Source organism: Ascaphus truei, chromosome 2, assembly GCF_040206685.1.
Source record: "Ascaphus truei isolate aAscTru1 chromosome 2, aAscTru1.hap1, whole genome shotgun sequence".
NCBI classification, from domain to species: domain Eukaryota; kingdom Metazoa; phylum Chordata; class Amphibia; order Anura; family Ascaphidae; genus Ascaphus; species Ascaphus truei.
Window position 1 is genome coordinate 399943765 of NC_134484.1, and position 72089 is coordinate 400015853.

Genomic DNA, 72089 nt, shown 5'->3' on the forward strand with positions numbered 1-72089 from the left:
CTATGGGATAGGCTAAACCATAATACTGAGTTAAGTTATGATGACTAAAAAAAGTGACAAAAACCCTCCACAGGAAAGCAAATATGCAAATATAACTGTATGCTCATCTGCATGTCTTAGGCAGGTCTGCAACCCCGCCTTTCCCCATTATAACCCAGCATACAGCACTTCCACTGCAGCAAGGGATTCTGGGAAATGACGTGCAAATGAGCACACAGTGTCACTTTTTGCCTCAATAACCATTTTTAACATGGTTCCCTATAGGCTTAAGCTTGCTGCATGGTCACAGCTTTGAACACAGCCAGGGTTAAGCTGCATACCCAGAAAACCACCCACAGACAGCTGTTTCGACCTTGATGGAAATCGCTTCTCGGCCTTTTGGCTAAGATCAAGGCGAGATGAGTGCTCCTCTCGACCTGCAAAGCTATGACCAAATGCAGTACTATCCTACATGGGGCTCCAGTAGGAAAGGTCTGTGGCAAGCATTTGGCCCTCTAGCTCGTTGAGAGGTGGTGTCCAGGCCCCGGACCACAGAACTCCTGAGCCTTCGGGCTAAGGGGGGATGGCATTCGAACAACCAGCCCTTCAGGGCTGGGGTGCACCCGCACAACCCTCGAAAGAGGGGATATGATGTGAACTCCCTTGCGGGCCTCGGGCCAGAGGGAGGAAGAGACGGATGTCCTGAATCCTAATGGAGGAAGGCATCAATGTCCCTGGAGACCTAGGCTTTCGGGCTGAAACCTCCAGGGAAACTGGGCACTGAGGGCGGGTCTGACTTCGGTTGGACAGTCCAAGGGCAAGCTCCCTATCCACTGAAGTGGACTGGGATCCGATGAGCGAGAGGGTGTACCCTCTCGTGAGGAGAAAAAAAAAAAAAAAGCTGTCTGTGGGTGGTTTTCTGGGTATGCACCTTAACCCTGGCTGTGCTCAAAGCTGTGACCATGCAGCAAGCTTAAGCCTATAGGGAACCATGTTAAAAATGGTTATTGAGGCAAAAAGTGACACTGTGTGCTCATTTGCATGTCATTTCCCAGAATCCCTTGCTGCAGTGGAAGTGCTGTATGCTGGGTGATAATGGGGAAAGGCGGGGTTGCAGACCTGCCTAAGACATGCAGATGAGCATACAGTTATATTTGCATATTTGCTTTCCTGTGGAGGTTTTTTGTCACTTTTTTTACTCACCATAACTTAACTCAGTATTATGGTTTTTATATATATATATATATATATATATATATATATATATATATATATGTATGTATATATATATATATGAGCTTGTTAGGTGTCCAGTATATATATATATATTTTTTTTTCTTTTTCTTATATAGCGCTGTTGGTTTACGCAGTGCTGTACAACTTTGCATGTACAATGAGTCTTTTTGATGCATTCATTTTATTCCAAGGAATGTTTAAAAATTAAGTCTTTAAACATTCAATGGAATAAAATGAACTACAAATCATTGCTTTCTACTGTACCTGCTCCATAGAAATGCCTTGTTGTTCAAACTGCTGCAACTGACTGTTAAGAGAGAGTGCCAGTCGGATATTGCCCTGCAAAGCCTCTCAAAATGGCTGCGCGGCATCACATGGCACCATGTTGCCATGACAACGGAGTGATGTAGTTGTGTCATGTGGCGTTCCCGTTGGCATGGCAACGTGGCGCCAGTTGACACCGCGCGGCCATATTGAGAGGCTTTGCATGGCAATAGATGCAGGGAGATGATGTCAGACGCCGCCCGCCGCCCGCCATTGAAGGTAAATTACGCACCGGTTCGGTGAACTTGTGAAATTTTAGTAACAGGTTCGCTCACGAACCGGCAGAATCCCACCACTGGGGGGAGGGTATTCCAGAGGTGTGGAGCAGTGAGTGGGAAAGGTTTTAGGTGGGAGAGGGCTTTACATACAAAAGGGGACAGACAGAAGACATCCTTGAGCAGAAGTAGAAAATTAGAAGGGAAGTGTTCCAATGTTTTGCTTCTAGTGGTAACATAAATAGCTATTGTAGGGTTTAGTGGTGTCCAACTTCTTCTCGTATTAAAATAATACTATATACTGTATAGTTTGTCCTTTTAAAATGCCTTATTCTATAAACTGCTGCTACATGATTAATAAGTGATCATTACAGTACTAAAGCAAAAATAGAAAGAAATGGTTGTCGTGTTTTTTTTAAACCTGTTTACAGCTAGAGCACTCACGCCCACCACGCTTCCTTTGTAATGAATGCTTGACCGTTTATCTTATGTAGTCATGGCTGGTTTCTGGCTACCATTCTGCCCTCACTGGCATACAAGTCCTGGTAAGAGCAGGCAGTGCCAGTACTAATCATGGGTTTTCCCCACACAGGCAGTCCCTTGAGTGGCAGGGGAGGAGGTGTGACTAGGTCTGTGTTCTGCCCAATCCTGGGTTCAGACCTAGTACCTTCCCCCTACTGTACTTAAGGGAGATGCAACCCCAAAATTCAGTAGTGTCTCTACCGTTGAGAGAGACAAGGTATCACACCGGACTGCTGTGCACTGTCACACCCTGGTCCTCATCCCTAAGGGGGAGAGTGAGTTATTACCTATTCCCCTGGTCCTGCTAGAGGGCTGAGGAAGAGCAGGGACTGCTGCGGGGGCCCTTGACCCATAGTGAAGGTCCAGGGACCATCCTGAGTTTGGGAGACCAGAACAGAGACTGTGTTGGGCAGATAACTGCCGTGTGCTGTGAGTTACAGGAATAAATCTGTTCCAGTTGAATATACCTCCTGCCTGGTGTGTGATCTTACTGGGGGGAGAGGTAACCGTTTCTACCATAGGAGATTGCCTCCATACATCTGGAGCTTACGGCAGATGGAGGTGCTGTGTACCATGGAGTAAATGTCGGGTGTATACCCCAGAAGCCTGTCCTTTTATCCCCACTACCATCGGCGGACAACTCAGCCTCTTGTGAACCAACACCATGCACCATACACCTGTAACAGAGGGATCTCCTGGAGGGTGGGGGAAACACTGGCACTTATAAAGAATAAATAAGAAGCAAATCAATAAGACATAGTGAACAACCTTAAGCTGCAAGGGTTCAGCGATTATGTGATATTTAGAGAGGCAAGATGTACTGATCTTTTGTATCTCAGTACAAAAGTAATTGGTCTATTAAAATATCCTTTCCTGTAAGATTAATGTTTAGCTCAGGCCAATGTGTACACAGCACTAGGGCAAAAGAGAAAAAAACAAGAATGCAAAGTTATCATGTGTTTTCTTAACCCTTTGGTTGCTAGATGGGTACTAACAAACTTTTAGGGGCTTATTCAATAAAGTGTGATACTGCAGATTCGGCCCATACTGAGAGGAATCTCCCAGTGAAATCAAAAGGAGTTTCCGTGCGGTACTATTGCACTTTATTAATTAAGGACTTTATGAGTGCCCAGAATACTGTATGTTATGATTTTAACAATTCGGTTTTTACCATTACTTCTTTCAAATCCCCGTTCTGGTGCTACAATAATATTCATACTAAAACAGCAAAACACAAAGAGTAATGTATGGATGTATATCTTATCTATATATCGCCATCCAGGTACGTAGCGCTTCCCAGGAGCAATACACGTGACATAATAATATAACACATAATGGGAAGAAGCGCTTCAGACAGTAACATTACAAACAGGCATCCCTGCCCCGAAGAGCTTACAATCGAAGTGGTAAGTAGGAAGAACGTACAGTACAAGACAGGAGGAGGGTGTTCTGCTAAGTGCGCTTGCAAGAGGTGTGTTTTAAGATGGATCTTAAAAGTGGAGAGAGAGGGTGCCATTCAGATATTGAGGGGGATCCCAGGGGTGGGAAACAGGGAGTGGGAAAGGTTTTAGGTTGGAGAGGGCTTTACTGTAGATACAAAAGGGGATAGACAGAAGACATCCTTGAGCAGAAGTAGAAAATTAGAAGGGAATTGTTACAATGTTTTATTGTAGGATTTAGTGAACATCTTCTCATATTAAAATAATACTACATACAGTTTGTCCTTTTAAAATGCCCTATTCTATAAACTGGTACTACAGGATTAATGAGTGATCATTACTAGTAAAAGCTAAATGGAGAAAGAGGAAGTGATAGTTGACATGGAGTTTTTTTTTAACCTGTGTACGGGCCGCTAGAGAGTTAAATTTAACCCAGGCTTGCTTTGTAATGAATGCTTGACCGTTCATAACAAGAATAGGTTAACATTCCTCTGCATAAAGAAGTCATGCACAGTCCTTTGCACCCCATGCTTTGTAATGGCATTTTGTTTTCCAATCGTGGTCACATCGAATTGGCGCAGGAAATATCTTCACAAGCTGTACTTTTCATATTGTGTCTTTTCATAAACAGCAGAGCTCTGTGACCTCTCCCCTACTTGGCAGCACTGCACAGCAGTCTATGCTAGCTGGCTGCAACAAACTCCTTGTATGAACAAACATTGGAATACACAGAAGGGAGTATGCAGCCTATGCAGGGCCAGTCACACTTAGCAACAACTATTGAATTTGCAATAAAGTTTAAGCGTTTACTGTAAGTTGAAGCATTTAGTCTTGCAACATGCAGTTTTGCTTTTTAATTAGCAGTCCTCCGCCTTGTTTTACATGGTTGGGGAACAGGGGTTTCCCTGGTATCCGGTACGTCCATGTAATTATTGTAAATAGGAAGCCGCCAAAGATGACAGTATGTCTTCCTATTAACCCGCCATTTTGTGTCCCCTGAAGGAGATGATACTGGCACTACCTTTACAGGTATGCATCTCATAATCCAAGGAGTTGCCAGAGATGAAAATAGAGCTTTGGTAACCCCCTACTTTCCATCCATGTAAAAAAAAGTGGGATTTAAAAGAAAAAAAAATGTTTTAATCTATTTCTCTATGTAAAGCACTGTGTAGACGGTTGGCTTTCTATATAAAACACATGGGTAGTGATATGGCTTTGCTTTTGTTGGGGACTAGTTAAGGTACCCTCGTACAGTACCTAATGTAAATGAGGTAAGATTGATTGCTGCCGTGATTCCAAAGTTGATGGTATTTGAGTTCAGAAAATTCACAGCCGTCGTATTCAAAATAATTTGACACCACTTTTTGTTTGAAACTGAAAACTGTTTGCAGGAATTGAGGGTGAAGTGTGTGATTGGATAAAAAGTAGGAAAAACGAAATAAATTATTTTTAAACTGAGGAGGGCTGGGTAGGTTTGCCAGGTGCCTTCTCCAAAAATACTGGACACAATGGTGAAAGGTGTGACGCGCTTGAGACACACACACACACAAGCACACCTCTCTCACCGCTCCATACTGTTTCTTCCTCTCCATAGCCCCACCCCCAGTTTCCTGACACCTCCTCCTGATTGGCTGCATTACCCAGCAGCAGCCAATCAGGATGGAGGAAGCTGCGCAGCCTTCTAGCAGCAGCAGCCCTGCTCTCTCCCCGCTTAGGGAAATCCCGCGGCGCCCCCCAAGCCGGTTCAGGTCACTATGTCCTGAGTGGTAACACCGGTATACACATACATGTCCAGTATTAACTCTCATTGTTTACTGGACAGAGTGTCCAAATACAGGACAGTACAGTTCAATACTGGACACCTGGCAACCCTAGGACTGGGAGGGAATGAGTTATTCCGAGAACCAGTACAAAATAAAATGGTCAAAAAATGACTTGGTTAGCAGCATTGATGATTTGTGCAATATCAAAATATAGTCTTTAGGCTTATTTCTGACACGTGTGTAACTGTTTGATCGGTGAAGCTGGCTAATCAGAACTAAACTGATTGATCGGTGAAGCTGGCATTCTCATTGTGTCAATGAGAAACAGAAAACCAGACAAATACAAACAAAAACCTGGTAATCAGTGCACTGTAAATAAAAATAAAAAGGGCACTAAGCAAGGATTGTGAGTATAAAATAATCCAAGTGGGGGATATCTAGCAGAGCACCCTGCCTGACACCAACTGGGAGGGGAACTCTGAAGCCATCCCAGTCGACTTGGCTTGAGTGTACTCTACCCGGATACGGGAACGCACCAGCGCCTGGAACATGCCCACAATGTTCATTGGGACCTCCCCTTCCAAACTCTGCTTCCTGGTGTTATATGAATACATCCAGATAGTACAGCCTATATCAGGGGTGCGCAAAGTGGGGGCGCAAGATTTTCTGGGGGATGAGGGGGGGGGGCATGGCTGTTACAGAGGCCCCGCGCTTCCCCGAACGCATTTACAATAAATACCGGGGATCGCGTGAGGCCACTGTAAATGTCACTTACCTTGAGTTCCAGCGACGTGTCTCCATGGCAACCAACGTCAAATGATGCCGCGGGGTCACGTGCAGGGGGGGGGGGCAGCATGAGGGAACCTTTGCGCACCCCTGGCCTATATGACCCTCAAAGCCTGTGAACCAAAAATGATGCGTCTTGTAGTTTAAGCGTATGTAATGTATTTACTAATGAGTGGTTTTGATAGGACTTGCCCCTTTAAGTGCCGGAGGGGCCACGGGGGCGTGGCACCAGAGTGTGTTCTGTATTTCTTTGTCTTTGGTTTCCTATTCCTTTCTTTAAAATGTTTAATGTTACAGTCCTCCAGCTATGTATACTCATCCATACCTATGACGTGTACACTACTTGTTTGCATTCTGTAGATAGTTTTCCCCATGGTTTTCTGCTTCTCTAGTGTATAAGGTTACCGTGGTAAATTGGAGTCTCCACTGGGCTAGGGGGAGAGCTCCATTTTAACCTTCCAGGCACTTAATATTTCAAGTGCTTATCTCCCAAACAGAGCATTGAATTAAAAATAAAATAAAAAAAACAGTGTTGCACAGGGAAAGAAGGGATCCCCCCACTAAGTAAAATAATAAAATGCACGGACTGCTGCTCTAATTCATGTTTCTGAGAATGTTACAAAGCACTTTGTTCATATTGCTTTCTGCAAGTACTGTATAAAAAATGGCAGCTTATAACTATTGCCAGGGTCATTTAAAGCCTTTTAGGCAGCTCTCTTATACTGTACAAATTGAGACTGGAAATGCTAAAATGCAGAATAAAGCAGTGTGTTTTATTCACACTCACTGTAAGAAATGTTTAACATTTGCCCCACAGCAATGACGCTATGTATTTGCACCCGGGAGTGGAAGAATAAAGTTATTTAAATAAAGTTATTTAATGCACAAGTTTGAATTTTTATGATTGCTGGAGAATTTGCTGGAAATATTTTCTAAATCATTTGTGTTTTTTTTTTAATACTGTTGTCATTCCTGCTCTACAGCTCCAACTGCATGTTCCATTCATGTTTCAGATTTTGCTACACAGTAAGGTATCCCCTTTGCAGTGCCAACTTTTTTATATCCCAGATTACTGCTACTTTAACCATATCAAGCAGCCTGACAAAGGCCTAATAATAACTGGGAAAAACAACTCTATACCACACCCCCTGAGAGGGTGACGTGTTTCTTTCAGCATTCATTCCTTCTCACAAGCACATACTGCACAGTTTACCGTGGGGTCACGTACAAAAGGATTGTGGGTGGGATTATTAAACAGTTTACTAGGAGTCGGAATCCAATCAAAATCACACTGGATTAAGCACGGCTCTCATTGGTTGTTAACATGGAAGTGTGGCCTGTGTGATGTTCTTGTTTACCGGTCTCTCTGAGAGCTGGAATTGCCTGTTGAAATGTTACTTGACGTGAGTAGGTTTACTGGCTATGCACTTTTTTTAACCCAGGCTGTGCTGGAAAAGCTGTGTAATACGGCAGGTATAAGCTTATAGGGCTTCATGTTAAAATGGACAAGAAGCAAAAAGTGACACACTGCGCGTGCTCATTTGCATGTCATTTCCCAGAATCCCTGGCTGCAGTGGAAGCATTGTATGCTAAGAGATAATGGGGAAAGGCAGGGTTACAGACCTGTCTGAGATATGTCAAAGTGCTCAACAAGTGGTATTTTTATTTGGTGTTACTAGAAGCGCCTTTGGACAAAAGGGGAAGGGGAAAGGGGAAAAGGGATGCTGCTTAGCACTATTCAGACTGTCACTGCATACTCATCACTGGCCAAGCATTCTTATAATACCTATTTAGCCATGGCTACCCGTCCTCTTGTTTGTGTTTTCATTCCTCGATTCCTGTTGGGTTTATTACACACAGCAGCCATCACAACGAACAGTAACATCCAGCTGCCACAAACATACATCGTCTAGCAAAGCATACTACGGCAAGCACGTCTTCACCCTGTAACATTATCTGTTTATTATTAAAGCAGGCGTCACACCTAGACATGAGTGGCTGATTAGGCAGCAATACATGTAGCCATATAAATTCTAAGAGTTAGAACCAAAGCCTTTTAAAGTACTCTCAGATGACCACGAGTCAGACGCCCTTAGAACATCCACCTTGTACTCGGTCAAGGGAAAGTACTGCTCGTAAGAGACAAACATGTTCATGGTACGTTACTGTATTTTATGAGGCTTTAAATATAATGTGTCTCTTTACTTATATAGAAGCAGTTGAATAGGTTACCTTATTATGGGTTGCTACCAGGTATAATAAAGGAAGTGAGTAGGGAAGAGAAGGGAGTATGCAGCCTATGGAGACGATTTGTACAGCAGACCCAGTCCCACTCAGCAACATGTATCAAATTTGCAATAAAGTTCAACTATTGAGTCATGCAACAAGCAATTTAGCGTTTTTAATGTGTTTTCTTAAACGTATTTCGCTATGTAAAGCTATGTAAAGCACTGCGTACTTAGCTCGCTATATACAAAAATATGAATACATACTTAGCGCTTTTGTTGGGGACTAGTTAAGGTATCATCGCTCTCTACGCCAGGGGTCCCAAAAGCGGTGCCCCTGGGCACCATGGCACCCTCCAAACCTTTTGTGGGTGCCCGTGACTGGCTGGCCAACCAGTTGATAATATGGCGTAGATCAGGGGTCTCCAACACGTCGATTGTGAGCTACTGGTAACTCGCCGGTTGCCTTTGAGTAGCTCGCGGCAGTGCTGCCGACAGCTGCTGCGTGCCTCCATGTCATGCCCAACACTGGAGGTCTCCCCCCACGGTAAGTGTGTGAGTGCGTGTGCGGTTGGTTGGGGACCGCCACTCTCTCCTGAACTCTCAAGTGTGCCCTTGGGCACAAAAAGGTTTTGAACCCTTGCTCTACGCTCTAACGTAACATAAATAAATAAAATATTTCGGAATAGCAATAGAAGTTACTCTTCCTTCACTGTTAGCATTCATTTCATAATTCAATAAAAAAATGTTTTTAATTTAAATTAAGATTTAAAAAAAAAATCAAGACAATAAAGAACTTTATTGTGTGAGTGAGAGCAATCTGGGCAGAGCCTGCCTATGCTGCGTCCACAGGGACAGTGTCAGAGTTTGCCTCCTGGTGGGCTTCTGGCAGGGTGCTCTCCTCGGTGTTCCCCATCATGCATTATTTTACCTTCACCTCCCTTATTTAGTGCACTTTACACTACACTATAACCTGGTTTCTTATTTATTTGTTTATATACCTGTAGTTTTTTTCTCATTGGATAAAAACAACGGGTTTTCTGTTTCTCCTGATTCACTCATCTAGCGGTGTAAAATAGACTGTATTCCTTTCACTTGGTTCTCTGGTGAGCTCTCTCGAACTTGTAGTGAACATTAATCCTTCCAGCATCATCATCTCTGCCTGAAGCTCAACAGGTTAGGAGCACCAGAATGGATATAACTCAATTATTTAGTGCTAAGTAGAAAAGCAGGACAGCATGATGAAAGAGTTCATTCATGGTTTCTTTTAAATGCAGGGCACGTCCTTTCATTGCCAGGAGTGGACGTGACATGTCTGTGCTCTGTCACACCCAAAAGTCATTCTTAAACTGGCTTAACATAAGGAACATTAAATGGCATACTTTAAAAATGTGTGTTCTGGTATATTAGAGGGAGGAGTGGCTCAGTGAGTAAAGACACTGACTGGCACTGAGTTTGAAGTAGGGGAACCTGCGTGAGTGTGGATGTGACGATCCACATTGACTAAGGTAAGCGTGCCAAGCGCAAAGCGTTAAGCGCGCTCAGCACCAGCGGAGGCTCAGCCTAAGGCTATTGTTTATCTGTAATGTATATACAGCACAACCCCCTTATAACGCTATACTTGGGGTCCAAAGAATCACATCGCGTTATAAGCGGATTCCATTAGAAATAATGTACAATTGTATGCATTGTATAATAAAGTATTTAAGATACCAATAATCGTGTTGTAAAGAATTCATAAATACGAAAATTGGGAGCCACGCTTGCATCGCGTGATAAGCGGATTTGCGTTGTAATGAATCGCGTTATAACGGGGTTGAGCTGTACTGTGCTCACTCAAGCAATATATTTGTTGATTACCCCCATTCATCCTTAGCCTCTTGCAACTACTTACGTGTTATACACATAATGGCAAACATGGAAATTTGGGATGAAAATTTAGGAGATTTCTAAAACTTCCATTTGACTAGTATCAGTGTAGATAATTGAGTTTAAAAGTTTTTTTGTATTTCTATATGACGGACCCTCAATAAACAGAACTAAGCTGAGGCCCCCATGTAAATACCAGTCCTTTGCCAAACTACCTACTACACTGCCAAGAAAGTGTATTGCTCTTTTTCATGACCCCCTTGAAAATAACATACTGCTATAAAAAGCTATTTTAGGTAGAAATGAATACACCCACATGGCCCTGCCGTGAAATATTTAAGTTAAGGAATAGACACTCAAAAACATTATTGGACTCCCCAAAAATACTTCTACTCAATAATGCATTGCATATTTTCCTCCATCCTATTATGGATAGGAATCCTGTGCTATTCATGAGCATCACACATAATCATGATTTGTAGCCGTGTACCAGTCTACATACTGGTGCTAATTTAATGATATTTTCTATGCTTCTCATCTCCCTATGATAGTGGTAACTTTGTATTGGCTCTGGGAGTGAGCCATGACACTGTGACCATTTTGTGTTCACCAGGCAAGTATTCTATTGTATTTATTTATGAAATGTTTTACCAGGAAGTAATACATTGAGAGTTACCTCTCATTTTCAAATATATATACTATACTTAGGGTTGCCAGGTGTCCGGTATTGAACTGGACTGTCCTGTATTTGGATACTCTGTCCAGTAAAAAATGAGAGGTACTGTAATACTGGACATGTATGTGTCTGGTATTTTCCTCGCTGGACATAGTGACCTGACGCACCTTTCGCCATTGAGTCCAGTATTTTTGGAGAAGCCACCTGGCAACCCTAACTATACTATATCGTGAGTAGGCAGAATTGTTGCTATAAAATGGCAGTTTTCAGCCGTTTGCAAAGTGACCAGATGCTTCAGATCGTATTGACTATTATAGGCTAAAGCTGCTAAATTCTGGGCATTATTGAAATCCCTGCTTCACCTCGGGCCTTCAACTCTTCCAGCCAGGGCATTATTGGCCAGTAATGCCCTGTTCTTCTGGGATTGTTACTTAATTTACGTATTGACCTTGAATGCACTAAATCCTAACCTTCATTTTCTATGGAGGAAAACAATGGCATTTTATCCTCGCCTTAAAACTCGAAGAGGTTTTAGGATTTGGGACAGTCGAAAAGTGTTGACAGGTGCCAAATAAAAATGTATTTGCATCTTTAATCAGCAGGCGGCCCAGAGCACACCTCCAGACATGTATGACTTTGAGTTATTTATCTATAACTATGTATAAAGTATTTAATTAATAAACACAGATCTCAAGCATCCCAGAATGTGTGTGTAATCTCTCATCAACCTTAATAGGGAGAGGGTTGGGGGAGATTTATTAAAATCCACCTACAGACATGGATTTGGAAGAGGGAACTCTTATTAGGGAGCAAATAGCACATTGTGTTTTGTTAAAACAGCAGTGACTCTCTTCCAAAAACAGAGGGGAGTCCCATTGGCTAATGCCATTTTCTCTGCCTGGTGCAGCGACGTTATCTGCGGTGCGAAAGGGGTTAATGGGTGACCCAATCATCTCAGAGCTGCCGACAATGTGCCTAGCAACACCCCCCCCCCACTCCACCATCCCCTGCCTCGTCACCGTACACGCACGCGCATCCCTGGGCGCTTGTTTGTTTCTCTCTGTCTCTCTCTGTTTGGAGGAAAGAAGCTGTCACTCAACTCCCTCCTGCCGCAGAGGTGGGCGGGGCCCGGGCTCCGTGACTCCGCCCCTTCTCTTGCCTGAAAAATAATAAGGACTTGAATCTCGGAGATAAACAGCCAGAGACAGGCGAAGAGGAGAGGGGGGCAAGGGACAACCAGAGACAGGCGAAGAGAGCAAGCCGAGGGGGGAGAGGAGAGAGCAAGCCGAGGGGGGAGAGAGGAGAGAGCAAGCCGAGGGGGGAGAGATAAAAAGCAAGAGACAGGCGAAGAGGAGAGTGGGACAAGGGACAGCCAGAGAGGCGAAGGAAGAGAGATAAACAGCCAGAGACAGGCGAAGAGAGCAAGCCGAGGGGGAAAAGAGACAGCCAGAGAGGGGAAGAGGAGAGAGCAAGCCGAGGGGAAAAAGGGACAGTAAGGGGACAGACACAGAGGGACCCTCCATAATCCCACGCACAGGAGGGGAAGGTGGACATTAAGATTATCCTGTACCCCATATACTGGAGCAGGAGCTTGTCCACCCAGAGGGGAGAGCAGCTGACACTGACCCTGCACCCTGTTATAAAGCAGGAGCTGGTCCCTGGCCCACCACAACGCGAAGACCCTGCACTATTACCCCGCCAGCTCCTCCGAGCAGCTAGTGAAGAGCAGGGGGGGGAGCAGGCTGGCCCTCTGACCAGCGATATTTGCACAGGTCAGCTCCATCCCGAGAAGCATCAGAGAGGAGAGCAGCTGGTCCCTAGTCCTGTCCAGCCCCTGACACTGGGAGCACCAGCCTGATCCTCCATTCAATAGCACAAGAAGAGGACGTGCAGATCAGCAGGTCCCTGACCTTTCCATCTGCTCACATAACAAAGATCAACCCGAGCCTGACCATCCCCCAGTGCAAGAGCAAGAGGTACAGTATATACAGCAGCATGACCACCCCCTAGTGCAAGAGCAGGCGATACAGTATATAGAGCAGCCTGACCACCCCTTAGTGCAAGAGCAGAGATACAGTATATAGAGCAGCCTAACCATCCCTTAGTGCAAGAGCAGGAGATACAGTATATAGAGCAGCCTGACCACCCCTAGTGCAAGAGCAGAGATACAGTATATAGAGCAGCCTAACCATCCCCCAGTGCAAGAGGTACAGTATATACAGCAGCCTGACCATCCCCCAGTGCAAGAGGTACAGTATATACAGCAGCCTGACTACCCCCAGTGCAAGAGCAGGAGGTACATACAGTATATACATTTCTGACCATCCCCCAGTGCAAGAGCAGGAGGTACATACAGTACATTTCGTACCATCCCCCAGTGCAAGAGCAGGAGGTACAGTATATAAAGCAGCTTGACCATTCCCACCAATCTAATAACAGACTTCCCTGTCCCTAGCCATCCATTTGTACAGAAGCAGGTAGTTTTGTACAAGTGTATACTGTAGAGCAGCCTGTCCCTGACTATCCCACGTACAGAAGCAGAAGTATATAAAGAGAGCCTGTCTTGCCCCTCTTCACAGGTGCCAGGATGAAGTTCGCCCGGTTCCTGCTGAAGAATGCAGCCCTGGCCAACATTCCCAAACAGATCGAGAGGTTCAGCCGCTTCTCCCCCTCCCCACTCTCAATGAAGCAGTTCATCGACTTCGGTGAGCAAGCAAAGTGGGGTGGCCTGCTACAGGGCCAAACTTATTATCTTTATAAGCAGCATCATAGCTTAAAGTAATTGTCACTATTACGCGAACAGGTTGCATTGGTATGATAGCGAAAGGATTAATAATGAGGGTAATTGCTATGCAATACAATTAATATATCCCAGAATCGTAAACAGTTTGTATACTACTGACAGCAATGATTTTGTAGGGGGTTTCAGTCCCTTCCGGCAGGTTATTTATTACTATGGTGATTGCATTGTAATGCATTGCAGACCCCATGCCATGGTAAGTGAGAATTACTTTGCAAGTTTGCATTTGCAAGCCTAGCTGACAGTAAAGGAGCTATTGATAACGATTGATTTGCAATGATTCACAGAGCAAGAATGGTAATAATGTTTGTATAGAATTGAAATAAAAAGATCACTTGTGAGCACATTCATGTCTTAGACAGGTCTGCAACCCTGCCTTTCACCATTATCACTTAGCATACAGTGCTTCCACTGTACTGTAGCAAGGGATTCTGTGAAATTACATGCAAATGAGCACACGTCACCTTTTGCCTGAAATCCATTTTTACATGGAACCCTTATTACTTACAATATAGAATTGTATGTACATATATTTACTTTTATGTAGCTGATTAACGTATGCATTACTTTGTACATTGATTTCACAATGATTGATTTTATTAATGACCTTACAGACTTGTTCAAGGTCAGTAGAATCTGCCACTTGATATTGAACTAGACTTGTCCCCTAATAAATGCACTACTAGTACACATCAGGCTCCCCAAAAATGCATCCTGATACACATCAAACTTAACATTTTGCTTTCTTCTTGCATCAAGGTCAAATGGATGGCACTTGTTTACGCATTTTCAGGTGTTAGATCTAGATCTTGCAGAATACATATATGTCTGCTAAATAAGGCAGAGTAACATGAATGCTATTTGTGCCATCTAACTTCTCCCCAACTAGTCCCATGGACCTTTCTCAAATCTCTCACTGTCCATGCTAAAGGAACTGGATACACTGCATGGGTTATGCATATTCATAATGACTCCCTTTAAAACAAATTTTGAACCTCTTTAAATGCCATAACGGGTGTTTATCAATAAGCCAGAATGATATAGGAATGTAATTATTTTCAGAATGAATCTGCTCATTGTCAGTCATGCATGTATGGCATTACAAAGTACCTCCAACTGTAAAGTGCTTGTTAGACAGTATGATGTTCAAATTGCTTCTTTTATATTTTTCTTGAAGGTGCCTGTACTGCAGAACAGCAGGGGGTGATGACATTAAAAAAAATGATCAATGACTATTATCATGTTACAATATGAACAATTAGTATTGAGTGAGTTGATGTACTCTTTTCATGTACTTGTATTTATAGCATATGCGTGACATGGGTATGTCACAATCTGCATGTTTTCAGATCCTATAACATCTATAATGCTAATAGAATGCTTATTTAGAAACTATTATGGAATAACATTACTATTATGACAATTTCGGCCCAAAACTAAGGAGATTTGGCTATTCTTTAGGCTTGTTTATTCATAAATAATCGGATTTTTTTTTCTCCCCGATAAAAAGTTCCAGGCTTTCCTCAAGGTGTATTTATATTCACCTAGATTGCAACTTATTGTAGTGAAATCTCGGGAGGAAATGACTTGTTTTTGTAATTATCACTATGGTTTAGGGCTCATGTAGCATTGACAATACAGGCAGCTCTACTGCTGCAACAAGACGTTTGGAATCAGTGCCAAACCTTGGGCAGGTTATGTCTTGTGCTGAACATGAGACTGAATGTATTTAATGGCACTGATGCATTATGTGTATTCATGTGGTATGGGCAATGTAGATTAGCAATACTAAAAATGAGTATTTATGCAGTAACCTGTTGATTGTACTTCCCTTAGCTCTATATTTATTGCTCATTGTCAGAGTGTATCGTTTCAATGTTACAAGCTGTATGCCCTAGGGTGAAGTGTCGCTTTGTTGCAGTTTGTGATACCTTTTCAATGGACCAACTTCTTCATAGATGGAATTGTATTGTAGAAAGCATTACAAATATCACAGGTATCTTCTTGGATGTTTTACATAATACGTGCATTTAGTTGGAAGGCCCAAGTAATGAATAATGGTAAAACCTTTTCCATCATCAATAGAAACAATGTGAGCATTCATACTTCTATAGTTGGGCAGTTGTCATACATGTTATAGGTACCTCTTCCTGAAAGATGTCCGGAAACAAACACGTGTCTGTCTTCTTGTTTCATACTAAAGTGGCTTTGGTAGTTCAGCAATTTGATCTCTTGCTCTGTGTTCACCTCTCCATCTCCTTGAAAATGAAAAAAAAAAAAAATATATATATATGTGTATATATATATATATGTGTATATATATATATGTATATATATATATACATATATATATATATATATATATATATATATATATATATATATATAAAACAAATTGCAAAGCCAGTATAACCACCCTCACACTGATGAGACCCAAAAATGTTCAAAAAGCTGTCTGTGAGTAGGTTTACTGGCATTGCACTTCTTTAACCCAGGCTGTGCTGAAAAGCTGTGCAATGCAGCAAGCATAAGCTTATAGAGGTCCATGTCAAAATGGATTTGAAGCAAAAGGTGGCACTGTGTACTCATTTGCATGTCATCTCCCAGAATCTCTTGCTGCAGTGGAAGCACTGTATGCTTTGCAACATGAGAACACAGTAACATTCCCATTTGAGATATATATATATATATATATATATATATATATATATATATATATATATATATATGACACACACAGTAGTATCTTAGTATCTGTGTGTGCATATATGTAAGCTGTACTGAAAAGCTGCACTGCTGGCATGATTAGCTTGTGACCTTGGGTAAACTTTAATGAGGGAGAGTTGTTTGCTTGAATTCACTGAGGTGGAGTGAAAGTAAATTGACTAGGAAACTGACCTTTTGTTGAGTTGGTTTCTCCTGACAAGTTGTTTTTGTTTTTATAAGAGTCTCATTATCTGTCACTGGTTGAAGCAGTGGGATGAGTGGCAAGCAGTATGCGAACAGATCAGATTTATACATGCAGTAGAATAATTTGGATACATTTGATCTGAGTTGTGTGTGTAATAAAAGTTACGTGTTGAGTGAAGGTGAAAAAACGGCGCTATCTCTATAAGTGTTTCACTACAAACTATATAGTGAATATTTTAAACAAAATCAATTATTTGTATAACAATAAAGACGTGCTCAAAATAACGTGCAGGTGTAAATATTTAAAATGTTCAAACCCCCTGCTCAAACCCAGCTGGTGGGGACTGGTTTCGGTAGTCCCGCAAATCGTCACATTCGTTGTATTCCAGGGGGAGCATGGAGGGAAATAGAACAAAAAAGAGACAAAAACAATCTAAGTGTAGACAGTTATATCGAAGGTGCAAAATTAGATATCTTGTCTTGGCTCGTATGTTGTGCCTACTTACAAGATGTAAGTTGTATATAAGCGATTTAGACACACAATGGTCTCTGCTAGGGATGTTGTTCTCCACTCTATGAAGCGGTCTCCAGTAATCAGCTCAGCAACCAAGTGTATGTGAAGAAAAATGATACCATAGTGCAGACCAATATAATGTTAAAACTAAACTTTATGATATTTAAAATTGAACACTTACAATAAAATTGATTATAATAAGCTTTGTTCACAATATTTAGTGAGGAGAGAAGAGTGTATTAGCTTCCGGCTCACCCGCCTCTTCTGATGGAACTTGATGTAATCAGCCTCTCTCTGTGACCTGATGTCGCTGGCGGTGGACTGTATACCCAGGCTGTGTCCCCCCGTGGGTTGTTAGACTCCCCTTCTGCTGTTGCAGCTTGGAGCTGCCTCTCGGGTGGGCGATCCCGCCTCTCTCACTGCCGATACGTCACTTCCGCTTTGTTCCGTCACGTCACTTCCGGGCGCGGCTGATGGAATTTCTGAATGGCGATCACGCCTCTCTCCTCTCTCCTGACAGGACGGCTCCCACTCTACGCGTTTCGCCAGAAAAGGGTGTGTGGCTTCCTCAGGAGTGTCCTGAGGAAGCCACACACCCTTTTCTGGCGAAACGCGTAGAGTGGGAGCCGTCCTGTCAGGAGAGAGGAGAGAGGCGTGATCGCCATTCAGAAATTCCATCAGCCGCGCCCGGAAGTGACGTGACGGAACAAAGCGGAAGTGACGTATCGGCAGTGAGAGAGGCGGGATCGCCCACCCGAGAGGCAGCTCCAAGCTGCAACAGCAGAAGGGGAGTCTAACAACCCACGGGGGGACACAGCCTGGGTATACAGTCCACCGCCAGCGACATCAGGTCACAGAGAGAGGCTGATTACATCAAGTTCCATCAGAAGAGGCGGGTGAGCCGGAAGCTAATACACTCTTCTCTCCTCACTAAATATTGTGAATAAGCTTATTATAATCAATTTTATTGTAAGTGTTCAATTTTAAATATCATAAAGTTTAGTTTTAACATTATATTGGTCTGCACTATGGTATCATTTTTCTTCACATACACTTGGTTGCTGAGCTGATTACTGGAGACCGCTTCATAGAGTGGAGAACAACATCCCTAGCAGAGACCATTGTGTGTCTAAATCGCTTATATACAACTTACATCTTGTAAGTAGGCACAACATACGAGCCAAGACAAGATATCTAATTTTGCACCTTCGATATAACTGTCTACACTTAGATTGTTTTTGTCTCTTTTTTGTTCTATTTCCCTCCATGCTCCCCCTGGAATACAACGAATGTAATAAAAGTTACACAGTGTTAACTATATATATATATATATATATATATATATATATATATATATATATATATATATATATATATATATATATATATATATATATATATATATATAATAAAATCTGAATGACCAGATTTCCTAACACTGTGTAATTTTTATAGATAATATACATATAGATAATATACATATAGATAATATATGGAGAACATTTTTATATATATATATATACAGGCATACCCCGCATTAACGTACGCAATGGGACCGGAGCATGTATATAAAGCGAAAATGTACTTAAAGTGAAGCACTACCTTTTTCCTACTTATCGATGTATGAACTGTACGGCAATCGTCATATACGTGCATAACTGATGTAAATAACACATGTGTAAAAGGTTCTATAGTCTCCCCGGTTGCGCACAGCTTCGGTACAGGTAGGGAGTCGGTATTGCTGTTCAGGACGTGCTGACAGGCGCATGCGTGAGCTGCCGTTTTTCTATTGAGCGATATGTACTTACTCGCGAGTGTACTTAAAGTGAGTGTCCTTAAACCGGGGTATGCCTGTATATACAGTGTTCGATAAACCTATACATTTGCTCGCCCCGGGCGAGTGGATTTAACCCCTGGGCGAGTAAATATTGGCCCAAGCAGCACACGTTTGGTACTAGGTGGCGAGTAGATTTTTTGGTGTTTTTGTGATATGTTATTACAAAACATAATAATATACAAAACATAATACTGAGTTAAATTATGGTGAGTAAAAAAAGTGACAAAAACCCTCCACAGGAAAGCAAATATGCAAATATAGCTGTATGCTCATCTGCATGTCTTAGACAGGTCTGCAACCCCGCCTTTCCCCATTATCACCCAGCATACAGCACTTCCACTGCAGCAAGGGATTCTGGGAAATGACATGCAAATGAGCACACAGTGTCACTTTTTGCCTCAATAACCATTTTTAACATGGTTCCCTATAGGCTTAAAAAAAAGTGACACTGTGTGCTCATTTGCATGTCATTTCCCAGAATCCCTTGCTGCAGTGGAAGTGCTGTATGCTGGGTGATAATGGGGAAAGGCGGGGTTGCAGACCTGCCTAAGACATGCAGATGAGCATACAGCTATATTTGCATATATATATATATATATATATATATATATATATATATATATATATATATATATATATATATATGTATGTATGTATATGTATATGTATTATCTATACATGAAAACAGTAGGCCTACTGTATGTATCTGGAAATGTTAAATTGGTTAGTAGTAGTAACTCAATGTCACTATGTTCCTGGTTTCAAAAACAGAACAAGACTGTTAAGGGGCTATTCAGCAAGTAACTGATATATTTGCTAGGGCAAAAAGTCAAGTGGAAAGATTCAAACATTGTGTTTTTTAAGCATGATTTACTTATGATATTCCTGTCAATTTCCAAATGCCATTGCATGGCACTGTGCTGGCGGCATTTTAAAATGTATGCAACAGAAGAAAATAGGGATTTCTTAATGCACACGTCTGTATCTTCCCAAGTTCAATACTGAAATTAAAGGTATCATAAATATGTTGATTTTTACAGTACCATCATGTAAAAGAAGAAAAAAGGCTTGGCTTGAGTCAATTATCTCTAAATAGAAAATTAGAATGTCAAAGAAAAACCCATTTGTCAAAGTAACACTTCTGAGAGGCACTATCTATGTTATGAGCATATGTTTGGTAACATACGTTTCCGAGATAAGTTTAAGCGAGCTGCCCAAGAAAGTCCCAGTTCATGTTTGTGTCCTCACCATTTCCTCTGCCTCGGATAACTAACCTTTGGCTTGTGTATCGTTGCTCCAGACTAAAGGTGGGAGTTTGCAGCTGCCTCAGCACGCCTTGTCACTGTTGTACCAGTTGTTTTTCTGCTCCCATTGTGCAATGTCAGCATAATCCTCTGACTTCATGTTTTCCGTTCCTTGTGGATTGCGGAGTAAACAACTTGTTGAGCTTCTTACATGTGTGTATCTATCTATCTCAGTCTATATGAACACATTGTTCTATGTTTTGTTATGATTACATTCATACTTTAGGCAGCAATCTGCTGAAACGTTTTCTGTGTTGTTGGCAATCTGAGGCATGCAGCCTTTCACATCAGAATATATAAGTATTTGCTCTCTGTGGGAGAGGAAAATAATGTCCTCGCAAAGGACTGGGACAATATTGAAAAAGGCTGAGGAAACACATTTATCACTTGCTCACCATCAAGGAATATTTTTTGTGGCCTCTTGCATTTAAACCAAAGAGGGGGATAATTTAAAGCAGCAGTTCCTCCAGTTGGATTTCTTTTTGGGCTTACTGGCTATGCACTTCTTTAACCCAGGCTGTGCTGAAAAGCTGTGTAATGCGTCAGGCATAAGCTTAGAGGGGAGTCCATGTTAAAATGGATTTGAAGCAAAAAGATACACTGTATTTTCATTTGCATGTCATTATCCAGAATCCCTTGCTGCTGTAGTTGCAGACCTGGCTGAGACGTGAATGTGCTCACAAGTGATATTTTTATTCTCTGTATTTCTTTTTTGTAACCCACGCTCCAGTCCCCGCCAGTGGAAACAAAATGGTTTAAATCCTCCTTTGTCTTCTGTTCCTATAGGAAGCCGCAATGGATGTAGTCATCCATCACGACTTCCTATTGGCCCGCCTGATGCGGAGGTGGAGTTTAAAACCAGGAAGTACCAGCGGCACCTTTACCAGTATGTATGATGTAATCGGCGTTCCCGGAGCTGAAAATAGTGCATTTCAGGTCTGGGGACCCTTTGCTTTTCCATCCTGTGCTGTACAATATGTTAACAGATGCCAAAATGCAATTACATTGTTATTTACCCCGACCTGATTGCTTTCAATCTGAAACCATTTATGTGTTTTACGAAACAATATTTCGAGTGGTATGATCAGGGGCTGGCTTCAAATATCTGCATTCGTAGGAATGGTTAAGGCAGGGGAGCGCAAACTTTTTGTGCTGCGCCCCCCTGTCTCTCTGCCCCCGGCTCTCGCGCCCCCCTGCCTTCCTTCAGCCGCGTCAGATGACGCTGCGTGGGCGTGTGACGTCAGGTCACATGGTGCCGCGGCGTCTATTGACGCCGCGTTGCCATGGCGACGCAATACAGGCGGCTGAATCCCGGTAAGTAAACAGTTGCAGGGGCCTCACGCGATCCCCCGGCATTTAATTTAAATGCCTGGGGGAAGAGCGCGGGGCCTCTGCAACTGCCCGCGCCCCCCCAACACAATCTCCCGCCCCCCCTGGGGGTCGCGCCCCCAACTTTGCGCACCGCTGGGTTAAGGGACCTTTGCTCTGTCCTTGTTTGCCGTACCATTACATTAGAAAAGTTTATATACTGTATAGCTCAATGTCCATTGTAGCAAAAGTTTCTGACACATAACACTGAGCCCTAGGTTTATTATTCAGGCATCAACAAAAACACGAATGTATGTATCTCCGATTTGAAGGAAAGGAGATTTCCCTCTTTCCATTTTTCCATATAGAAAATATGTATATCCACCTTTGCAAAAAGGTGCCAAAAATCCCACCCCCCCCTCCCATCAAAATCTTTAAATAACTTGCAAACCAAATATTCCAGACTGGGCCACATTATAGTTCCACACACAACATGTACATGTGCTGCAGAAAGCTTAAAATACGATATTGGTTTTCCTAGATCTCCTTTTCTATTCCGTGCTCTTGGCCTAATGCAAGAGGAATGGTTTGAGATTCTTCCAATATCGTCGCTCGCTTTCTAGGGAACATACAGTTCTATTCTGCAAATCAACAGATGTTTCCAGCAGCTGCTGCCGCCGCTCTCTTTGAGCTGTGGGAGGAGACTGGGTCTACTTTCCTGGTTTGCACCGTGGCAGCTTTAAATGTGGGTCTTTCCCAGTCTATGAAGTTAGAAAAAATACCCGTAAAAATTACATTCTTAAAGTTCACATTAGACTAAAGAGCTGTAGCTGCAATAAATTATTTTATTTCAATTATAGATGGTTATTTATTCAACTGATTAGTTCCGGTCGGGGCCCTGTCGCCAGTAAACTCACATTGTCCAATAGAAGTTTCCGTGTGATAATGCCCTGATGTACACTATCGGAGTTTAATACGTAACCCCCATTAAGTCCATTGTAAATGCAGGATAACTGTACGTAACAAAAACTGGATTCCTGGTACAACAGTTTGAAATAGATAATCATTCTAATTGTACAACCTACTCCAGTTACATAAAAACATTTCAGGTTCAGAAGTGCAATGACCAACATTTACTGATAGCAGAGCTCACAGTTCACTCACAGTTCCATACAGTTAAAGTTCACTGAAATGGTGTTATGTATTATCAGATTAGAATCCAGTAACCAGCTCGAGCTATTCTTTTACACTGATCTCAGTGGCAGTGAACCCTAGTGGAAACCTCAAATGTGTGCGCATGTATTCAGTGTATTGCAATAGGACAGCTGAGTTCTTAAAAAAACAAACTACTTAGTTGAAATAATTTTAAACTTTAATTTTAAATTCATTTTTTACATTATAGAGCACCCGCGACTCCGGGCAGTTACAGTAATGCGAATATTGCATGCGTATTTTTGGGGCAACACCAATAATATTAAGGCTTAGTGCCTTAGAAAAGGTCTGTAAATGCAAATACACTGTGTGTTATGTGTGTGCAGGGCCGCCAAGAGGTGGGGACAGCCGGGGCTGGTGTACCGGGCCCGCTGGCTGGGGGGCCCCCGGCCGGCCATTGCTGCAAATTTCCCCCGACCTCTGGCCAGGCCCTGCTGCCGGTGCGCACTGGGGCTCCATGACTTCAGCTCGTCGGAAGTAAGCTTGGCCCAGCTTCCGCCGCACGCTGACATCAGAGAGCCCCGTCGCGTGCTGGCAGTGGAAGCTCGGCGGCGTGGGATAGAGAGAGGAAAGGTACTGCAGGCAGCTGAGAGCCGGGGTCCAGCCGCGACCGGCCGCAGGGCCTGTCCAGAGGTCGGGTGAAATTCGCAGCACTAGAGAGACAGACAAGAAAGTCTCTAATCTGTTTCTGTTGTTGTTGCTGTAGGGGAAGGCCTCTCTGTTCTCCTGGGTCAGCATCCTTGTGTGCTATGGCACGCTCTGTGTCCAGGTATAGAGGTTGTCCCCTTGTCTTGCTGTCAGCACACAGTTCTTCTGTGTGCATCAAGACATCATCTTTTCCTCAGGTCAGTCCAGTTGTGGGCCAAGGAAATCTCTGCAGTCCTCTTTCTCCCTTTGTCAGCCCAAATGTGAGCTAAGGAATCTCTCTCCTGTTTCTCACCTCATGCTTTTCCTATAGTCCTAATCAGCCAGGTAGAGTCTGGTTGATTGCCTGTGTGCAATTAACCAGCACACTGCTGGATTTAGAGGCAGTTTCTCTCAAACAGTGATAAGTCCCTTTTACAAGTACAGCTGAAACCCGTTATAACGCGGTGCTCGGGGTACACTCCATGCAATCGCGTTCTAACCGTATCGCGGAAAGTAAATGGCCGCGATCAAGGGTTCCGCATCCGCCGGAGGGGGATAGCTGGGATTACTCTCCCAACTGTCCCAGACCCGGCGGCGCAGTGGCACCTCCATGCAGGACTTACCTGGCATCAGCTCTTACAAATGAGTTATTGAATGCTAATAAATGTAAAAAAAACAAACAAAAAAACCCCCATTTTAATGCCGTCACTGTTACTACTGTATGTCATTTACCAGGGAGACCATGTGTTGTAATTTTACGTTTGCACTAGCGCACTAGCAATTGGTCCGACAGAATTGCAAAGTTCATCATAGGTTGTCATAACTTTTGGATCAACATGAAAGTTCTTCATAGATGGAATAGGTGTTTTGAAAACTCATGTATTTTTCATATCTAATTATACAATAATCTTCCTGTGTACTTGAAATTATTCTTTGGAATCGTTTCTTCACTATGAGTTTTTGGCTGGAATGAAATGTTATCAGAGTTTTTTATGCTTGTGGTGTTTCTGTAACCTGTCTTCGACGTTTTACTATAAACTGTATTCCTCTTTGTTTTTGCTTTTAACCAGGCTCAGCAAATGGATGTGAAAAAACTTCTTTCGTGTTTCTCCGACAAGAGCTTCCTGTGAGACTGGCGAATATCATGCGAGAGATTGACATCCTCCCCGATCCACTGCTCGGAACACCTTCAGTACAACTCGTCCAGAGCTGGTAACTTTCACAAGTAGACACAACCCAGTGATGCCACCTCTGCTAAATGCGCTGGGAGACAACTGCATGCAAAATCCATATTTATCACGTTCCGTTTGTTATTTTAGTTCACTTATTCATTTTCATAACAGAGAAAAATCGGTTACAGACAGCCATGTTTTTGAAGTGAAACTTCCTTAGTGGCACCTCATTCGAACTGGGGCAAAAATGAATTGTGGAGACAGAAATGAAACGGATGTGACGTCAGTGCTGGCAGTTGAGGCCGGGCTGAGTTCTGGCTCAGCCCGACCCCAACACTGACATCACACCCGCTCCACAAATCAGATGCGGCGGCGGCGGCGATAGCCGCCGGCGCCGCTCCTAATGGCCCCCGCTCCCCCCACATGGCTGATAACATGCGGCGGCGGCGGCGATAGCCGCCGGCGCCGCTCCTAACGCCGCCATTCCCCCCGCACATCCGCTGCCAAGCCGCGCATGCTCAGTAATGATGGGGACTGGAGGAAAGCCACGCATGCGCAGAAGCGGTTGGCAGCGGCGCCGTTCCCCGCCCGCTGCCACGGCTGTTGACATGTGTCCCCGTCTGCTGCTCGGGACAGCAGAGACCGCCCGACCGGGACAGCCCCCCACCCACCCTTTCCTTACCCGATGGGACCTCCCTCCCAGCCCACACATGGGCCCGCCTAACTTCCACTACCGCTGCCATGCCGCGCATGCGCAGAAGCGGCTGGCAGCGGCGCCACTCAGCTCTCCAGTGACGCGGGCGTTTGCGGGCCCCCCAGGAAGCGGTGGTACAAAAACCCGGGCGCAACCCGCGCGGACTCCCCCCCGGACCCCCCACACACTGATGGACCCCCCCGGACCCCCCACACACTGACGGACCCCCCCACACACTGACTGACCCCCCCACACACTGACTGACCCCCCCACACACTGACTGACCCCCCCACACACTGACAGACCCCCCCCAGACCCCCACACACACTGACTGACCCCCCCAGACCCCCACACACACTGACTGACCCCCCCAGACCCCCACACATACTGACTGACCACCCCAGACCCCCACACACACTGACTGACCCCCCCAGACCCCCACACATACTGACTGACCACCCCAGACCCCCACACAACACTGACTGACCCCCCAGAGACCCACACACACTGACTGACCCCCCCATACCCCCACACACACTGACAGACCCCCCCAGACCCCCACACACACTGACTGACCCCCCCAGGCCCCCAAACACACTGACTGACCACCCCAGACCCCCACACACACTGACTGAGCCCCCAGAGACCCACACACACTGACTGAACGCCCCAGACCCCCACACACACTGACTGAACGCCCCAGACCCCCACACACACTGACTGACCCCCCCAGACCCCCACACACACTGACTGACCCCCCCAGACCCCCACACACACTGACTGACCCCCCCAGACCCCCACACACACTGACTGACCACCCCAGACCCCCACACACACTGACTGACCCCCCCAGACCCCCACACACACTGACTGAACCCCCCAGACCCCCACACACACTGACTGAACCCCCCAGACCCCCACACACTGACAGACCCCCACACACACTGCCTGACCCCCCCAGACCCCCACACACACTGCCTGACCCCCCCAGACCCCCACACACACTGCCTGACCCCCCCAGACCCCCACACACACTGACTGACCCCCCCAGACCCTCACACACTGACCCCCCCAGACCCCCACACACACTCACAGTCACACGCACACTCAGTCACACTCACACGCACACTCAGTCACACGTACACTCAGTCACACTCAGTCACACGCACACTCAGTCAGACGCACACTCAGTCACACTCAGTCAGACGCACACTCAGTCACACTCACAGTCAGACGCACACGCAGTCACACGCACACACAGTCACACGCACAGTCAAACGCACACGCTCAGTCACGCGCACACTCTCAGTCACGCGCACACTCTCAGTCATGCGCACACTCTCAGTCACGCGCACACTCTCAGTCACGCGCACACTCTCAGTCACGCGCACACTCTCAGTCACGCGCACACTCTCAGTCACACGCACACTCTCAGTCACACGCACACTCTCAGTCACACGCACACTGTCACACTCGGAATTCACACTGCCTGACCCCCCCAGACCCCCACACACACTGACCCCCCCAGAGCCCCACACACTCTGACTGACCCCCCCAGACCCCCACACACTGACCCCCCCAGACCCCCACACACAGTCACACGCACACTCAGTCACACACACTCAGTCACACGCACACTCACAGTCACACGTACACTCACAGTCACACGCACACTCAGTCACACTCACAGTCAGACGCACACTCAGTCACACTCACAGTCAGACGCACACGCAGTCACACGCACAGTCAAACGCACATGCTCAGTCACACGCACACGCTCAGTCACAAGCACACGCTCAGTCACACGCACACGCTCAGTCACACGCACACTCTCAGTCACACGCACACTCTCAGTCACACGCACACTCTCAGTCACACGCACACTCTCAGTCACACGCACACTCTCAGTCACACGCACACTCTCAGCCACACGCACACTCTCAGCCACACGCACACTCTCAGCCACACGCACACTCTCAGTCACACGCACACTCTCAGTCACACGCACACTCTCAGTCACACGCACACTGTCACACGCGGAATTCACACTTAGTGCAAATAGCTAATACAGGGGATGTGTGCCGAGCACGCGCATTCTAAGTCAAATTTATTTGCGTTTTGTCATTGAGATTGTATTTTGATTTTTAATTAAAACATCACCAACACCAACACAAATACAATTTCTGTGACAAAAGTCAAAGAAGTTTCACTTACTATGCGCGTGCACAGCACACACAGCTTTTTTTTTATATTTTAAATCTCATCTCTACCAGATGACTATAGGACACCTGTCACTACAAGAAGGATCTGCAGGACAGTCCCGTAAGGGGACCAAAACATTGGCCATATTTCAATGTACAATATAGTTATATAAAATCATTCTTGGTGCCTCTCTTGCTCTATTTGATTACCTATACACCCTTGTGTTTGGGGGTGATTTACTTAGGTACAGTATTCATTTTTCCTACAACTTGGCAATGCAGTGTGCAATAAGCTATTGGTTGCAAAACTTTAAAGGCCGTTAAGGAACATGTAAAAGGGAAGGGTTAAATAATTAAATGCTGTTGTAACACAGTGGTTAGAATTCATTAAAGATTACCAGAAAGTTGTGGGCTGATGATCACTCTGCCGTGTGACTGGCTGGTACACTGGCTAATTATTAAACCTGTTATTCCGTTAATTAAAGACCTAGTTGGTGAATTGGGTCAAATCTTCTAGTGATTTCGTAAAAAGGAGAGGGGTGTGGGTAAGTTTATTACTATAAACATACTTAAAACAACTGAATGCATGTGGGAAGAATAAAATATCATTTGAAAATTAAAGATTAAAGCAGTTAATCTATGTGTCACAAATTCCTTGATCCCTTATATATTTGGTGGATCCCTGTATTGACCCCAAAAAACAGGAGCTCTTCATTTACCTCAGCAATACCCAGGTTTAAATCTGCCAGGTCAAACGAGAGTCACCCAATCTTGGTCCAAAAGTACGTGGCTGCTTACTATTGGACAGCCATTTTAAATCCCCTTTAAAAAAAAAAAACAGGCCGTTAAACCCGTAACTTCACTGGTGTGTATTTTGGGTTCCAGAAGTTCCCCGGAGCTGAAAGCACAGTTTGCTCCGGAGAACTCCTGGGTTCCAGTTCTGTTTGCTTTAGGGTATAATGCAACTTAGTGGGTCCAATTGTACAAACGTTGTTCGCCTGACTGTTTTCTTACCCCGTTGTATTACTCTCAAATATTTATTTGATTTGGAATGATATTATTAACATATTTTGCGGCTGATGAATACCTACTGTATGTTAACTAAACCCCCCCCCTCCCCAAAAAAAACATATCATTTTGAATGTTAAGTGCTATTCTCATCATACACAATTAGTATTTTGCGCCTGTATTAGCACAGCAAAAACAACACATTTTCTAAACAACTGTTAGAAATCATTCAAAAAAACGTATTATACGGTGTGGAGTGCTTTATTTCCTTTTCATATTTGTTTCTAAAGGTTGCAGCTTAATTTACTAGATATTTTCCCTCAGGAAAACAAGGTTGATCAGAAATTTGGCAGCTAATTGTTTGGATCACTTTCTGGGTGTGGAAAAACGACAACATTTCACACACAAATGCAATGATGCTGAAAATGACGTCTTTAAAATAATTCCATTCAAAAAAGTGAAGGGTTTGGGTGATAGTATAGCACAGGGGCAGCCAACTCCTGTCCTCAAGGGCCACCAACAGGTCAGGTTTTCAGGATATCCCTGCTTCAGCACAAGTGGCTGTCTATGTCAGTCTTCGACTGAGCCACTGATTGAGCCAACGGTGCTGAAGCTGGGGTATCCTGTAAACCTGACCTGTTGGTGGCCCTTGAGGAGTGCAGTTTGCCACCCCTGGTGTAGCATGTCTCCATCCTGACATACGCGTCTGCGCATGACCTCTTCCAAATCTACCAAACACCAATATTTAAACTGTGTCTGAAAGGTACGAATACGGAAACATTTAGCTAGAGCCCATTAGGTTAACCCTTTGCTGAGGGCAAAAGTCAGTTAAGTAAAAAAGAAACGAGAGAAGGCAGAGCCAAAACATCCGTGCGGATTTACAGACAAACGAGGCAGTGATTTTACTGAACATTTATTCCCCCCCTGAAAATGAAAAATGTATTCCGCCTTGCTGCGCTTTCAAACAATTAAGGCAGCGCACGTTGCAGCTTGCTTTCTGGGTGTTTGCAGGACATATTGCAGGGGTAAATATGTGCAGTATATCATTCCTTGAAACCCTGCCAACGTTTATTTTTCACAGTCACAATGTGTTCTGTGAGGTTTTTTTGTAACTTTTGAGACTGCAGTTTTGTTGCGTAACATTCGGTGGTAAAAAAAAATGTTAGGATTTTTTTTTGTTATCTGTAATACAAGAGGGTGTATAAGAACAACCACTGTTTCCTGAGGGGTTCCGTAATAACGTACGGCTGGAAGGGCAGGAGACTGCACTGGTTAACATGTAAATGCTGTCTTTAGCTACAAGTGGAAAAGTAAGCAGATAACAGGTGCTGTGTTGCAGCACCAAATCGAGTGGCCTACCCCAGGGTGCTCAGCTCCAGTCCTCCAGCCCCCTCAGCAGGTCAGGTTTTCAGGATAGCCCAGTTATCAATCTGATTGAGTCACCTGTGCTGAAGCAGGGACTGATTGAACCACCTGTGGTGAAGCTGGGATATCCTGAAAACCTGACCTGTTTGGGGGGGCTTGAGAACTGGAGTCGAGGACCCCTGGCCTACGCAAATACCTCCGGTCCATTGCAGGAAAGGTTTGGATCCCTGCAGTGTTAATAGCATGTTCTGTACATTGTAATTTGTGCCGATGAAGCAGAGTGGCATACTTTAAAAAGAACATTTAGTCTAATTGCAAATTATAAACTGGCATTCAGTATACCCATAAAAAAATATATATATATATATATATATATACACACTGTATATATAAAATAAATTAAATTATGTGTGTGTGTGTATATACACACATATATATATATATATATATATATATATATATATATATATATATGTATATATATATATATATATATATATATATATACATGTAGAGGTATCAGTACCGTGTTAGCCGAGCTTCAATAATCAAAAAATAAATAGATGATACCGTTCTGTGGCTAACGAAATGCTTTTATTTGTGCGAGCTTTCGAGATACACTGATTTCTTCTTCCAGCGATGTTGTAACATCGCCGGAAGAAGAGATCAGTGTATCTCGAAAGCTCGCACAAATAAAAGCATTTCGTTAGCCACAGAACGGTATCATCTATTTATTTTTTGAATATATATAGTGCAGAATAAATGAGTTCTTCAGTATTAGGTGATACCTTTTTTATTGGACTAACAATTTATGTCATAGGACAAGCTTTCGAGAGTTCTCCTCTCTTCTTCAGGTCAAGCAATACTGATATACAAAGGATTCAATGGCTAAAACAGTGTAGAGAAAGAAAAAAAACAACAGATATGGACTGTAGATAAGGTAGGGTGTTAAAAGTGTTTGAAGCCAGGGGACGGTGACAAGGAAAGGTGGGGAGAGGGAGGGTTGCTGGGGGTGAGAGAAAGTGTGGATAAGAATGGAGGCAAGCAGGATAATTACAAACAATTTTGATAGGGTGTGAGAAAACCCATGTCCGCATTAAGTCCTTTGGTTTTGGTGTCAAAGAGTCTTATCATTCTGAGTTCAAATGTTTTCCGTTCTTGGGTGCGTTTAAACATTCCATTGAGGATTTTGATTTTTAAATCATTTATGGAATGATCTGGTTGTGAGAAGTCATGTCCCACAGGTGAGCAGTATCTTCCTTCTTCGTGATGGAGTATAGAGTGTCTGTGCATATTCATTCTTCCTTGTAGTTTTTGGCTACAGTGGAAGCACTGTATGCTAGGTGATAATGGTGAAAGGCAGGGTTGCAGACCTGTCTAATACATGTGAAAGTGCTCACAAGTGATATTTTTATGTGATATACAGTATATAATATATAATTTTTTATTTTTTTAAGATTTCTATACTCCAATAGGAGATGTTCTAGATAGCAGGAAATGTAGATATTAGAATCCACGAGATCTAATACAATACAATAAGTGCATCAAATATAAAAGGCCACAATTTGGGAAGGATCCTCTTACCCCGGAAATGTTACAATCTAATAGTATTTCCTTTTTAATATCTGTGTGTTCATTTTGAAGCAGTGGGCATTTGGGTTATTACAGTAATCCAGAGTACATAACAAATGTATTCCTGTGTATTTAACATGCACATGAGCAAATGTGTTTTATAGTCTTTTTATTTTACTTTTTCTTATAGGTACGTTCAGAGTTTGATGGAAATCATAGAATTCCTAGAAAAAAACCCAGAAGACCAAAGAATTTTAACTGAGTAAGCTGACATCGTTTTGTATTTTGAAGCACAAATAGGTGTATAACATTTCTTGCTATTGGTACATAAACTAAACATTTTTTTAATGCTAGCTGGACCTGCTTTGTAATGTCAAAACAATGTTGTATAATGTCATAACAACAGCTTCAATATTGGGCACGGATCAGCTAAAAGTTTATAAAGCAATTTAGCTTGTGTAGCATTTTTGTATATACAACAAATTGGTCATTTGTTTCAATTTAGCAGTTGTTGCTCCTGGAAAGGTATGCAGGCATTTCCTAAAGTGATATCGTGAGCTATTTGTTACAGGTTTTCTTTTGCACTGTTACAACTGACTCCTGTTATGTGACTATTCAAATGACAATGGGGAGTGCTCGCAAATCTATTTAGGGACATTCCAGTTCCTGAGTTCTATCTGGCTATAGTCTGAAGATTGGACTCCTTAGGAATGGAAGTGTAGCCATATACAGTATACAGGCATACTCACGTGCCAGACTTTAGGAAACCATTAGTAGTAGCATAGTGGTTGTGGGGTTGGTCTTGCAAGGGAAGAACTGAATTCAGGAGCCAGTGTCTATACTGGCCAAGTCATTTTATAACCCTATTCCTACTCATTCGTTTTCTTAGCATGCACCCCACCTTCACCCCCCTCTTTTCTCATACACCACACAAGCACACCCCACTCACATTCCCCATCCCTTCACATATACACAGACCATCCTCCCCCTCACTCACACACACCACAGTCCCCCCCCATTCTCAAATACAAACACACACCATACCCCTTTGTGTAAACATGCACACCATCATCACCCCCTTCACGTATACACACACCATACTCACTCTTTTCGTATACACACACTATACTCACCCCTTCTCATATATACACACACCATACACGCACCCTTCTCATATACACAGACACCATACTCGCCCCTTCTCGTATACACACACACACTATACTCGCCTCCTTCTCATATATATATATACACACCCTTCTCATATATATACACACACACACACCATACGCACCCTTTCTCATTTACACACACACCAGCATTGCCCCCTTTTCGTATACATACACCATACTCGCCCTCTTCTCATATACACACACCACACACACACACACTTTCCCTCCCCGTATACACACACACCAAGCCCTCCCTCCCCATATACGCACACACCAAAACCATGTCAGCTGCTCAGCAGGCACCTCCCTTTCCTCTGTGCGAGCTGAGAGGTACGAGAGTAGAGGGGGATTGCCACCTCTCTGTTTCCATACAGTGGAGACGGGTCCGCTGATCAACCAGCAGAGTGTTTCTAACTGGGGGCCGCAGCATCCATGGCAGGGGGTCACATCACACCAGGGGGACGCTGCACGCCTATTGTAAAACTCTGTACTAACATTTACATTACTTGCAAGTTTTAGAAATCCGTGTACAAACACAAGTGAATGCATTCAGTTTACCCAAATGAATAGACTCTCAATTGGATGTTGCTCAGGACCACTGCTAAATATAATAAGATTGATCTAAGGACAAGACGTAAAGAATTATATTCTTAGCCTGTTTGTGTTTGATTCTCAGCTTCACAGAGACACTTGTAACCATCCGAAACCGACACAACAATGTGGTTCCCACAATGGCGCAGGGAGTTATCGAATACAAGGAAGCCTTCGGAGTTGATCCTGTGACCAATCAAAATGTTCAGTACTTCTTGGACCGCTTTTACATGAGTCGAATTTCTATCAGGATGCTTATTAATCAGCACAGTAAGAATATGTTTTTACTTTGTATACCTATTAGCACTGACATCATCTCTTCTTCAAAAATACTGTTATTTACTAGCCCAGGTAGTTCTGGAAAATATTCACCTGTTAGAAGTGAATTATGTGGCTCACGTGTCTAATCAATAGGACATGGTGTTTCTAATACAAAATATTATTGCAAAGGTTTTGTTTATATAGATTTTTGTTAGCTGTTTTTTTCCCTTACCATAAGGCCCTGGAAACATTTTCAGTCACTCAGAATCACAAAAACATTTAAATAGTATTTCAGCTGTATGAATTCTTTTATTTAAATGCTCACACTGTTTAAAAAGTTACTTTGAAACCGGGAATCCTCTTGCTATAGATTTGTCTGTGTGCCTATTCTGTCATTTCTCTCCCAACGCGGCTGTTTTTGAGGTAACATTACCTTTCCCCCTCAGTTGCTGGCACTTTCACTTTCTGCTGTTTTTGTGTAGGACATACTGTATGTTTGGTTTGTTTTTTTCTAACTTGCAGAAGAGACCTATGTGGTTTTGAAAGCTCTGTATATTATATTTTCACCCACGGTCTGCAAAAAGGTATTACAATCTAGAATAAAACTAATGAAACTAGTGAAAAGGCAAAATCCGCATTCCCACTAAAAGTATGCCAAAAGTAAATAAAGCAATATGGTCTCAGGACTCGGAAACCGCTACAGTACAGCACAAAGAAATAATTAGCAAGGTACATTTTGCCAGGTCATTCATACTGGGGTGGCCAAAAATATAAAATACTTAGGAGCCAGCCAGAATTTTTATGAGCCAGCGTTTTGTTAAGCGTGCGGGGGCGTTCTGGCTGCCATGCTACCCCTCCCCACCATCATCTGCTCTGTGTTACTACAGTATATGTGTATGTCAGTGTGTATCTGTGACACACTGGCACTCTTTCAGACTGGCACACTCACACACACTCACACACACACTTGCTCACTCTCTCTTACGCAGATACATACACACACACAAACACACTTTCGCTCTCACACAGATGCATAAACACACACACTTACTCTCTCTCACACAGATAAACACACACATACATATATTTACATACTGAAAAACACACCCCTCTGCTCTAAGCTCTGACTAGCTCCACCCCCTCTGACTAGCTCCACCCCCAGCTCTCCAATACCCCTGCTCTCCTCACAGACCTGCGCACTGACACACACTCACACACACTGACACTCACATCTCTGACTTGCCCCGCCCCCAGCTCTCCAATACCCCTGCTCTCCTCACAGACCTGCGCACTGACACACACACACACACACACACTGACACTCACATCTCTGACTAGCCCCGCCCCCAGCTCTCCAATATCCCTGCTCTCCTCACAGACCTGCGCACTGACACACACACACATACACTGACACTCACATCTCTGACTAGCCCCGCCCCCAGCTCTCCAATACCCCTGCTGTCCTCACAGACCTGCGCACTGACACACACTCACATACACTGACACTCACATCTCTGACTAGCCCCGCCCCCAGCTCTCCAATACCCCTGCTCTCCTCACAGACCTGCGCACTGACACACACTCACACACACTGACACTCACATCTCTGACTTGCCTTGCCCCCAGCTCTCCAGTCCCTCCAATCTCAATCAGGTCAATCACCAGGGGGGAATTTTAGGTGAACAGGCGCCCGGGATTTTTCCATACCTGCATATTTGGCTCCATCAAGAAAAGTGTTAAAACGATGTTTCCACTTCAATGTGTTACATTCATCTGTGTGTGTGTGTGTGTGTGTAATATATAATATTATAATATATATATATATAAAATGCAGTTTTGTATCTGAGAGCATCTCATGAAACTCCCCATTTTGCAGGTGAAGGTTTAGTTCTCCATTAATTGTATTTATAATGATGGTTTAGCAAACTATTGATACCCCTTGAAACGTTCGGCCCTGATTTCTAATAATGATATTATTGATTCTAGCACTTCTGTTTGATGGCGGTACTAATCCAGCCCATCCCAAACACATTGGAAGCATTGATCCAAACTGCGATGTGGTTGAAGTAGTACAGGGTAAGTATTTATTTATTTTCTGTCTAAATAGTTTCTGCGTTCACAGAATGGTTTACTAAAGTCACATGACCTGTCCATGGTTTTTACATTCATGCTGTGATTAAAAAAAATAGACCAATGTGTAATTATGATTTATCTGACTATGATTTGGTACTATGTTTTCTTCAGCTTATATTAGTGTCTTTGGAGCTTATTCATTAAACTGCGATAGTGCTGATCAGGGCACTATTACAGGGGAAACCCCCTTCCCCCCATTGACTTTAATGGGAGTTTCGGTGGGCACTATCGCAGTAATAGAAAAACTGCTAGTCTGCTACTGTCTCACTGTGAGGGCTGATACTGTGACATAAACTGTATCGTTAGCATAACTATAGCTAGCTTTTTTTTTTTTAATTACCTCTTTAAAGTAACAGTGAAAGTAAAAAAAAAAAACGTTTTGAATATCTCCTATCCTTTTTCCCTGTGTATAAAAAATAAACGTGAGTCAATAGTAGAGAATAATTTTATTTTAGGTTAGTTGGGGTTAGGGGCGCCAGAAATTCATACTGGAGGGTGCAAAGTTTTTTGGGGTAAATGTGTCCATATGGTGACTGTCCGGGCATTTCACTTAATTGCCGTCCCTACTCATGGCGCCATGATATCGCTGTGTCACGTGATGGCAACACGTTGCCATGTGACGACGCAGGATGAAGGAGGAGGGATGGTCTGTTACACTGCTATGGGGAAGAGCGGGGGGCTGCTGTAATTCTTGGGCGGTGTAAATGCATCCTGGCACCCCCCCTCCTCATTCCCCCTTCCCCCTTCCCCTCCCCTTCCCACCCCCTCCCCCCCCCCTTGGTTGTGCTACTGTTTGGGGTAACGCATTTATTCTGTATGATATTCTGTATAGCTATTTTATGATTCCTATATGTATATTTAGGTTTCACTTTGCAGCAGTAACCGTTGATGCATGATTTGATGTGTTGCAGATGCATTTGAGAGTTCAAAGATGCTTTGTGATCAGTATTATTTAGCTTCTCCTGAACTAATAATAAAGCAGACAAATGGTAAGTCAAAAATACAAGAATTTAAAAGGCAAGTGATTGCACTTAAGCTGCAGTTTTATGGTTTTACAGTAACCTGGTTGGTGGGGAAATGAAGCTGGTAATGTGTTAACTTAAAAACACAAGATTATGCCATTAGAATATTTGCTTAGCTTTTGCTATCATGCATTTCTAGATTTCCAACCATCCAGACAGACCTACTTGGATAATATGGGCCAGATTGTCTTGTACAGGCCTGTCAAACAAGGGCCCGCACAACTGTCATACAGCCTGGAGCTTGTTTGGTAGGGAGGGAGAGAGATGGAGAGGGGGGACATGGGAGAGAGAGGGGGGATATGGGTGTGGGGGGATAAGGACTGGGGCATATGGTAGGGGAGAAAATGGGGGGTTTGGGAGTAGGGGGGGTGAGAGGAGGGGATATGGGAGGAAGCAATATCAGTGAGTTACATATTTTTAATAAGGAGAGCTCAAGAAAAAAGTGTACTGGTTAGTTATAGTGACTAAGCGAATCAGTTTGGCCTTAGGCTATATCCGCTCTGCTGAGTATTTAAGCATTGTGTGTGATAGGTCTGGTCTTGTGCTATTGTTTCATAACTGTTTTTTTTTTTCCAAATTCCTAATAACACAAAACCACCTGTTGAATATACATTTTTCTTGGAAAGATAAATTCAGATGTATATCTCGTTTTCTCATATACAGTGACTCATCCCAGGACTTGCACGCATGATTATTTGCATACTGTATATATGTTTTACTTGCACTATATATAAATATTTCAACGTAAAAAGGAGAAAAATCACACTTTTTTTTCTTCCCCCTAATTTTCAGGAAAGACTCCTGGACAGCCAATTCACATGGTCTACGTTCCTTCTCATTTGTATCACATGCTGTTTGAGCTTTTTAAGGTATGATATAGGTATTATTTAATTAAAAAATAAAAATTTATGTGTTTTATTCCCTTTATTGGAGCACTCCCGGGGACACTATGCTTTTTTTAATAGGTTTGAAGCAGATGGTCTCCGGAGCTGAACTGTGTTGATTTCAGCTTCGTGGACCTCCTGCTTCCTTTGATATTTACCTCTGTAGGGGGTGCCGGTATCCTTGTGCAGTTGAAATATCCCGTGTCACGTGGGCCAATAGGAAGCCGCAAGGGATGACATCACGGCTTCCTATTGGCCCGCAGGATGCGGGATATTTAAAGCCGCCATTTTGTTAAATACTGTCCAGGCTGCGATTTGCACCCCCTTCTGAGGTAAGTATCTTGGGAAGCATGGGGTCCCCAGAGCTGAAATGGACGCGGTTCAGCTCCGGATACCCCTTGCTTCAAACCTATTAGGAAATGTCGCCAGGAGGGCCTCTTTAATGATGTAATTACTTATAGGTGTATTCTCTATAACCTTTATCATCACCTCTGATGGATAAAATCACTTGTTACTGTACAATTTAAGTGGGAAAAATGTAAATAGTAGATCATTAATCCTCATAGGACCAGATCCACAGAGCTCTGTAATTGATGTAACAATGTACTAACTTAAGTTAACGCATCGTTAAGTGCTAACCGGTATCTTCAAAGCTCAATAACGCAGTGTTAAGTGCTATTTTTAGCTGTATTTGGGCCCTTGCACAAACTATAACAGGCATTAGTGCTAACAACACCACATATTGTATCCACAGAGGTCCGATAAAGTTATTGCAGGGATTTAACGAGACGTAAGTTAGGTCATAGCTAAACTTTGTGTTACATCCAAACCCTAAAACAGGTATTTTACAGGGTCTGGATCAGTGTAAGACCATCGTTGGTTATGATTTACAGTAATTAACACACTGTTATTTCCAGGATTTTTTTCCATCTGCTATCTTTTTTTTTTTACTTTACTTAAACACCTATTCATGGGAGTAACGCCGCCTTTGGGTAAGACAGGCTTAATGCCATGTTATTTGAAGCCAATGCATGTCGTTAAGCCTATGCTAGGAGATAACTGCCATTGTTTTTGCATTAACCTCGGGGAACGTAATGTCCGTTATGGAATTTGATAACTCGGGGCTCATAATGTTGTGTCAACTGAGCTTTGTGGATCTGGCGTCTAGTGAGCTGTGGGTTACAGGAACTGGTGGCGCCCTGCAGCCGGACAACGCGCCAGCGGGAAAACTGGCCATTGTTCTGAATCAGCTGCGCGTGAAACCGGGGCAGGGCTATCACACTGTACGGATTGTTGCATTTCTGATTCGGGAACCACTGTGAAAGCTCAACAATTATTTACCAGAACGGTCCGATAATGATTTTCACAGACTGGTATTCTTTCACTTTGCTGCTAGGTGGGACTTCACCCTATATGAGTAGTTATAAGTGCAAACCACCTAGTTTATAAGGATGCTGCACACAAGGTCTTATATTCACCGCAATTTGCTTATTGCTATTCACTAAATCCAGCTTAAATATACGTTGTAGTTTAATTGGTAATTATTTTGTAATTTTGGACCTTTATCTGGTTACAATTGGCACATTGTCATGCAGAATGCTTCAAATGTTTCACCAATAGACACAAATCATCCTTTTGTGAATCTAGTTCAGGGGGGCGCAAACTTTTTTCCCTGCGCCCCCCTGCCGGCTGTCCCCTCACTACCGCGCCCCCCCCCAACCCCAACTTACCCTCGCTCCGGCGTAATGACGTCACGTTGCCATAGCAACGTGACATCACATGACCTCGCAGCGTCAATTTGATGCCACGTTGCCATGGCGACGCCGGGAGGGAGCCACGGGTAAGTATGGTTTACAGAGGCCCTGCTGCTCCCCCGGCACTTAATTTAAGTGCCTTCGGGAAGCGCGCGGGGCCTCTGTAAACCCCGCGCCCCCCGTCGGCAGTCTCGCGCCCCCCCTGGGGGTCGCGCCCCACAGTTTGCGCACCGCTGATCTAGTTGACTCTTTTGCAAGCTGCTGTTACTGAGCCCATTTAACTCAGTCTTTTGGGTCTCCACTACAGACTTTGTGGTGTGTAACTGTATTTTTACCATGTTGTATTAAAGTATTTCCTTTTTTATGGGGGGTCTGAAACATGAACTGCCAAATTGCTCATCAAGAACTTACAATGTTTTACTGGCAGCCACATGTTAAAGATGCAAGGCTATTTTGAAAAAAGAACGTTTGCTATAATTGCCGCTCTGTAAGGCTTTCTACATTGGTGTTACACTTTCTCGGTTAGAATGCAGTACTTTAGAGACGTCTGCTTCTAATTCTAAGATTTTATTTCAGTAGATCAAAATGGCTACCGTTCCATCTATAACAGAAATAGTGGTTTTCAACAATTGAAGCAATTTCACTTTGCATTCTTTTTTTGGAGCAATTGTGCCTGCAACAGAATCAGAATCTGATGTGTTCTATATATGTCTGCAGAATGCCATGCGGGCAACGGTTGAAAGTCACGAAGACAGTCCATCCCTACCCCCAGTTAAAGTGAACGTTGTCCTAGGAAAAGAAGACTTAACTGTTAAGGTAATTACTGTCTCTGAAATGACTGTGTTAGCTTTACACACACATCTGCTTCCCTCTTCATGTTTGTGGGTCTAAATCTGCTTATCAAGGCAATTTAGCAAGAAACTAGTCACAAATTACTGTAAACTACAGAGCAAAGTGCAAGTTTAAAAATAGATTTATTTTCGAACTATTAATAACCAGTTGTTGTATTCAGCAGATAAGCCAGTTACTGAATTGTTGCTGTGAGCCTAGGGTCGGGTGATAACCAAAAAAACCTCCCACAATAATGATATCAATAAATGTATAGTAATAACGATATATATCGCGATAAAGATTTGTTAAAATAAAAGTCCGAAAAAAGTTCTAGTGAATCTAAATAAAATGTTTGTTCAAAAGAAATGCATTTTGTTTTGATTTATTAGAACAAAGGGCCTTAATTTTCAAACCCTTTCCATGCCCCTCATTCAGCCACTCCTCATCCCATCACTCACCTACACTGCTCTCATCACACTAACATCCCCTTCATTCAGCCGCCCCTCATCCCATCACTCACCTACACTGCTCTCATCACACTAACATCCCCTTCATTCAGCCACTCCTCATCCCATCACTCACCTACACTGCTCTCATCACACTAACATCCCCTTCATTCAGCCGCCCCTCATCCCATCACTCACCTACACTGCTCTCATCACACTAACATCCCCTTCATTCAGCCGCCCCTCATTCCATCACTCACCTACATTGCTCTCATCACACTAACATCCCCTTCATTCAGCCGCCCCTCATTCCATCACTCACCTACATTGCTCTCATCACACTAACATCCCCTTCATTCAGCCGCCCCTCATTCCATCACTCACCTACACTGTTCTCATCACACTAACATGCCACTCCTCATCCCATCACTCACCTACACTGCTCTCATCACACTAACATCCCCTTCATTCAGCCACTCCTCATCCCATCACTCACCTACACTGCTCTCATCACACTAACATCCCCTTCATTCAGCCGCCCCTCATTCCATCACTCACCTACATTGCTCTCATCACACTAACATCCCCTTCATTCAGCCGCCCCTCATTCCATCACTCACCTACACTGTTCTCATCACACTAACATGCCACTCCTCATCCCATCACTCACCTACACTGCTCTCATCACACTAACATCCCCTTCATTCAGCCGCCCCTCATTCCATCACTCACCTACATTGCTCTCATCACACTAACATCCCCTTCATTCAGCCGCCCCTCATTCCATCACTCACCTACACTGTTCTCATCACACTAACATGCCACTCCTCATCCCATCACTCACCTACACTGCTCTCATCACACTAACATCCCCTTCATTCAGCCGCCCCTCATCCCATCACTCACTTACACTGCTCTCATCACACTAACATCCCCTTCATTCAGCCGCCCCTCATCCCATCACTCACTTACACTGCTCTCATCACACTAACATCCCCTTCATTCAGCCACTCCTCATTCCATCACTCACACTACTCTCATCACGCTAACATGCCACCCCTCATCCCATCACTTACTTACACTGCTCTCATCACACTCACATGCCACTCCTCATCCCATCACTCACCTACACTGCTCTCATCACACTAACATCCCCTTCATTCAGCCGCCCCTCATCCCATCACTCACTTACACTGCTCTCATCACACTAACATCCCCTTCATTCAGCCACTCCTCATTCCATCACTCACACTACTCTCATCACGTTAACATGCCACCCCTCATCCCATCACTTACTTACACTGCACCCATCACACTAATATCCCCCTCATTCCACCCCTCACCCTTATATAATAATTATACTCCATCCATTTAAAAACACATTTCATTTATAAAATGTTAAAATATATAAAACATATATTTTGCTTATTCTTAATAAAAATATTTTGATAAAACATTGTTAGACAATTATTAAGAATATGTTTTATGTATTTAATATATATATATATATTTTTAAATGGAGGGGGTATCTAAGGGGGAGATTGGGAGGTATAAGAGCCTGAGGGAGAGGACGGGGGGTGGGAGGGATGCTTAAGAGTCCCAAGAGAGTTTTAGGGTGTTAAAAGTCCCAGGGGGAGGTGGAGGAAGGGGTTAAAACTGCTATTTTTCCTCAAAGTGGAATGCAAAAGGGGCAGATAAATACTGTAACTGCGAAGCAATCTTTCCTTTAAATAAAAAGAGAAAAGCAGGGGGGTAAGCGCTTTCGAGCCCAATAAGGCCCTTCTTCTAGCCTGTTCCCACAAACTACTAGTTTCTGGTTCTTCCCTGATATCGCAACAAATATGTAGAAAAGATCTCGTGTAGATGAGCAGAAAATCCCACAATGGAAGATACAGTGAAGTTCCAGAAACAAGCCCTTAACGTGAGGGGAAAAACACAAATCTCTACTCTTTTTGCATGAAGGTGTAGCTCTTCTTCTGTCCCAAGCCTGGGAAATCTTCTAATCTTGCGATTCATTTGGCGGTTTGGAATTTTTGTTTGATTGAATGCGTGATACTCTTTAATATCCTATAAAATTAGACAGTCAATATGAATGATTCCTGCTGCATTATTCTTGACTTTTTAGTGTTAGTTAGTGTGACTTATTTATTGATCCAAACTAACCTCATGTCATTTTTTGAATAAATGTTCCCCCGTAATATGAGGTTGCTAGAACACTTGCATATTGTTAGTGAAAATGTTCATAATTTCATTAGAGCTGATTACAGGTGTTCTGGGGTGTCACAGTGCCTTGCAAATCACCGAAACCTTTTCTGGCTTACAGAATGTCAGGAACTGTATCAGTAACTGATGCTCACTTGCTTTATTAGATATCAGACAATGGAGGAGGTGTTCCTTTGAGGAAAATCGAGCGCCTGTTCAGTTACATGTACTCCACCGCACCCAGACCTATGATGGACAATTCACGAAATGCTCCTTTGGTAAGAAGACTTTTTCTTTTTTTTTATTCTTACCGACTCCCTCCCAGCTTACTTACATAGATGTGGTAGTCCAAACATATATGCATAAGGAGTAACAGTACAGTAGTACATTTAGACCATGTTTACTAAGCAGTGCTGTAACACACCTCTGGGGCTCATTCAATTGAATGGGCTGTCAAGTGTTTAATGACAGGGCATGGCTTGGTAAATTAAATATGGCAGCGGTAGCAATGTTTTGACTGATATTATGCTCCAGTTCTGCATGTTAAACCTGCTTTGTGGCTTTTGAGCTGCCATTTGTGATGTATTCGGAAAATAAAAAACATCTTCCAGAATCATAAATTACTAAAAAAAAAAATGATGAAAAGGAATGAAAAACATTGTGTCGTCTTGGCACAGAATAAAACTGCTGTCGTCATTGGAAATGAATAGAGCACACTTGTGTTTTAGTTTACTGAATAATTTAGGCCTTATTAAGACTGAAATTAATTTATCTACTTTACCAAAATACTGCTTATCAGGGCTGGGATGACATGTGTGACATTTGTGTAGCATCATTTGACAATTTCAATTTCAATTCAATTTCCAGTGAATAGAAGAATGGATCACTTTACATTAAGTGATAGCAGAAAATTAATGTTTCTATGTATATTTATGTCACTGGTCAATATCATTATTATCAATAAAACATTTGTAAAGACATATCTACAATTCTTTGCCAAAATATAAACCTTTTAGCCAGTTAGAATGATGGCATCTGCGGTATGTGATGTATATTGTTGTGTGCCTCGGCCTGCTTGGGGCTGCTTCTCTGCATGTTAGCACACATCCCAGGTGTAGCCCTGATCTTCAGACTATGTATACTGCAGTACCATTTCTTAGTGATGTGACAGAAGCACACACAGTGCAGTAAGAACTCTACTAGGCTAGCAGAGTCCCCAGAATAGGGGGGGATATGTGATTGTAGATTGATGGCATGAATAAATGATAACCGTAGTGTAAAACTAATCTCTGGACATTTTTTAGCATCATTAATCATTTTGTTACTAATGTTTAGGCTGGCTTTGGGTACGGTTTGCCGATCTCTCGTCTCTATGCCAAGTATTTCCAAGGGGATTTAAAGCTACATTCAATGGAAGGCCATGGAACCGATGCTGTTATCTACCTAAAGGTAACATTTAATTCGTACTTTAAGTTTAGGATTCTTAGACATTTCCTTTCTTTCAAAAATATTATGAAAACAAAAACATCCCGATATATTCTAAGATTCTGCAGAGAAACACTTTGTTAATTCCTAGGGGGATATAATGAATAATAATGATTGTCTTTTAATTGTATAGTGGTGACTGTTTACGCAGCCCTGCACATAGAATTTTGCAAGCCCAATGAGTCCCTGCCCCGGAGAACTTACATGCTAAATGTTGGTGCTTGAGGCTTTTTACTTACTGAGCCACTCGCTCCTTCAGCCCAAGTATATCTAGTGTAGCAAAAGTGAGGAAAATCGACGCAAATAGCGTCAATGTACTAATGTCCCCTTCCATAACCCCTTTACTGCCTTGGCAGTTAGCCACTAAGGTAATGAAGGAGGGTAAGTAATTTAGTCCGGTCTGTCCTGCCCCTTGATGACGTAGATAACAATATCAGTATCTGTCACTGGGGAGATACAAGAAAAAAGTGCGGCGCTCATCACTGATATAGTAAATAACTAGAATAAAACTTTTAAAGTGATTATAAGTGCATTCATCGTGAAACACAAATATATCATACGTGTCAAACATATAGCAAACATGCTGAATGTGATAAATCACTAAAAATGTGGAATAAATGAACTCAAGTGTTAATGGTGAGTAGGTTCAGAAATAATATGGGATCAGTATACTCTTCCACAGTCAGCATCCAAAAAAACTTGGGAGCGGGGGACTTGTCACCAATGGAGAAAGAGAAATATACACAGTGCAGTAATGCAGAACACAGTGGACATTCAGTTGAATAATAACCTCCAATGTTATACTCACACATTGCAGAAAAATACAGGGCACGTCCCACAACTATGGCAAACGTGGATGGTGGTGTGCTTGGTACAGCAGGACACAGGAAATAACAAGAGACCATAATAGTGCAGATGGTACTATTAAAAAAGGTGTATGTATAAACAGACCCCCTTACAGATGCATGCTTACATAAGGCAGTCGTTTTTCCTGCGTCCTGCTGTACCAAGCACACCACCATCCACGTTTGCCATAGTTGTGGGACATGCCCTTTATTTTTCTGCAATGTGTGAGTATAACATTGGAGGTTATTATTCAACTGAAGGTCCACTGTGTCCTGCTTTACTGCACTGTGTATATTTCTCTTTCTCCATTGCGGATACGTCCCCTGCTCCCAAGTTTTTTTGGATGCTGACTGGGAAGATACTATAGGACCATATTCGGTCAGCTCCATCATCAGGGGGTTTGGACAGGACATTTAAATGATGACCGAATATGATCCTATAGTATCCCCCTTATGACGTAGATATCCATATTTGATCATCAATGTCATCAAGGGGCAGGACAGATTTGGAGAATGCTTCAGAGCTGCTACGAAGGGACACGGAGAGAGACTGGTTCTCTCTGGGATTCCTCTACACAGCTCTTTCAGGCTGGCTGGCCCAGTAGGATTAATGCTGCGGAGGTCCCACTTTAATCCTTCTTGGCCGCAGGGAGGCCACAAAATCTACTTTTTGGGGGGCTGCGTGTTGGTCCACGGTGCTGGGGACAGTAAGCCTTGATACATGTGTAAAATGCATGTCAGTGAATCCTGCGGAAATGTCGGATACTGTAAATACTGTTAAGGTCAGGGACAATGGCATTGGTCATACCTATATATTATTCTTGAAAAATGGATCGTGTGTAGCCTGAAACATTGCATGTCCAGATATTCTTTGAAGCAACAATTTCAAAACATAGGTGTTGCAGCATTTATGTTATGTATTGGATCCACATGTCAAGTCTGAAGCCAGCTTGCTGATGCATCTTTGATTTTTGTATTATATCATTGTAAAAGTATTTTAATTTTTGCATTTAGGATGACCTGAAGCATATTTACAAAACTCTGCTTGCTTTCTTTCCTGGGAATGTGATCAGTCTAAATCTCCACCTGGCATCCTTGGGGTTTTCAAAATTATTTCAAATACATTTACTGCTGTAATCAGAAAATGAAATGAGTTGTCCTAGTTACAGGAGTGACATTCTTGTATTCTATTTATTCTAGGCCCTATCGACAGAGTCTATAGAAAGGTTACCTGTCTTCAACAAGTCTGCATGGAAACATTATAAGATCTGCACAGAAGCAGATGATTGGTGTATTCCAAGCAGTGAACCAAAGAACCTAGCAAGGTAGAATCTGTCCTGGAGCGTTTCCAAGATGGAAAAGGGATCAAAGCACTTTTCACCCAGGACCACTACCTTCAAGTGTTACATTGCCAAGAAGCAACAGGCAAATTGTACTGTGCTAGAGCTGGCCAGAGATGCAATAAGGAGAGCAAGTGAAACCTCAAAATCAGAAGATGCAAACTCTTAAGCTAGAAGTTTTTAAGAAATAGCGAATCTTCCACCATGTTGGATGCCTCATTGTCCTATGAATATTCAAAATAAGGTGTGCCTCTGTTCATTCATGATAAAGAACATTAGGGGAAAGTGTTTCTGTGTTAAAAAAAAATCACTCTGGATTTAGAAATAATCACTGTAACAATTCGCCACATATGCCATTACCATTACAGTTTGCTAAAGTATTTAGTTACCCACAAAACATGGGTAAATCCAAAGTCAAACTTCATGAAGCCAGTTTAAAAAAATACTATCGTACAGCTGACTTTAAATATACCTGAAGAACAGAATCTCTGCTCTTTGTATCACAGGATGATAGTAAAAACGAACCTGATGTTACCTTTTACACTGCCAAAAAGAATCTAAGAAGGGTAATCATTTTTTTGCCTGAAGAACCTGATACATACAGTACTGGGTAGCACATTGTAGCAGGTCCCACGTGCAGCAACGATTGATGATCTTTGTATGACAGCTTTGAAAATGATACAGGCAGATGTTGTCCACTACAGACTGCAAAGTCAACCTATTGGTATGTCCAGCTAAGAAACGGTTGTCTGTGTATATATTTTACCCTTTTTGTGTATTGACTCATGCACTTGGAACGATCTTCTGTACATGGTACTGTCATGTATTCAAGTAGAACTCCATAATATTGAAATATGTGACCTCAAAATTAGAGTCGGTCTTTCCACTGCATGGGCCCTTCCTAGGTATTTAACATTTTTCCACTGGTGCTCATTTTATTCTGCTATCTTTGTTGTGAACATTTGTGTCCTTGTTCCCAGCATCCCAGAATATATGATTATGCTGTGCCGGCAGCATCTTCTTAGTTTCTCAGAGGATCTTATAAAGCAAGTCCATGTAGCACAGTGGTATTTATTAGGAAATTACCACAAGTTAGTTTGGATGTTGGAAATGTTCATGCTTGGTAATATCAATGTTGGTGCCTGCGATAGATTCTTGGCAAAACCAAGGACCCAAGTATATTTTTGCTTGAAAAAAAATGACACAATTTTTTTTTCTTTTTTGCCACAACTCTTTAAGGTAAGAAAAAACAAACAAACAAACAAAAAAAAACAACTTTGCAAATCAATTTGGCATATTGTCATATATCTCTACTTGCCAACACTGTGTCAACCCAGCCAAGTGCTGTCTGATCAATTACGGATGTCCCTACATAAGTTTTATGAAAGTTGGTAACTTTGGCTTTGCTCCAGTGCAACAATTACTTCCTGATTTTTTATTTATTTTTTTACAGTCTTGGCAGTATTAATGTGGCACCAGTGCAAAACTGGAGCAAAACGGCTCAACTTTTATTTGGAAAGCTCTAGCCTTTTTACATTTTATGCTAATGTCAATTTCACTAAAATAGTCAGCAACGGGTATCAAAATGTACAAGCTTTTTAGAAAAGGCTCTAGTGTTTTTATTTAGGATTTTTTTTTTATTCCAAAACATTAAAAGCCATTTCACTATCAGGGGGTCTTTTAAGAAGTTTTAATCTACTTTAACTTTTTATATTTAATAAAAAAAATATGATCCAAAAAAACATATTCTATTTTTGAGAAACATAACTCAAGAGTTTTAGTTGATATGCCTCCATCTTGCACAACATGGTATAATAATGTCTGTTCTAGCTAATGTGTTTGGTTTAGTGTTATAGTGCAATAATTTGAATGTTTAGTATCCGTTAGGGATTCAAAAAAATGATCTGTACATTTTTTGGTTTGTCAAATGCTTGGCATGTTTCTTATCTGTTATTTCAATTGTCTTGTTTACTTGAATATCCGCTCAGGAGAAAAATGAGGAAATGTTACTTCATTGAGCTGCACAGGCCGAGGTTTATGGAATATATCTGGCAAATTGCTGCTGTAAATCCCCATGGCAAATCTTTTAACTTTATTAGAGTACAGTATCTCTCACTTTCATTACCATACCAATATGTAATTATTAATAATAGGAAGAATGGGGGGTGGGGGGACTGTTTTACAGAAGTTTCGAAAACACAAAAATCTCAAGTGAGCACATTTTATAACGTGAAATGCAAAAGGGAGTGGGTATTTATCAGGCTTCTTGCTGTTAAACTAGGGCAAAAAGTGAGGAGGAGGAGGAGAGGAATACCAGATTTATCAAACGAAAACCCGATTGGCAGGATTGGGTTCTAGAAAATCTTTCAGTGCTTTGCGTCAAATTATCCCTCATTTCGTAGCTTGGAGACTTTGATAATTGACCTGACCTGTCTACTATATATTTAAATTTCCACTGACTGAAATCCTCTCAACAAACACAGTTACAGGTGTATCACAACTAACTTTTCACGTGGCCGAGGGTTAGTGGAGGGAATATGATCACAGGCGTCCATGGTTGTGGGGAATGCTGCCCATTGTTTCAAAGTGCAGCGGCCCATAGCTGAACCTTCCCCGGAGCAGCCAGAAATGGCCCCAGGGAAGGGAAGATGGTCTACAGTACATCTGTACTGCAAGGTTTTATGGTCAGTAGAAGACTTCTTATACAAATCAGTGTATTTCAATATTCATACTGATAAGGGAAGTTGCTTTTTTTTTTTTTTTGTTACACACACTATCCTCCTTCACATGCTCAAATGAAGCACCAGATCCCACAGAATAAAACAAATCATTTGTTAGATCCACTGTGAATATTCTTTCTATGTATGACCTTAAAAATCCACATTTGGATTTTTGTGCCAATATGACTTCTGTGATTAAAGCAGCATTCATTCAAAAGCCTGTTTTTTTATTGTTTAAATACATTTGTTGTTATATTAAGTAATACTTACTGCATTTTAATTATTTTTTTCACTCTGTGCCCTTTTTAAATTATTTTTAATGTATTAAGTGCCCTTTGGTTTCTATAGCAGCCATTTAGGAAGCCACACCACTTCATCTTTTAAAATAGCCATATTGCGTATTCTGTGAAGCAGGATCAGCAGCTTAATTGTATTGCTGTAACGGCAAGAAATACAATAACAAGCAAAAAAGAAAATGGGAAAAAACAAATGCTGCTTTAATCAAGTTGTCTAACAAATGTACCACCATATGACCAAAAAAATGCTTCTCGAGATAAACCTGATGCCTTGTCATTAGGATTTTAATAATTTATTTACTTGTATCCTATTGTTAATGCTCTTGGTTACTAACACGCGGGGGATACAATGAAGTAATATTGCAGTGTTTTGTCTGCACTGTTTAGTAGCAGATTTTTCAAGTGTTTATACTTGATGTTTTGATCTCATTATAACCTAAAAACACAACAGATCATCTAGGAATTTGTTTTTATTATCTACAGCCTATTGAGTGCCACATTCAACCAGTTAGCATACTGATGCAATCCTAATAGACCAGTAATTGATTCTATTACTCACATCTTATACATTTATCTACTCTCCATGTGCTTTTGTACCCAAATTTCTGCGATGACATCAGTAGGATAGCTATTCTTGTTAAAAAAAAAAAAAAAAAAAACTGTCAAAGGAAGTATTTAACATATACAATTTGCACTCTTCCTACATAAAGGAAATTGTTGGTACATAATTATCAACTTACACAGATGCTTTGGAGAATTTTCCTTGCATACCAGAAATAAGGCATTTAAAAAGTTGTTAATTATTTGTCTACCAACATGGAATTTCTATTTTAATTTGTTGTTAATCACATTAGTTTTTAGGAAAAATCCAGAATCTATTTGTTTCAGTGCCTTCTTTACATTTAATCAAATGTGTTGCTTCCTTTTTGTTTTTGTGAATAGTTATCCGTATTCAAATAAAGATGCTAACTCTTTGCAAAACAGCATGGATTGACAAAGATAAGATGTCAGTGTCTTGTTTACTGAAAGTCCAGACGGGCTTTCGCAAAAGTGGGGCCCTGTGTAATATACATGCAAGGCACACCTGTCCAATGGACTATTATTTCTTCCCCCCAGAATGCGGGAGAGCAGAGTGCACAGGAGGAGAACAAGGAGCATGAAAGCACAGGAGGAAGCAGGGAGCATGTAGGTGGCTCAGGAGAGCACGGGGGAAGCTCAAGAGAGTTTATGGGAGAGCACAAGGAGAGCATGGAGCACGGGGGTTCACGAGAGAGCAGAGAGCAGGCACATGAGGTTACAGGATGAGCAGGCAGCGGTGCAGGAACACAGAGGGGAGCAGAGAGAATAGAGGGGAGACATCCCTATAAGTATTAATTAATTGATACTATCTGTACCTGGCACTGCCGGTTACAAGTATTCACGGTGCAGCCATGGACACGTCGGTATGATGGTCACAGATGGACCAGCTCTGCAGGCAGGTTCCATGAGAAAAGCTGAACATGCACTTTTTATTGACTGACAGTCATCAGGTGCTTAATACCTGCATAGCCTGTTTTTAGGCTGAGCAGTGGGACTGCAGTGATTGCTGCATCTTGGAGCAAAGGTGCCTGAGGGAAGAGCACAGAGGAAGGTGCTCAGCGCTGGGTCCTATACAACAGCACCTGTGGCACTTGCCTTAAAGCCAGCTCGGCTAGAGGGATGTTTCTGTTATTTTTTTTATCAGACTCCATGGGACTCCTCTATCGTAATCAATCTGCTGGTGAGGCCCAGGAACCCATAAAGGTGACTCGTGACCCAAGAGATTTTGTGAGCTGTATTTGTGATTCTGATCCCTGTTCTGTATTAAGTTCTTGAAGGTTTTAATCAATATTATATAATTCCTGGCGTCTATCTTTTGTGTCCCTTCCAACACACCCAGCCTAGCAACAACCTACTGAGAGTTTATCTACAGATGAAGCTACTATAGTCTAAACATTTTGGTGAAAACCCTAAAGCCAGGAATAAGGGTGTTTCATATGTGTATGTGTGGGTGGTCTGCCAGCACTCCTTCCTCATTGCAGCTTAAAGAGATGATATGCCGACATGCTGTCTCACTGATGCTCCTTGTTTTCTACTGACCTGCTGTTTCGTCACTATTTGGGACTGTGCTTAGTATACCTCTGCTTACCTTCTACAAATTATTTGATACAGGGCCTTGTTTTGAAATTTGTAGCCTAGTTAGCTCTGAGATTCTGATCTTTATATCACAGACTTAGTGGTTTTGATGTACTGTATACCACTTGTGGGGGTCTCTCTAGTAGGCAGGATCTGTTCCATCCATGTCCTTGGACCTGTGAATGGTTGCACATTTGTACATTTTCATAATTTTTTTGCCTGCATCACCAATTGCAATACAGTACACTATTTTGCATTCTGGATTCTATGTCTGCTCTACATCGGGTGGCCAACCCGTGACTTGCGGGCCGCAACCAGTGCTTCCTGTGTGGCCCCTGAAGAGAGAGAGGGGGGAAAAACAACTACAGGCACAGGAACCATAGACACATGAAAGAGAAGAAGCCAAAGCGTCCCCTACCGGCCACGTCCATACTTTGCGCGACAGCACGAGCGGCACAAACAAAAGGCCGTGCCTCTGAGGCAGGCCATAGAGTGTGCGACCACGCGTGAAGAAGTGCGATCACGCACGCGATTGCCGAGCAGACAAAATAATTTGATTTTGTTGCGCAATGGCCGGGTCACATGAGCGGTTCAGCCAATGAGGGCAAAGCAGCTCCGTGACGTCACTGCATGCCTCCCCGTCGCGTCTCCCCCTAGGTCACAAATTGCCCCTGTGGAAGTTGCACGCGCCTAATATAGCCTCAGCCTAACCAGTTCATCTCCTGAGCTCCTATCAACCAGCGACCCCTGGTGGGCTCCCAAGCAGTACAGAGTACAGTGAGTATACACCCATGTGTCACCCCCTCTAACTTGTAGTCTGTGTCAGGTTATACAGTAGTGCTGCTGGCTACATACTCCGCATTATACACTGACACAGAGCATAACTTGAGGGTACTACACACTGAGATGGTTAGTTTATGCTCTGTGTCAGTGTATACAGGTATTCATTTAAAAAACGAAGACAAAAAAGTGAATGTATACCGTGCACCAGATAGTGATTAATAAAATAGTGATAAATAATAGAATATAAATATATAACTTATATTAATAGTGCATCTATGTAAACCAAATGTAAAAATTGTGAATATATAACAATTGGATAAATAAACCTGTGTTATTTTTGAGAGACGCTGCTACTGTTTCAATAGATTGGATCAGCAAAATATAACTAGTACAAGAAAAAAAAAAGAGAAACAGCGCAAAGTCTCATAGTTTAGTATATTATTGAATATAGTGACATTTCAGTCACCGGATAGGTATTGCACGTACATCAAGGTAATTTGATATCATGAACCGCGCATGTGACACGGCCGTCGCGCGACAAACTCAAATTTTTTGTCTGGCCGAGAATCGAATACGCGCAGTCGCACTTCATCACGAGCGCAGTCGCACACTCTATGGCCTGCCCCATAGAGTTACGGCCTTTTGTTCACGCCCGGCGCGGCTACTATAAACGCAGCCTAAGGGTCATTTAGTAAAAACCCTTTGGCCAAAGCGTTAAAAGCCTGCAGCCACTTTACGGCATTACCAGTATGCAGGTCCTAACTCTACCTCTACCTCATTTACCTCAGCTGGAGGGAGAATGGCCTCAGTGGACCTGTGGCAGTGGCAGGTTTTTGATAATTAGTTGTAATTAAAACAAAATAATAACATTTTATTACATCAAACCATTATAAAGAGTGAGATAATATTTACAGTGAAATGTTTAAAATCCCCATAGTGGTGCGGCAACGTGGTAGTATGCTGGGATGTATATATCCAATGTATATATAAACGTTTGTATACGTAACGGATATATACAGGTATCCCCAGTATAATCTACTCAATCATCCTAGTATGGAATATCTAATCAAGGTACATATCTGGTGTATACAATATAATCAGGTATCTCTCTAATGGGTGCCCTGATAGTATAACTCATAATATACTGAGGGTGATGTTGAACTGGATATCTTCCAAAGTTCCAGATAGCAAACAGATGCCCTCTGAATGCACATGGGTATAGGTAAAAATAGTGGCTCAGTGCTGTGCAGATCAAATCAATTTGGGTACATACAGGGAGCACTTTGTATCAGTATGTTGTGTTAATATACGTATTTAACCCCCAGTAGAGACAGTAATAGAATGTATAATACATCTACAAGGTAGAGGATCTCCTATGTCTCACTATAGCGGAGGACTTATAAGGATATGCCTCAGAGTTAGCCTGTATGTATCAGACAGCAGGTAAATATATCAAATGAGTGCAAAAAAGTACAGAGTCCTTGATACTACCACTGACAGAATGTAACTACCAAGGTCTATATAGCATATAATGGTAATTTTAGCAGTAGACGGACATGTTTCTGAGATGTAATTGCACTGCGGGTTCCTATACCATATACCCTCTGTTATTCAATCGTAATAATGGTCACGGAGCACCATGAGAGAAAAAACTCACCAGTGTATGAGCTGCGTAATGGAAATAGTCTGAGGTGTCGCCACTACACCTTCGTCACCGTCGTGACTCCTATATTATCCGAAGCACGTTTCGCGTGTTAAGCCACGCTTCATCAGGAGACTCTTTCAAGCCATTTTATCTATGTACTCAACCTGCAGGGCTAAGCCTTTTGGCTATGATCAAGTGCAGGGATCTGACTACACTTGGTCCTCTAGCTTGGTCGAGAAGGGGATTCATGGAGCCCAACGTTCATTCACAGCCATTGACATCTCAGGAGTGGTCCACCTGGGGAGCTCCTATATACACTAGACTGTGACACTTTGTACAAGAAAGTAGGGACCTTGTTACACAGAACACGGTATGGCAGCACAACAGAACTATGCAAAAGAGCATGTGTGGAACAAAGATTTTTTTTTTCCACCACATTGTACTTCCACGGGTCCAGTTTTTTTGCCAGGCAGATGTATTGAAATTGCCTGGCCTTTTGGCTGGAGTGCTTTCAGTGAGCATGTATTGTCTTTGAATATTGAGCACAATACATAGAACACAGACACCTACAGTACACATTGTTTTATCCAATGGTGTGTAATGCACTCAGCTCAAGAAGCCTCCACGCTAAAGAGCTAAACAAGGGTTTGTGAGACCTTCGGGTCGAAGATCCAAGACCAGTGGTTAAAATAACCTTTTGGCTAAACGACCAGTGACCTGCAGATAATCTGGCTTTTCAGGTCGACAAGTTTTAAGATTAGATTCACGAATTCACAGTGATAGGCCCTTCACAGAGATAGGACTTGAGGAGCACTTGAACTTGGGCACCATGGAAACAAAAAAAGTTCAGAGCAGGAGAACTCAGCAGATCTGCAGTTCCCTGCCATCTACCAAAGAGGTGAAGATTATGATCTTTATTATCTATTTCCCCTCTAAACTAAACAATAGAAGCACTAAGCTACCTCAAAAATTACTATATTAGTAAATGTGGTACCCTTTATCAGAAAGATGGAGCAATTTGTCAAATATATTTTTCTTATCTCGTATCCCTATAGGGTAGATTAACAATAAGGGGGTTATTCAATATATCATATGGAAAGACACTTCACTCAAACCCAAATAAATTATTCTTAATTACAATGGACAAAAGGTAATGTGGGCTACCGGGGAAGAGGATATGTAAATGTTAAAGTACTCAGGGGTACTCAGAAAAAGAAACCCCTTTGTGGAGTACTCCTGAGTACTTTAACATTTTGTTAATTCAATATACACTGAAGCGTCTGATCCCATACAATAATTATTCAAAAACTACATTAGGCAATCTCCCTCTACATTGTGCCTTGTGTTCATTCCTTTTACTGCATTATACAGTATCTTATATTAATGCTATTTTCTGATGTCCATTCTTCTACGTTATATACAGTATGTTGTCAACTAAATTTTCTGCAATATATTATGTTCTTTTCATTTCTTACATTATATCTCATGGTTATTCCATTTAATGCATGATTCTTTCTATTTTCTGTATTATTTACTGATTATTATTTATTATATTATTTACTGAGGTATTATATTCCATGCCTTACATTATATCCTATATTCATTTTCCTACATTATATCTTATGTTAATTCAATTTACTGCCGTTATATATTACGTTCATTCTTTTTGCTTTAATATTGACTGATGTCCATTACATTTCCTACTGTACATTGTGTTCTTATGTTCAGTCCATTTCCTATAATATATCCTATGTTCATTCAAGTTCATAAATTATATTCTTATGTTTGTTCCATTTTTCTCCATGACAGTGTCTCAGCCAAATGCCCAACAAGGAAAGGGGAAGCAGAGGGCGAAACCGAATACAGTGATGTACAGTTAAATAAACCGTAATAATAAACTGAAGCAACTCATAAGTGCTCTATAGTCTTTAATATTTTTTATATCTATATTTTTAAGAAAATTGTTAGAAATATGTATGTATAGTTTGGTCATTAAATTGTTTCTTTTTCACTATTATCTAGAGAGGGAATTTAGAAAGGGTTCAATCGTCTGGCACACTGCCCTGCTTGTCCATGCCAAGGAAGCTCTAAGCTCCGTTCAATGTTAGTATTATGGTGCATGAATTGTATCCATTCAATTAAATGCAATTAATGCTGTTTTAGATATGTTAATATTGTGTTTATTGTCCTTAGGCACAATTACCTCTCAAAAAACAAAACAATTCTCACTTACACAATATATCTTTTGGGACTGCATCGTTTTGGAAGAAGGCAAATGAATGAAGGGAACCCGATCTACAGTACAAAATACATTGATGCTTTTAAATCTGGGAGCAAAGGGGGATTAGAGACGATATAAGCAAAACTTTCCAAATCCCTTCCCCGGAATTTCTCGAGCTTTCCATTCAAAATCCGTTTCATGGTGTAAAATTCGTTGACGGATTGTTCCAGTTTCAATCCGTGCAGATTAATCCAAAAAACGCCATTTCATACAATACGGATGGATTTTTGAGTCCAATCGAGCGGATTCCGCAATCCGTTGGCAAATTGTTAAAAATTGGCGATTTTGAAATCCGCAGGTGGTATTTTTAACAATCCAACCACAAATTATTAATCCGCCATATGAATTGTTGGTGCTAAAAAGGGGAAAAAAATCAGAAAAAGACGAATCACGCTTTTTGGGACTGATTCACGGAAATCCGTGGACCAAAGGAATCGGTCGATTCGAGGCAGATCCAAATTCGCAAAAAAAATTTGCCCAACTCTAGCTGAGAGAAGAGGACAAGAGTGAGGTCCTATGCAACAGCACCTATGTGTGACTGCCGCGTAAAGCTGGCTCTGCTAAAGTGTGATGATCTATTGGCGGACTGTAGAAATTCATTTGTTTCTCTTTCAGCCATTCATTGTTCATGATGAGGGTTAAGAAATACATGTGACGTAGTAGGATTATGCGATTTTATGATCATCCCAAGTCACATGATGTTAATATGTTTATCTTTTCATCAGTAGGCATGCTTTACACTCATTGTTTATGTCTTGAGGAAATACTGCTATACACTACACATGAGTGAGTCCGGATGACGTCAGAGCAAACACACATGCACAATATTGTGCTAGTGCACACTATGCAAATCAGAAGCTGAGCGGGACTGTGGCCCGCGCTTTGGACCGAGATTGGGTTGCATCCCTGTACACACGTGGGAATTCGTTTGCACAGCTGCTCATCAAGGAGTGTTGCCGCTATTGGCGCTACTTCCGGGAACTCAGGATGATGTCATGGACTCTGCCCACACTCATCGAACGACCATCGGGATTGGCTCAGGGGTTCCCCTCCTCTCACTGATTAAATAGCTGGAACATTTAAGAACTCTGTGGTGAACTCACTTACTGCACAGACTGCAACAGATGACTGCATGACAGCATTTGGCACTACAACCACTGAGGATTTGTAATGTTCCTTTTACTTGCTACCATAGCTATTCTTTGACTTACGGAATTGTTGTGCTTTGTAGCTTTGTCCAGCATTGGTGTTTCATACTTACGATTAGCTCCATAGAGAATCATTTCGCAGTACAACTGTAATTAGCATTTGGATTGACACATATACTCTTGAGAAATGCTTTGAACAATAGAGGGTTACCTTATAATACAGCTATATTCAGTAGTGTACAGGGTTGATTATTTACTTAACATTGTATGCATAGGTGCTAAATTTAGGTGCTTTTGAGTCACCAGATATATTGTGCAGGTTTTCATTGTCTAAATCTTGTATAACAAGTTCCTGTAGTGAGCATATCTTAACATCAGTGCCTTATTTAGATGAGAGGTTTTGGATGGAGGTGCATAAGGGAAGTACCATAGCCTCAAAATGTCTGTGGGAATGGGCATGAAGAAGGGGTGATTTAGGCCCAGAAACGTTGCCCCCTTGTATTTATCACCTTATCCTTTACATTTGTTTTACGTCGTTTTTCTCTCCCCCTCTCCTTTTCCTTGTGTCCCCCCCCCCCTTGTTTTTCCTCCACTCTTCCTCTCTCCTCCAAAGTTTTTTGATATTGTATAGTTCTGCTTGATGAGATGTACTCTCCGTGCCTTTATTAGGGGCAATTCTATGTCGCATCTATTTTCAATACATTCTTTATTTTCAAATTGACATTTGTCTGATTCTCCTTTAGATTGGGTGCTGGTAACCTTTGTATATATTTGAAATGTATACAATGCTCAGGCCGGGGCTGGAAGTCACTGGCTGCTATTAAGCCCTTGAACAGGAGCAGCCAATATAGCAGGCTGCCAATAAACAAAATCTCCACAGCAGCCCTGTAAGTTTGGGTTCCAGCCAAAGCCTGGATTGGAACCCTTATGCATAGTGGCAAATCATGCCCATGTTATATGGGCATGGTGTACCACTGTGCCAATCAATGGTAAGATGGTGGAGGTAGTTTCCCCCGGGAGGGTGGCTAGGCATCGCGGGTGGGTAGCCAGGGAGGGAGGTTAACCCCTTAATTACTATAGTGGTTACTAACTGCTAAGGAGATTAAGGGGTCATTAGTTTGTTTTTTATTGTTATGTTGCTGCCACAGATGATGTGGAGGAAGATGAGGAGGAAAACTAGGATGGCCATCGTCGAGGCAGAGATAAGTACAACTTTAATTTACTTTATTTAGAAAGGGTTCAATCGTCTGGCACACAGCGCTGCTTCTCCATGCCAAGGAAACTCCAAGCTCAGTTCATTGTTAGTATTATGGTGCATGAATTGTATCCATGCAATTAAATGCAATTAATGCTGTGTTTGATATGTTAATATTGTGTTTATTGCCCTTAGGCACAATTACGTCTCACAGAACAAAACAATTCTCATTTACACAATATATCTTTTGGGACTGCATCATTTTGGGAGAAGGCAAAGAAATGAAGGGATCCCGATCTGCAAAATACATTGATGATTTTAAATCTGGGAGCAAAGGGGGATGAGAGAAGAGATGGGCAAAACTTTCCAAATCCCTTCCCCGGAATTTCTCGAGCTTTTCATTCAAAATCCGTTCCGCAGTGTAAAATTTGTTGACGATTTTCCAGTTTCAGTACATGTAGATTAATTTAAAAAATGCCATTTCATACAATATGGACTGATGTTTGAGTCCAATCTAGCGGATTCCGCAATACGTTGGCGGATTGTTAAAAATTGGCGATTTTGAAATCCGCAGGTGGTATTTTTAACAATCCAACCACGGATTATTAATCCGCTATATGGATTGTTGGTGCTAAAAAGAAAAAAAAATCAGATAAAGACGAATCACGCTTTTTGAGACTGATTCACGGAAATCCGTGGACCAAAGGAATCGGTCAATCCAAGGCAGATCCAAATCCGCAAAAAAAAATTGCCCAACTCTAGCTGAGAGAAGATGACAAGAGTGAGGTCCTATGCAACAGCACCTGTGTGTGACACCCGCCTAAAGCTGGTTCTGCAAAAGTGGGATGATCTATTGGCGGACTGTAGAAATTCATGTGTTTTTCTTTCAGCCATTCATTGTTCATGATGAGGTTTAAGAAATACATGTGACGTAGTAGGATTATGCGATTTTATGATCATCCCAAGTCACATGATGTTAATATGTTTATCTTTTCATCAGTAGGCACGCTTTACACTCATTGTTTATGTATTGAGGAAATACTGCTATACACTACACATGAGTGAGTCCGGATGACGTCAGAGCAAACACACATGCACAATATTGTGCTAGTGCACACTATGCAAATCAGAAGCTGAGCGGGACTGTGGCCCGCGCTTTGGACCGAGATTGGGTTGCATCCCTGTACACATGTGGGAATTCGTTTGCACAGCTGCTCATCAAGGAGTGTTGCCACTATTGGCGCTACTTCCGGGAACTCAGGATGATGTCATGGACTCTGCCCACACTCATCGAACGACCATCGGGATTGGCTCAGGGGTTCCCCTCCTCTCACTGATTAAATAGCTGGAACATTAAAGAACTCTGTGGTGAACTCACTTACCGCACAGACTGCAACAGATGACTGCATGACAGCACTTGGCACTACAACCACTGAGGATTTGTAATGTTCCTTTTACTTGCTACCATAGCTATTCTTTGACTTACAGAATTGTTGTGCTTTGTAGCTTTGTCCAGCATTGGTGTTTCATACTTACGATTAGCTCCATAGAGAATCATTTCGCAGTACAACTGTAATTAGCATTTGGATTGACACAAATACTCTTGAGAAATGCTTTGAACAATAGAGGGTTACCTTATAATACAACTATATTCAGTAGTGTACAGGGTTGATTATTTACTTAACACTGTATGCATAGGTGCTACATTTAGGTGCTTTTGAGTCACCAGATATATTGTGCAGGTTTTCATTGTCTAAATCTTGTATAACAAGTTCCTGTAGTGAGCATATCTTAACATCAGTGCCTTATTTAGATGAGAGGTTTTGGATGGAGCTGCATAAGGGAAGTACCATAGACTCAAAAGGTCTGTGGGAATGGGCATGAAGAAAGGGCGATTTAGGCCCAGAAACATTGCCCCCTTGTATTTATCACCCTATCCTTTACATTTGTTTTACGTCGTTTTTCCCTCCCCTCTCCTTTTCTTTGTGTTTCCCCCCCCCTTGTTTTTCCTCCACTCTTCCTCTCTCCTCCAAAGTTTTTTGATATTGTATAGTTCTGCTTGATGAGATGTACTCTCCGTGCCTTTATTAGGGGCAATTCTATGTCGCATCTATTTTCAATACATTCTTTATTTTCAAATTGACATTTGTCTGATTCTCCTTTAGATTGGGTGCTGGTAACCTTTGTAGATATTTGAAATGTATACAATGCTCAGGCCGGGGCTGGAAGTCACTGGCTGCTATTTAAGCCTTGAACAGGAGCAGCCAATATAGCAGGCTGCCAATAAACAAAATCTCCACAGCAGCCCGGTAAAGTTGGGTTCCAGCCAAAGCCTGGATTGGAACCCTTACACATAGTGGCAAATCATGCCCATATTATATGGGCATGGTGTACCACTGTGCCAATCAATGGTAAGATGGTGGAGGTAGTTGCCCCGGGAGGGTGGCTAGGCATCGTGGGTGGGTAGCCAGGGAGGGAGGTTAACCTCTTAATTACTATAGTGGTTACTAGCTGCTAAGGAGATTAAGGGGTCATTAGTTTGTTTTTTATTGTTATGTTGCTGCCACAGAGGATGTGGAGGAAGATGAGGAGGAAGACTATGACGGCCATCATCGAGGCAGAGGTAAGTTCAACTTTAATTTACTTTATTTAGAAAGGGTTCAATCGTCTGGCACACTGCGCTGCTTCTCCATGTCAAGGAAACTCCAAGCTCAGTTCATTGTTAGTATTATGGTGCATGAATTGTATCCATGCATTTAAATGCAATTAATGCTGTGTTTGATATGTTAATATTGTGTTTATTGTCCTTAGGCACAATTACGTCTCACAGAACAAAACAATTCTCATTTACACAATATATCTTTTGGGACTGCATCGTTTTGGGAGAAGGCAGAGAAATGAAGGGATCCCGATCTGCAAAATACATTGATGATTTTAAATTTGGGAGCAAAGGGGAATGAGAGAAGAGATGGACAAAACTTTCCAAATTGCAGATTAATCCAAAAAATGCCATTTCATACAATATAGACGTATTTTTATGAGTCCAATCGAGTGGATTCCGCAATCCATTGGCGGATTGTTAAAAATCCGATGACGGATTTTGAAATTCGCAGGTAGGATTTTTAATAATCCGACCACAGATTACTAATCTACCTGTGGTGTAGGGGCTAGAGAATCGCTACTAGCATATGAAGGTTTATGGGTTTGATTCCTCCATGGTATGTAAAAATAAAATAATAATTTATAAATTATTACTTTCTTTTTATTATAAATTAAAATATAAAAAATATATTATTTTATTATTTACCATACCATGTAGGAATCGAACCCACAACCCTTCATATGCTAGTAGTGTTTCTCTAGCTCCTAAACCACAGGGTTGGTGTGATGCAACTGACTATAAAGAAACGTAACATCTACTGCACAGTATAGTCCAGGGAGATGTTAAATTTGTTTATAGAGTTAGACTCATCACACCAACCCTGTTGTGTAGCAGCTGGAGAATTGCACTAGCATATGAAACAGCATGGGTTCGATTCCTGCATTTGTATTATATAAAATGTATTCATATTCATGTCATCTGCATTATAGTTGACAGTTGACTGCTGAAGCTTGTAGTCAGATGGGGTAAGGTAGCAGTCATTGTTGACAGGTGGAGTCAGGTAGCAAGGATTGTAATCAGGTGGGTTCACTAGGTTTTTAGTTTCAATTGTATTGGCAAGCCGGGGTTGGTACATTGGGGGGTGGGAAATACAAATCTTAAATGGATTAAACCCGACCTTTCTCCTTTTGAAGTTGCCATCAGCAAACATACTGGCAAAACCTGGGAGCACTGACCAATAACCCCTGCTATCTCCCTCAGGAGGGGCAGTGTGAAAAAAACAATCCTCATTAGTTAAAGTTTGCCTTATCGAATGCTTCCATCCATGATGGTTAGGTGAAAATTTGAAATTATTGTAGTTCTCAATGATATGATGATATATCTCTGCTAAAGTCGCCTTCTTATCTGTTCCAGCTTTAATTACAGAAAATATTAGATATGCGTATCTGACGTTCGGTTTTGAATAAAAAATTGGCATGATGTTGAGTGTACAGGTTCGGTCTATTCAGCAATTGTGTGGGCATAGCAATTGAGAATAATGTACCAAACATTGAGTTTACTGTAGATACTTAAATTATGAAACCGCCTAAATTTGATAACGTCTCCATAGTCTTCAACGACCAAGGTCATTTTACAATGGATCACTGTGGTGGACTCTCTTTTTATCTGGTTTTTAAACACCTGCAAATTGACACATACAGTACAGTAACTGTGCTACAGTATACACTGGATAGTGCAAAGGGGATTCACTGTGCCCCCTGGTGGATACATGAAGAGTTGCACCCAAACAAATCAGAATCCAGGTAATTCAAAGAAATCAACAACGCTAAACACAGGTGTGATTGGTGTGATTGGCCGCGTTAACGCTGGCGTTCGCCGAGGATAACGAGTGAATCACGTGTAGAATAAAGCAGACTTTACGAAAACGGCTCTGAGAAATGTTTGAATAACGGCCGCTACATCTGTATGTTTTTCCCTAATGGAAATCTCTACCTCAGTGGGATCCATATATAGGAGGGTGAGTGTATGTCAAATACTAGATACAGATACTAGAAAATAAAATACAAAAAGTGGATTTATTACGTTCATGAACACTAAAGTATTCCCAAGTAGTTCTCTAATTATCTGGCACAGCTATCAACCCCTAAGGTGGGCTGCAAAGTAGTGCAAATATGACTTGACTATACTGCTGCTTATTTTAAATGGATGTTTCAATTAATATTGGTTGTTCTGCCCTAACAGAGTAAACATTAAATGCATGGAAAAATCTGTCCCAGGAAAGTCCTGGTGGAAATTGCACCTAAAAAGATTGCTTTTATCAGTGTGTGTAATTAGTGTCTGGACAGTTTATCCTCACCATTTCCAAATAAATATTAGGTGTACCACACTGTTCCTTTTTTGTTTAGAGCACAAAGCAGTCCCCAACAATAACTCATGTTCTGTTCCAATGAATGTAAGCACCTGATCAGCACAGTAACATAGTAACGTAGTAACGTGGTAACACAGGGCTGCACTACAAAGGTTAACAAGTCTGTCCCTTCCGTACATGCTGTTGCTATTCCATTCAATGAGTGGGCAGTGACAATACTAATTATAATAGCCTGGAAAAAGCTAATGACTACGCCAGCTGTTGTGCAGTGACATCCCTAATGCACTTACGTTTAGTCCTATCTTGATATGCCAATTATATTTGCACAACTGGGCAGAGATTTTCTCCCTATTTATTTCTAAATTGGGTTGCTCACATGACTTGTGTTATTATTGAACCTTAACAGGGGTCTCATAAATAAAATATAAATATTAAGTAAAAAGCTAGAAATAATGAACATTAAAACAAATTAGCAACGTATTTATATCCCCAGTATACTGAAGCTCTCTAAATTGTAGGAATTAGGGATGAGTGCACTGAAATAGCTAGAACAAAATGTTCTCATACAGGAAATATTTAAATGGAAGGACTTGAGTGCTGAACATTTTTTGAGTTTATTCCTCTTCCTACTACAGGTGTATGTAGAGCAGCCGGGTACCTCAGAGGTAAATATGTTCATCAGTATAAGCAACATAGTTCTGGAAAATGGATAACTAAACATATAATTTTCAAAACTATGTTGAAACAAGCATGTATATTACAGAGTCAAACCCATGGTTAAAATGTGACAATAATGACTATCAACTTTGGGTGCAATGTTTAATTTTTTATTGGTGCAAATGCTGTACCATTCAAAATTGGGAATTTGAATGTCATTAAGTCAGTGGACATGGTTGATTAGTAAGTATATGGAACAAAAAACAATAACCACATTCCAATACCCACTCTCCTCTCAGTTAAAGTACAGGTAGATGTTGGCCAGAAAGCTTCCAGTTGTTTCACACGCATGAGAGAGTAAAGAGATCACTTTCATAGTCAGAACTTACATTTCCTTTGTGGTTGTTTGGTCCATCTCACTGCATAATATCATGAATACTGTACTGTCCCAGGGTTAGTGTGACTTAATAAGTTTAGACAAGCAGGTAACTCTATAACTACTCTTATGCAAAATGGAGTCTTCTGAATTTCAGAAGTATTTATTATGAGAACATAAACAGAAATAAACGGGGGAAACATTTTGGGAACACATAAAAATAAGGATTAGGTAAACACACAGGGAGAACAGTGGGGAGAAGCTATGCAGAGAGCAGCAAGCTCTGAAAGGAAGGAGCTAAATACAGTCCCAGAGGGAAACAGCTTGGACTGTAACAAGTGACAGGGAGAAAGGAATGTGCCAAGTCCCCAAGGATCGGGAAAGGGAGGTTGCTAAGGCACCAGTGAAAATCAGGAAACAGGAAGGAACTGAACTGGAGACAGAACACTCCCCATCAGGTATTTTTTTTTTTTTTAGCATGTTTTTGTATAGCACTGCTAGTTATACGTAGCGCTTTACAGAGACATTTTTGCAGGCACAGGTCCCTGCCCCGTGAATCTATGTTTTTTGGTGCCTGAGGCACAGGGAGATAAAGTGACTTGCCCAAGGTCACAAGGAGCCGACACCGGGAATTGAACCAGGCTCCCCTGCTTCAAACTCTCAGTGCCAGTCAGTGTATTTTACTCACTGAGCCAGTCCCTCTCATAAATACCACCATAAAAAAAACATATGTGGAACATATAATAAAACATGCAGTAACATTGGACTTACAGTCATAGTCCATGTTAACTCAATGGTGCCGGCTGGTACCATGGGGGCTCCAAAGTCCTTTTGGTGAAACAGGTGCAAAGGTAGGTGCACCAGTCAATGATGGCTCCTTGATGTCTCTTTAGAAGCCATAGAAGAAAATGGGATGAATGTTCTCATTTTCTGGAGTCCAATGGGTCTGATAAAGGTTTTCCCAGTTCCATCTTTAGTAGTCTTTACTTCAATTTTACAAACCTTTCCATCCGCACTAGGAATGACAATAAGAAAGACTTCAGTCATAAACTTTGTGAAACCTTCATGGGAGAGTTGAGTTGAACTGGCCTCCAAGATCATGGAGTTTGATTCGTTGCATCCTCTAGCTAACATATACATTGAATATTTTTGTTTGGTTGCATATGATATGTATACCAGCAAGCAGGGTAATACCAGCACTCATATACACAAACAAGGTGATAGTAGAATCACCCAAAAGAACCCTATTTGCTGCACTCAGTCCAATATTATAAAGTCTTATGACATAATAGTCCAATGAGTATGTAGCTAACTGGAAATCAGATACAAATGAAGGAAGGAAAAAATGAGAAACCTGACCCAGAAACAGGGTCCGGAAGCCATTCAACTTGAGTGAAAGGTGAACTTGTCCTCAAAGCAGAAACCTTAGAATCAGTCACAGTAGGAGTCTTAGAGTAAGTCATAGGTAGACCAAAAACTGTAGGGGAATCAGAGAAAGCTAAATGTGCCTTAAAGTCTAGGGCTTTAGAACAAGCAAGGGTGAAAGCCGGAGCTGCAAGGGTCAGATAAAAAGGAACTTGACTTTGAAACGGGTGTGGGAAGTTCATTTTTTGGCTCCAGGAATGCAACATTAGCTTGGGGATCCCAAGAAAACAGAATGGGTGCCCCAAGGGGTTTAGTAGCAGGACTTGACGTGAAGAGGGGCTGCGACATAGCAGAGATGGTGGGCTGGCGGTGATCCGTCTTTTTCGTGTTCCTGTCTGGGGATAGGGACAGTTCATGGAACACTCTTTCAAGCGTGGCCAGGTCTAGAACCACCTCATCGGGGTCCTTGTTTGTGGGGCTGAGCATACTGTAATGGATGTGCTCACCACAAACCAGGACCAGACTGCAGGACTGAGGTGGGGATATAGAAACATCGACCTGGAGCAGCAAAGCCAGGTCCGGATTGCAGATTCCGTATTCGTGGGTAGCCGGGTCAGGATTGGAGAGAGCAGCGTAGTCAATATCGAGGCTGGGGTCAAGGCAGGTGGCACAGGAGAGCTGCAGAGAAGGTAGCAACAAGGCAGACTGCAGTTCAGGGAGATTTGCCTGGAACCTCTACAGTCATGTAAGGGTGAGTTACAGCCAAACCCAGGACTGGAACCCTTACAGAAGGCTGCTTCTATTAGAGAGGAAGAGGCAGTTTATCACAATATCCCCAAATTTCATGCACTCAGTACCCCACATATGAGGTGAGATAGTAACTACCAGTAGTGTAGCATGTACTCTGAAATTGAGCTACGGTAAGTATTAGCAATAATTGTCCCAATGTAATCAGTCTGAGTATTGATTGTAATATTTAAAACAATTCTTTATTTAGAACGAATCTAAAAAGAATGGGGGGTAAATCTCAACTGAGTGGAGCGTCGCTACTGTAATGAGACGTAATGTCTGCTAATGGTGCAGTGTGTCAGGCAACTGTAATACTGTGTCGCTATGGTGTAACAAGAAGAGTAGTATATCATGCAGTAATGGTGGCTCATAAGGGAGCACTCAGAGCGAGGATTTAAGTCAATGAGTGGTCCCGTGGTGGTGAGTACTCTTTGGTAGCCTGTGGTCTTGCAGTAAGTCTGGTGCAGATATTCAATTGCCATAGTGTTGACAAGTGTCTGCGTGATCCTTTTGAGATAGTGATGCGGGCATAGTGTGAGCAATTGATCCTAAGTGGACTTGATATGCTATGTGCTAGGACACTAAGTAGTTAGCGTTGTGCTCAGCACTTGTAGTATGTATGTATGTCTTTATTTGTATAGCGCCATAAAATGTTCATAGCGCTTCACAGTAGTAATACATGTCATATAAATAACAAATATAAATAACAGATCATGGGAATAAGTGCTTCAGACATACTGTAAAAGTAACATTAAGGAAGGAGTCCCTGCTCCGAGGAGCTTACAATCTAATTGGTAGGTAGGGAGAACGTACAGAGACAGTAGGAGGGAATACTAGTAAGTGCGTCTGCAGGGGGCCAAGCTTTGTGTCATGTGTCCATGATTATCCAGTGCTACTCATATGCTTCTTTAAGCAGATGTGTCTTAAGGTGGGTCTTAAAGGTGGATAGCGAGGGGGCTAGTCGGGTATTGAGGGGAAGGGCATTCCAGAGGTGTGGGGCAGAAAGTGAGAAAGGTTTAAGGCGGGAGAGAGCTTTAGATACAAAGGGGGTAGTAAGAAGACTTCCTTGAGAAGAACGCAAGAGTCGTGATGGTGCATAGCGAGAAATTAGGGCTGAGATGTAATGAGGGGCAGAAGAATGTAAAGCTTTAAAAGTGAGCAGTAGAATTGAGTGTGAGATACGCGATTTAATCGGAAGCCAGGAGAGGGATTTCAGGAGGGGAGATGCGGAGACAGATTTAGGAAAGAGTAGAGTGATTCTGGCAGCAGTGTTTAGGATAGATTGTAGGGGAGACAGGTGAGAGGTAGGAAGGCCGGACAGCAGGAGGTTACAGTAATCGAGACGTGAGAGAATGAGGGCCTGAGTCAGAGTTTTAGCAGTTGAGTAACAGAGGAAAGGGCGTATCTTTGTGATATTGCGGAGGAAAAAGCGACAAGTTTTAGAAACGTTTTGAATATGAGAGGAGAATGAGAGAGAGGAATCAAGTGTGACCCCTAGGCAGCGTGCTTGGGCTACTGGGTGAATGATCGTATTTCCAATAGCAATGTGGAAGGATGTAGTAGGGCCAGGTTTGGGAGGTAGTATAAGGAGCTCTGTTTTTGCCATGTTAAGTTTCAGTCGGCGGATGGCCATCCAGGATGATATTCCAGAGAGGCATTCAGAAACTTTGGTCTGTATAGCAGGTGTAAGGTCAGGGATTGAAAGGTAAATTTGTGTGTCGTCAGCATAGAGGTGATATTTAAACCCAAAAGATGTGATTAGGTCACCTAGAGAGAGTGTGTAGAGAGAAAAGAGAAGGGGTCCCAGGACAGAGCCCTGGGGTACCCCCACAGAGAGATCAATAGAGGAGGAGGAGGTGTTAGCAAAAGAGACACTGAAGGTACGATGGGAGAGGTAAGAGGAGATCCAGGATAAAGCTTTGTTCCGAATACCAAGAGTATGGAGAATGTGAAGGAGAAGAGGGTGGTCCACGGTGTCGAATGCTGCAGAGAGGTCGAGTAATATGAGCAGAGTGTAATGACCTCTGTCTTTGGCAGCGTGGAGGTCGTCAGTTATTTTAGTGAGGGCTGTTTCAGTAGAGTGAGCAGTGCGGAAGCCAGATTGTAGAGGGTCTAGTACAGAATAGGTGTTGAGAAAGTGTAGCAATCGAGAGAATACAAGACGTTCAAGGAGTTTGGAGGCAAAAGGCAGGAGGGAGACAGGTCGATAGTTAGAAGGACAGGTAGGGTCAAGCTTGCTGTTTTTGAGTAATGGTATAACGGTTGCATGCTTGAAGGATGAAGGAAAGGTACCAGAGTAGAGGGAAGAGTTAAAGATCTGTGTGAGCATAGGGATTATAGAAGGAGCAAGAGGTTTTAGGAGATGGGAGGGAATGGGATCAAGAGGGCAAGTGGTAGAGGGAGAAGAGGAGATCAGCAGTGATACATCCTCCTCCGAGATAGCAGAAAAAGAGTCAAGAAAGACAGGAGGAGAGTTGGGAAGCATTGTGGGATGGGAGGAGGCAACAGATGGGATGTTCTGCCGTATGGACTCCACCTTTTTCTTAAAAAAAGTCAGCAAAGTCCTGAGGTGAGATGGAGGAAGAAGAGGAGGCAGCTGAGGGTGGTCTGAGTAGAGAGTCAAAGACAGAAAAGAGACGGCGTGGGTTAGACTTGTGTGTGTTGATTAGTGATGAAAAGTAGGTTTGTTTAGCCTGAAAGAGGGCAGAGTTGAAACAGGATAGCATAAATTTGTAGTGAATGAAGTCTGCGAGCGTATGAGATTTCCTCCAGAGGCGTTCAGAGGAACGAGTGGAGGAACGCAGCATGCGTGTGTGGGAGTTTAGCCAGGGTCTGGGGTTAGAAGGGCGAGGACGGCAGAGAGAAAGTGGGGCATGAAGATCAAGAGAGGAAGATAAAGCAGAGTTGTAGTTCCTGACCAGGTTGTCAGGGTCTGAAGCAGAACTGAGAGAGGAGAGGGAGGAGCGTAAAGTGGAATCAAGAGCTGGTAGGTTAATAGAGCGCAGGTTTCTGCAAAAACGAGGGCGAGATGGAGATGGAGATGGAGAGAAGCGAGAGAGAGAAAATGAGATGAGGTGATGGTCGGAGAGAGGAAAAGGGGAAATGGAGAAATCGGAGAGAGAGAAGTTCTTAGTGAAAACCAGGTCTAAGTAGTGGCCATCCTTGTGGGTGCTGGCTGCAGTCCACTGTTGAAGGCCAAAAGAAGAGGTTAGAGAAAGAAAGCGGGAATCCCACGGGAGAGAGGGGTCATCAATGTGGCAGTTGAAGTCCCCAAGGAGAAGAACAGGGGAGTCTGAGGAGAGAAAGAAAGAGAGCCAGGATTCAAAGTGAGAGAGAAAGGCAGAAGGGGGATGAGTAGAGGTAAGTGGGCGATAGATGACCGCCACATGGACCGGGAGAGGAGAGAAGATCTGGACTGTGTGAGCCTCAAAGGAGGGAAAAGCAAGAGAGGGGGGAATAGAAACTGTTCTGTAACGGCAGAGAGAGGAGAGCAGGAGCCCCACGCCTCCACCCCTGCCACCAGGGCGTGGAGTGTGGGAGAAGGAAAGGCCACCATAGGAGAGGGCAGCTTCCAGAGCAGAGTCAGACTGAGTGAGCCAGGTCTCAGTTATAGCAAAGAGAAGCAGGGAGTGAGAGAGAAAGAAGTCAAGTTGTTGCTTGATGTTAGTTCAGTATTCTAGAATAAGATCAAGGGTACAGATAGCCACTATTTGCAGCGGTTAAGTTTGTTCGGAGGGCCGATTGGTGTTTTTTCCCCCCTAATTCAGCAAATGGTGGCTTGTGGCAGAACACTCTATAGGGAATTGCCAATGTCAATACGGATTATTCTAAAGAGGTTGGCTGCAACAAAGATGGATGGCAGAATAGGTATCCGGTGTACTCATTGTAGTTGTTTGCACTGTACATGACTGATATGTGTTCAACGTGTTGGCCAATAGTTGTTAGTATGGACAGAATACGGAAATATTAAAAGTGTTGGCCACACCAAAGATAGACGATAGAGACAATATTTCAGGTAGCCATTGTGCTGATTATGATGCCTTGAAGAATCAGCTATACCATGAGATAATCGGCTAATCCTTATTCCGGCTATGTGTGCTCAGTACCGGGGGGAAAAAGGGGAGGGGTGATTAGTCAGCTTTCTACTTAGCAGTAGTGGTTGTTTGAGTAATGTCAATGCAGTGTGATAGGGTAGCTCACGGATTAAGTGACACCAGTAGCAGCAATAGGATTAGTCATGTGGACTAGTTAGTATATTACTGTGTCAGCTAATGGCAGCTCATGGCAGAGCGCTCTATGATTGTGGATTGGTGTTGGTCCACAGGTATGCGTCCAGGATACAGTAGTAGCCAATCATATCGGAGAGCATCCGGTGGGTGAGAATGTATTGGTGTCTTCTTCCAGCAGATGTGTGCTTGCTGCGGTTGTGAAGGTGAGTTGGGGCAGTCCATTGGGAGGTGTCGGAGGGACTCCCCCTCTCTGGTAGCCGCATTGTGGTTTATGTGCTGGTAGTCTTCTTCCGTGCTAGGGACAGTTCCAAACGAAGCTTAATGCGAAGATTTGATCCCGTTAGCGTCAGATCAGACTAAGTAGTTGTGACAGTTGCTGGATCGTTACAGCCTAATGGCCATGATTACAGCAGTGGAGGTGAATGCTTGTTTGTTTCAAAAACATGCTTCCCGACGGCCGTTTTGCAATTACGTGTTTTCTCAAGGGATGTGCATGTGGTCCCTCCAGGTGTGCTTTTTATAGCAGATAGGAAGGGGGTGGGGTCGCCAGGTGTAGCTGATTAAGCTGTCAGCCTGGATCAGTGTGGTGAGAGATCCAGAGCTTCGTACCACATAGCACCACTTTACTATCTGTATAAAACTTGATAACATCTGGTTTACTGTCCATTTCATTTACTATGAGCTCTGTTAGCTCTACTGCTAAGGCTAAGGCCCCGCTGCACGCGTCCGCACGGCCGCCTTGCTTGCCGGCTGCACGTGCAAGTCACTGCACCGCGATCTGCAGTCTGCAGTAAACTTTTTGCGGCGGGGGGGGTGGCCAAAACGGGTCGGGGGGAACGGCCATGATGTGGGGGCGGGGCCATCACATAGACACAAGCACCTCAGTTAACAGCACATCAGCAGCCCCACAGAACTGAGGACTAATTTTCACACACACAACACCTCCCCCCCCCCCAC

General features: G+C 42.5%; 1 protein-coding gene across 1 annotated transcript; it reads left to right on the forward strand.

Moving 5' to 3' along the window:
• Window positions 1-12233: 12233 nt before the first annotated feature.
• PDK4 (pyruvate dehydrogenase kinase 4) lies at window positions 12234-50543 on the forward strand. Its single transcript, XM_075587300.1, has 12 exons — window positions 12234-13010; window positions 13614-13739; window positions 24617-24758; window positions 31749-31820; window positions 33407-33591; window positions 35569-35658; window positions 36627-36704; window positions 37530-37606; window positions 40093-40191; window positions 43022-43132; window positions 44190-44303; window positions 46385-50543. The coding sequence occupies exons 2-12, from the start codon at window positions 13622-13624 to the stop codon at window positions 46511-46513; spliced, it is 1215 nt and encodes a 404-aa protein (XP_075443415.1). The 5' UTR covers window positions 12234-13010; window positions 13614-13621; the 3' UTR covers window positions 46514-50543.
• Window positions 50544-72089: the final 21546 nt, after the last annotated feature.

What these genes read in the sequence shown, in the direction of transcription:
- PDK4 (XM_075587300.1), top strand. Translation starts at nt 13,622, where the DNA reads ATGAAGTTCGCCCGGTTCCTGCTGAAGAATGCAGCCCTGGCCAACATT. An exon ending in GAAGCAGTTCATCGACTTCG is followed by an intron (nt 13,740 to 24,616) that starts GTGAGCAAGCAA and finishes GCTTTTAACCAG; the next exon opens with GCTCAGCAAATGGATGTGAA. An exon ending in AAGAAGACTTAACTGTTAAG is followed by an intron (nt 40,192 to 43,021) that starts GTAATTACTGTC and finishes TTGCTTTATTAG; the next exon opens with ATATCAGACAATGGAGGAGG.